Below are 72089 nucleotides of genomic sequence, written 5' to 3'. Positions count from 1 at the left end.
TGAGTAGTGCCCACACACAGCAAGTGATACCTCAATCATAGTGAGGAAGATCGTGAAGAAAGACTTTCAGCAAAAAGGAGTTTCAGCATCAAAGATTCAGAGAAAGAGATCCAGGTTCAGATATTGATAATGCTCTGCTACAGAAAGGAATCAAGGGCTAGATATCTGAACGGAAGGAGTCATATTATTCCGCTGCACCCAATGTAAGGTTTTCTAAACTTTATATGTGTTTATTTCATCGTTTTAGAAAGTTCATATTTAGGATGTTAATAAACATACTTGTGAGTAGATCTAAGATCCTGGTAAAATAATTTCCAACACCAAGAACTTAGACAAATAAGGAAACGACCGGTCCTTCATAAACTGTCTCACCACCAGAGAAGCACCATCAATATCCCCTGACCATGGCCACAACAAAGCCCCAAGAATGGTCGGCGAGCCTTAGTTGGAGAGAAGACCCAACCCTAGCAGAGTTAGGAAGAAAGCCTAGAGAGAAACCATAGTAAAGGCAGCTAGGAGATCAAAATACCGAGAAGTAGAAAATAATTAAATATAAGTTTTTTTTTTTTATTTAAGCGTTTATATATTACAACATGTTTTACCTGGGACTCGACCTCCAACACTCACACACCCACCTATGGCCACTTGAGTTACCCCCAAGTGGTTAATTAAATATAAGTTAAACATATATATTTCAGGTTAATAAAATAATTAATGAGTTGACTAAATAATTGAAGAAATAATTAATATTATTACAATTTTAATAAGTTCGTCCACATGTTTCTTCTTTGTTTCTCACGCAGTCTAACTGAAACACCCATTTTTTTTTCCATCCCCAGAACCAGTTTCCAAAAAAAGCACCCGATTAGGTGGGGAAATCAAATCATTCCCATTTTCTTTTTTCTTTTAAGGAAAAATCATAATAGTAAAGATGGGTATATTGGATCTGGAAAAGCAATTTTCTTTCTATGGAGCTTACCACCACAACCCAATCAACATAGCCATTCACATGTTACTTGTGTGGCCTATCTTCTTTACGGCTCTCTTAATCCTCTATTTCACTCCCTCTTTCTTTAACCTACCTCAAATCGAGTTGTCCGTTTTTGAGATTCATTGTTTTCTGATTCTAAATTTTGGGTTTCTTATAGCTATTATTTATTCGCTGTTTTACATAGCTTTGGAAGTCAAATCTGGCTCTTTGGCTGCTCTTCTTTGTATGACTGCTTGGATTTTAAGCAGTTTTCTCGCTCAAGTTCTTGAATTTTCTCTCACTTGGAAGGTATATAAAAATACTTTTCAATTTTGGATTCGCTATTCTTATAAAGTATTATAATCAGAGTTTGATATGAATAATGTGGATTTGTTTCTTTTAGGTTGTTCTGATTACTCAAATTGTGTGTTGGATAGGCCAGTTTATTGGCCACGGCGTGTTTGAGGTAACAAACTTTTTATATTTCCAATGAATAATATGAACTTTTGAGAGACTACCCACAGCAGTGTTTGTTACAAAACGTTGAGAGGTTTTATTTAGATGAATTGAGGTTTTAGGAAATTTTGTATAAATAATTTGCTCTTTTCCTTATTTTTAACCCCTAAAATTAAAATTGTGTTGACGATCTATATAGTTACCATCTATTATGAATTAGTACATATACATATAATCTTGTAATTTGAATGACCTTGCATGGACTGCAGAAAAGGGCTCCAGCTTTGTTGGACAACCTCGTACAAGCCTTCATAATGGCTCCCTTCTTTGTGTTGTTGGAGGTCATTTATTGACATATTTCTCTATATCTCTCTCTCTCTCTCTCTATATATATATATATATATAAATATATATATATATATATTTTAAGTTTGGTATTGAATATAATGCCAGAAGCATTTATTAGCTTGACATAAAATTTTGGTTGTTTCAATTTCAGGCTATGCAAAAGTTCCTAAACTATGAGCCTTACCCAGGATTTCAAGCTAAAGTAGAAGCACTAATCGATGCTGAGATCAACGACTGGAAGGAGAAGAAGCAGCTATTGATTTCATAAATAGTAGGATAAGAGAACAAACTTGACTTGTCATTCCAAGATGTAAATTTCCTATTTAATAGGAAAATTTAAGGAATATTTACACATTCTATTGCTTTTAAAATTTTATTTGCAAGAAATTGGAACCAATCTTATTAGAGCATTGTTATTGCTATGCACACCAATTTAAAACAACGAAAAATTACATGAAATATGAGTTGTTATTAAAAAAATTATAAAAATATAGCATTTATAAGTTTTTTATTCTTCTATAGTATTTTTTTTTTTTTTTATATTTAAGGTTTTTTTTTATTGTATTTGATATGTCACATTTTTATAAACTTATATCCACACATATTTCATATTTTTGTTTCTAGTCCAATTAATTTTATCTTAAGAATTTTTTATATCTATACAAATTGTAAAATTATTAAATTACACATATTCGCAAACTTAAGTTAATGTTCCAGTTATCGAATTTTTAAAATTGTACATATCAAATGCCCACTATTTTATAACGGGAAAGTGATTGGGTTTTTTTTCTTTTTTTCGTTTCAATAATTTTTGGGATAGATATTTATCTCTAGGTCTATTTTTTTTTTCTAATTCTCGAGGTGCTTTATTTAATTTTTAATTTCGAAATTATTTTTTTTACCTTAATACTAATAGAAATTTTTACACCAAAAATACAATTTACACAATTTATTACAAAAAAACCCTTACACGCTTACATTATCATTTTTACCTTTCCTCTTTCTTTTATTACAAATATACCACTTGCACATCAATTCCATGCACAGACACGTGTGGCTTCCCTATCAACCATCAATCAACTTCCAATCACTTCCCTCTCTTTTATCCTTTTGTTTTCATTTGATTTTTGATTTCTTTTTAGTTTTTTTTTTTAAAAGATCAAGTAACCTCCATTGTTGAAGCATAACTTCCCACGATTCCTCACGGTTTTTTCCCTTTCATTTTTGTTCTTCCAAAATTTTTCAACTCCCACTAAAGCAATCCCATAACCGTTTCCCTCTTTCCTTTTGTTTCCAATCTCTTTTTGAAATGGCTATCACTTATTCATCTTCATCTCCTTCCTCTGTTCAGAAAAAAAATTCCAAAATGGGATTGAAATCTCTAGCTAACAAAGCTAAGGGTAAACGTCCAATTATTGAAGAGGAGGATTCTGATTTTGCTCCTTCTTTAACCAAGCGTGGGAGGCCACATCCTAAGAAGAAATCAAAGCTCAGTGTGGAAGAAAAAATGGTTGATGAAGTTTCTGGGAAAAAAGCTAATGTTGCTGCCGATGTTTGAACCGAGGTTGGTTTTCGGTTTCATTTTCATTTCCCCCTTTTTTGAACATTTTATTGTATTTCCAGTTTCTGCATTTTTGTTTATTCTAGTTTGTGAAATTTTAGGGTTTCGATTTTAAAATTTCGTTTGATGTTGTTTAATTTTTTAGGTATTTAATTTTGTTTGATCAATTTTATTTTGTTCTTTTCTGGGGTTGGCTTTTTAATTTTATTGTATTTACTTTCGTTACAGTGTTCGTTTGTGTTTTAGGTTCTGTATGTGTTTGTAATTTATTGTTAGATATTTTTGAAACTTCTATTTTCGTTTTAGTGTGTGTAATCAGTTGGTTGTAGTTTCCTCTTAGTTTGTTTATAGTTTAATATGTTTATGTTTGATGTGTTTTGGGATTTTTATTAGGTATAGTTGTTTGCTGTTAGTTTTTAGGTATCAATACGATTTCAGATGTTTGCAGTTTATATTTGTATGGTTGTTTCTGTTTAGGAGTTTGTTTTTAGTTTTGTTATAGTTTTATTATAGTTGCTATACTTGATTATTGACAATTTATATTTATTGTTGCCATTTTGGTTATGTTGCAGGTCTGGGACTACAAATTTAGTCCCTCTGATGATTACAGATCTAAATGTGTTTGCACTAGCCTTTTTCTATTATTGATAATATTAAGAAAACTTTATCTGTAAATTTACTGTCCATGTTTCGTGAATCTCAATTTGGTCATTTTCTAGATATGCCTGAGTATGTTTTCCATCCCCAAGTTGTTCATAGTCTATTATTGAGGGAAGTTTACCAGCCCAATCCTAAAGAATTTTGGGCTAAGGTTGCTGGCCTTTGCATACAGTTTAGTGCTGAGGAGTTTTATTTGATTACTTGAATTGATTGTTTCGGTGATTGCAACAAGTTGTTGTTTTCACAAGAATCAAATCAATTGGTAGAAATTTGTTTCCGTGGTGTAAAAACCATTGACCACAAAGCTATTGAGGATGCTTTTTTGTGTAGTAGGTGGGGTTTGGATGAGTCCCTTGGATTGAAACTGGTTGTGTTGAATTTTATTCAGTGTTTTCTTCTTAGTAATACTCCTGATAAAGAAGTATCTAGGTTTGATCTAGATGTTGTGGATAGCGGTCGGTGGGACGAGTATTGTTGGGGTAGGGAATCCTTTGAATTGACTATTAATTCATTCAAAGGTAGAATTCAACATGGGCTTATAATGAAAAATAAGAAGGCAGAGAAGGGAGGCCAGTATGATGGTTGGTATAGGGCTTTGGGATGTCCGTGGGTGTTTACTGTTTGGTTTTTTGAATGTTGTCTTGCTATGGTAAACACTTTCTGTAAAAGAGTTTCATCTAGGATTCCAAGGATTCTGAATTGGAGCAACACAATTGTGACCAAAAATCCAACTCTTCGAGACTTGAAGGGCAAGATTTTTGATTTTCCATTGAACAAGGTAAAATTCAGTTTCTTTACTGTTTTTTTCCAGTTTTGTGCTTTTGTTAATATTTTGGTTATTTAATTGTTTTTTTTTTTCATTTTTATATTCTCTTTGATTATGATGTTCAGTTAAAGATCAAAAACATATGTCCTTCTGATGAAGAGAGGCAGAAGCTTCAACTTGAAGGTTTATTTCTTGATGAATCTATTGATGACCGTGGTATATCAAAGCAAACATTTGAGAGTGGTTCATCTTCAAAGAAATCTGATTCAGAGGATATTGATTTGATGAAATCTAAGTTGGAGATGGTCATTTCGAATCAAGCATCATTAGCTGAAGACTTCATATCCTTTAGGTGTTTTGTTGATCTTAATTTCAAGTCTGTAATGACTGTAATTAAGGATATTCAGCAGAAGGTTAATGCCATTCATCGTCGTCCTTCTGATGAGGTATTTAATCATAGTTTATTGTTTCTATTTTTTCATGCTTTGTTTTTAGTTTCTTTACTGTTTTATTTAAGTTGCATTTGCATTGTTTGAATCAGGGAAAGTCATCTGATCAGTTAGTAACTCAAGATTCTGATGATGATGATGATGATGATGATGATGATGATGATGCTGAGGATGATGAGAAGGAACTGCCTGATCCTGAAAAATATTGATTCCGATTCCGATGATGGTGATGAGTTGGTTAAAGATGGTGGTGATGCTGATGATGCTGACAAGGTTGTTAACGATGTTCCTCCTTCTGATGTGAATCCATACGAGTACATTGGAGGCGCGATGATGAGAGGGCTAAGGATGTTGAGAAGCTTAAGGCCAATGAGTCTGGATTAAAAGGGGACGATTTTTTTGATGGGTTAAGCCAGCTTGAAATTGATGATGATCAAGTTGTGTTGGCTGGCTTAGAGGCTGTGCGTAAAATCCATGTAAGTGTATCTTAATTTGTTTGCAAGAAAATTATGTTTTATTTTGGTTGCTTAATAGTTTTCTGTTTGTTTTGCAACTGTTTAATTTCATATTTTGTGTTTTTTAGGTCCCCCAACCCAATCCAGATGTTGTTGGTCAAAAGTCAGCTGCTATTCATACTGATGAAGAAACTGAGGACACTGTTTCTGATACCCCTCTGTTGGATAAGAGAAAGCGTGCTCCGGCATTGAAATCTCCTTTTGTTGATTTTGGGTCGGCTGATGTGGGGAGCACTCTAATGGAGGTAATGTCCTTAGGTTCTCAATCAGCAAGGGAAGATAGGGATTTTAAAATGGTTACTTATGTGAAGGGCCTTTATGCTCTTAATGATTCATTTGCTGATCCCGTCTCTCCTGAAATTGAGGCAAAGTTTGACGCGTGGATTGGTCAAGGCTTGCTTAAACATCCTAGGTGACTATTTTTATTATTTCTGTATTTGTATTCTGTTTTATTTTTTCAATTTTATTTTGGTTTTAATATTTTTTTTTGTTGTTTGTTTGTTCTTTTAGGCATTACAATTGTTATGTTGATGGTGCGAAGAAATTTTCCCCGGGTTTTAGATTAGGTGTTGACTATGTTGAGGATAAAACATGGTTTTATCATTTGGCTACCTGCGACATGTTTATCAATGACTCGGTAAAGTTTCCATTTTCCATTATAGTTTATGATAGTTGGTTTTCAGTTGCTTTTTAAATGTTTTTAAGTTTAGATACTGTATTAAAGTTTTTAAACAATTGTTCAACCTTTTCATTTATGTTTTCGTCATATTTTTGTTTCAGCATATGAACACTATATTCTATTACCTTAGGAAAAAAGGTAAATATTCTTCCGCTGTTACATTGAATTTTGCGACAACTGATTGTCTCTTTGATGATTCCATCCAAGCGTTGTACCACAAGTTTAACAAAGCCAAGGCAATGAAGACTAAGATGTCGCACATTCATGCTACCCACCCAATAGTGCATTATATCTGAGGTTTGCAAGTTCCGTGTTCTAAGCGTTGGTATGAAGCTGATCATGTGTTATTCATCATAAATCTAAGGAGGGAAAGTCATTGGGTGTTTGGTCGTCTTGACTTGAATGATGGGATTTTGTTTCTTTATAATTCTTTGAGGACTGCTAAAATGAATGTTGCAGCTAGGAATGCAATGAGGCTTATTCTGTGTTGCTCCCTTTGTTTTTTGATCTCCTTGGATTCTGGAATAATAGGTCACATGCTCTGATTTAGGTTACTCGACCCTAAAGCTCCTCAAAGAATTGTGGAGATTAGTGGTCTTCGTCTCGACGAGAAAAAGTGAGTTGTTTCTTTTAAGTTTATTTTATGTTGTTTTTTAGTTGCTTAATTATTTTTCCTTTTTCTGTTTTTTTAGTGATTGCGGAGCATTTGTGGCTACATTTGCCGAGTTCTTCATCCATGGAAAAGATGTTCCTGCGGATTTTGACATCGAAGTTTATCGTACTCGACTTGCTGCCCTTTTCTTCTCATATGGCCAAAGGAAAATTGATGAAAGCATTGATAGCGAGGATGAGAAGCAAAGCAAGTCTTCTAAGGCTTCTAAATTGAAAAAGTAGGGTCTTTTAATTTAGTGAAAATTTGGTGTTATTGGTTGAATCTATTATCAGACAATAGTTAATGATTTTATGTTTCTAGATATTATATTTAGTTTTATACTCTGGATCTGGTTTTAAACTTTTAGGATATTTGACATTAATCCTTATAATATGTTTCTTGTATATGTTTGTATTAGCAGAAGTTTTATGTTTTTCTAATTGTTCAAGTTTTTATATATAGTCGTACAACTACATAGAAACTATTATACAACTATATATAAACAATGTACCCTGTTCAGCGTACTTGTATTTTTAAATTGCCTATCAATGTGTTTATTCACTGTTTTTCCCTTTTTCTATTTTCCTTTATTAATTATGTTTTATAGATTCCTATCTGACTTTTATTAAAACTTTAATAAAGAAGTTATTTTTGTAGTAAATATTTTTTTTTTGACGTGGTGAACAGAGTCACACATGATTAACAAAGCTGCAAACCACAATCGGCCTCCTCGAACCAGGATAGCTCATTGTCTAACCGAAGAGCATGTTTTGCCAACCATGAGCTGTAGAAATCAAATCGCGAGCCACATGGGACAAAACTGCCCATGGAAATATAGACAATAAAGCTATAACGTCTTCAAACAGCAAACACCTTCTCATAATTATAAGTTGTCACCAGAGCTAGCAAATCTGAAAAAACATCGCAACACCAAACCAAAAAATACAGTTATATTAGAATAACAATCTTCAAAAAAAAAAAAAAAAGAATAAACACACAACTCATGTCACTAGTTCAAAAAAAATTAAAGCACCAACAAAATTTCTATAGACAACTAGCCAAAGGTATTACCCTTTGGCTAGTAACAACATACTAGCACCCTAATTTAAAACTACTGAAATCAATGTCGAACAGATTATATTTAAAAATAAATTTATCGGTAAATGCTCTTTTAGTGTAGCCCTTCACAAAATAACCTACAAAATAACAAAAATAAACTCTATTACCACACAATATAAAGAAAATAAGTTAATGTGAAAGAATGATGGTAAATAAATCTCTCTTAAATATAAAGAGTTAAAAAGATTTGGAATACTTATCTGTATAAGTGAAAGGTTGTTAAAGTAGAAATCATGAGCACAAAATGTCTCACTTCTCTTGCCCATTAACCATAACACAAAACTACCCTAAACAAATAGGGACAGTCCATAATAAATGACACAAAACGCCATAAAAGGCACATAAACTATAAATAGCATCCAAACTATTAAAAAATAGTTCAAAAAACCTGTGTGGTCTCACAAATACTTTAAACATATAATAATAAAAATACTATCATAAATACTTAAAAATAATCATTATAACATATGAGGGAAACAAATTAAAGTACTTTGTGAAATTTAAAATTGATGCTATCAGCGAAACAAAATATAAGAAAAGATTTCACAGTAAGACTAAATAAATGATAAAAAATGTCTTTAGTAATATATATAATAAAATAGAAGTTATAAAATTTGATATAAGACATAAAAATTAAATAAAATTGGTATAAAATAAATAGGAAAAAATAGAATTAAGGCTACTTAATTCTTAAAAGAAAATAAATGCTAATAAAGAAATTATGAAATAAATTTACAATTATACCTAAATATTATTAAAATAAAGGCTGTAATAAATTAATATATAATTAAAAAGGAAAAAACCATAAATAAATATAATTTGATATGTATTATTATAGCAGGAATAAATATATTAAATTATATTATACTAAAAAACATAAATATTATATAAAAAAGTAAATATAAAATAAATGTAGTATATACCACAAGCAAAATAGGTAAAAACCAAAAACAAAATAAAAGAAAATTATCAATTAATGTTATTAAAGAGGAAAAAAATCAAACAACTCAAATGAAAACTAATGATATTTTTCAATCACAATAATTTTAGCAATAAAGAAAATTATCATAATAAAATATGAAAAAAGTTAATATTAATAATTAATACTATAAAAAAAATAGTTGACTAAAAACTAATTAAAACAAAATACTAATTGATATTTAATACTAAGATTCTCTCAAAATTTTAATATCGAAATGAAAACTAAATCACATTAAAGTAGCAATAACAGAAATCACATTAAAATAATTAAATAAAAATAGCAATAACAGAAATCACATTAAAGTAGCAATAAAACCAAAACCGTCCATAAATGTATTTTAAAATCTAATTTAAATATAAAAATTCTAATGTAAATTATTATACAAATATAATCCAAAATAAATTACTATTTAAATCAATGCACTTATAAAAACAAAATTAACATTTAAAGTTGACTAATATATTCATAAAAGTATAGAGTAAAATAAAATTTCAAAACTAAAATAAAATTATTAATGAGATGGTAATATAAAGTCAAAAATAAATCAAAAAACAATAAATCAAAAATGTAATTTAATACTCATACTACATAGATATTAAAAATCCTTATAAAATTATGTAGAAATTCTTAAAAATTAAATTAAATTTTTGAAAATGTAGTATATGGAAACAAATTGAAGTAATCATATTGCAATTATTTATTACATTATAAATTATATTGATAATAATAAAGTAATTATCAATTATTACAAAATATTAAAATTAAAAACTAATACACTTGTAACTTACACTCCGTACATTGTGATGATCATAAAACAGCCACCATTAATGAATGCACCGCCATTATCATTTCGTTCACTGTCGTTGCCACTTCCGATCACGGTAAGATGAACAACAATTATATAACTAATCTGTGCACAAGCTAAATATAACAAAACAAGCCAAAATGAAACATGACAGAACAAAAAATAACTCAAATCTATGTTATGATATACAAAAGAGATGAGAAAACTGAAAAAAAATCTCAAAAAAAATAAAAAGAAAATAGCTCATCTAATAATACAATACATTATATGAATACATACATATACTTCTCCTAACAAATTTGTAGTAATAATAATAATAATAATAATAATAATAATAATAATAATAATAATAAATCGATCTTTAAAAACAAAAGTAATGAATCAATCCAAACTTAACACCTCCGTCCATAGCGCCTTCAGTCAACGTCACGGTAGATTCGCCATTGCCAGCACTCTCCAATCCTCTAGGATGCCACGGGACCTACTTCTCACTGCCATCAACATTATCGCGCTGCCACGTTCTCTTCTCCGATCAAACCTCGACCGGTATCGAACAGAGAACAATTCTATATTTTGACCCAACAGTTCAGAGCTGTGTAGTATTCGGTAGGCAGCGTCGCCGGTTCAAGAACACAACCCACTAGATTAAACACATCTCCGACAATCCAAGTGAGGAGAAAAGCAAGAGAGACGCCGTGGTATACACAATAGCCATAAAACGATTTTGCGACTATTACCAAAGTGTTTAAATTTTTTTTAAAATAAAATCCCATGTGTATAAAATATAACATATCAGCCTGTATGAATTCTCACACAGAATTAAACAATTAAAATAATTCATCTGTATCTATTTTATTGCTTGATTGTTGCATGTCTTTCGGTTGTGCCCGTGTTGACCACATTTGTTGCACCTGTTATGTTTTTTTGTATCCCATTCAGATAAAAACCTTCGTTTCCTTGGTCTTCTAGATCTTATTTTCTGGTTTGGTGGCAGAACAATGATATTTTTTATGTTTTGTGGTACATCTCATGTTGTGTGATTGTGTACCAGATATGTTGAGCCGCTGTATGTTTCAAGCCATGTTTTTGTTGTGTAATAGTCTGAACAGTAGTTGTAAACATTCAAATTCATCTCTTTTATAACAGCAAGCCCATGAGCACACGGTAATTCGTCAAGTTAGAATTGGTTGCAACTGCATATTTTCTCCTTGAGATTGATGACCTATGATCTGGTTAGTTCTACCACTTCGAACATGGTCTCGTTTATTTGCTTTACCTACAAATTAAGTCAATTTATAAAATCGTCATTATGTTCCAGAAACTGAAAATAAAATATTAAGAAACCGTAATGCAACTTAAAGTTTTAAGAGATTTCACATTTTCTGTCAATGAGTCCACAAAGTTGTTGACTAATTTCTTCTCTACCACTTCGAACATGGTCTCGTTTATTGGCTTTACCTGCGAATTAAGTCAATTTATAAAATCGTCATTATGTTCCAAAAACTGAAAATAAACTATTAAGAAACTGTAATGCAACTTAAAGTTTTAAGAGATTTTACATTTTTTGTCAATGAGTCCACAAAGTTGTGGACTAATTTCTTCTCTGCTGTAGGTGTTAAAATTTTTGTTGTTTTCTGTGCCTTTTTCCTGTTTGTGTTTGTCAATTGTTGTATCAAAGCTCTCAATGACTCCATCAGTTTTGTGATTGGTAGCTCTCTAGCTGCTAAGTTTGCTGCATTTAGAGATTCAGCAATGTTTGAAGTCATGGTTGAATACTTGTTGTTTTTGTAGTGGTCTCTTGACAATTTATGGTATCCAACTTGTTGTAAATATGGTCTGACACGGATGTCAAAGCTGTCCAACTCGCTTATATGATATTCAAAGTTCCTCTCTGTGTATGCCCTGGCTGCAGCGAAAAATGGTTTATCCAGCTTGCTTACATTCTTCTTGAAGGTTGCTTTTAGGTTGTTTAACAGGTGGTATACACAATAGCCATGTGTTATTTCTGGAAATACTTGAGTAGCTGCCTTAATTATGCTCTCATGTCTATCTGAGATCAAGCACTGTTCCTCTCTAATCCCATATGTTTCTCTTACTTTTGTGAAAAACCATTGCCATGAGTTGTTGTTTTCTGAATCCACAACAGAAAAAGCTAGTGGAAAAATGTGCCCATTTCCATCTTATGTACAATCAGAGAGTAATGTACCTCCATATGTTGATTTAAGGAAAGTTCTGTCAACAACTATTATAGGTTTGCACTTCTGCCATCCTTTTATTGAAGCATCTAGTGTGACAAATAAGTACTTGAAGCTGTTGTCTTCCTCTGTTTGCATGTGCACTATTGTTCCGGGATTAGTTTTTTGTAGCATGTGCAAAAAACTTGGCAGCAACTTGTATGATTCGTTGGCTTTTCCTCGTAATTCTTCTTGCGCGTGCTCTTTGCTTCTCCATGCTTTCATGTAGTTCATTCTCACCCCATACTTGTGTTTCATTTCTCCTCTGATGTCTTGTGGTGTTTGAGTTGTTTTTACGTTGGTAAACCGTGGCTTGATGTAGTTTCCAATCAATTTTGTTGTAGCTTGTCTTTTGTCAGCAAATCTTATGTTTATATCACAAGTGTGTATCACCTTCCTCTCATAGTTTCGAATGATGAATGACTTTGTTGGCCCATTTCTGGATGCCGTTAGTGCCCACTTGCATTTTGGATCCAAGCAACAAATCTTGTAAGTTCTTGCACATGATTTCTTCACTCTGAATTGGAAGTTGTTCCTAATTTCATAGAAACCAAGCACACTCTGGAGTGTTTCTTTGTCTTTGTATATTTGTGCTTCTTCTATTTCAGGATGTTGCGGATCTGTGATTAGTAGTTCGTCATAATCTGTGATTTCTGGTTCCCTGGTTTTGTTGTTTTCAAGTTGCTCAACCATCTCCTCTGCCACAAGTTTTGCATAGTCCATGAAGTCAAAATTTTCTCCCCCATCTTCCGGTTCTGTAGCTTCAATTGTATGTTGTTGATTTGTTGAGTCTTCTGTTGTTGCTGCATTGTATTCGATCGGTTCGAAGGCGCTTGTATGTGTAATTAATGAATTAACATTTTCCAAGAATGATGGATTGATGGTTGTTGTTGGGTTGTTGATGACATTCACACACAATGGGTATGTTGTGAAGTCGGGGTCCTTCAGTTTGAGTTGTATGTAGAAATGCAGGCTTTGATCATCCTTTATCCTCAATGGTTGGTATCCTTCTTTGACTTGATATTTCAGTTGCAAAACAGTGTTTTCTTGGTTGCATTCCAGGACATCTTTCAGCTTCCGTTGTAATTCTTCATAGTTACAATTGGCTGAAATGTAATGTCCACTAGCTTCATAATTTTCATAATTCATTCGATCATCAAATTGTCCATTGCAGAAGACTAGGAATGGAATGTCTTTCTTTTCCTGTGATTTTGAAATGGTTATTAGTGCAAGGCAACAATTTTAAACCTGGTTTGATTCTGTTATGAAATAGAGTACAAACTTACTTCTATTTCCTTCCCTTTGTTCAAGTCCTGTATTTCCTGTCCTGATTCCTACTTTTGCTATTTTTATTTTATTTTTTTTGTTGTTAATAAACTATTGGAAAACTAAAATAAAACTATTAAGAAATGTTAAAAATTATTTCAGAAACTAACCATTTCTCAAAGTGTTTTCTCCTTTTCTTTTTTCCAAAATAAATTCCTGCAAAAAATAGAATTAAACTATTATAAAATGATTATGCAACTGTTAATCAACTTGAAAAACCATAACTCTTTACTCAATTTAACATAGTTGTTGTCATTGTGCCTTTTTCATAATGTTTATTTGAATCAGATCAATTTCCAACTATTATAAAACTAATTTGCCACCATTCACATAAATCTTACCTTGTATATCTGCTAGTTTTTGGTGTCCATAATTTGTAAACCATTTTAAAACGATATTGCAACTGTAAGGAAACGCAAAAAATTAAAAACAACCTAATTCGTAACATGTGGTTCCTTAATTAGAATCAGATCTTGTTTTTTGTTTTTAAGAATCTGAATTGCCTGTTGTAAACCAGGGAGTCAACCAGAATGCAACTGTATATGACGTATATTCATTTTTGAATAAATTTTCATATCATACCTTGTTTTGGATTCGAGGGGGAGCTCCAGATCTGTTTAATACAGATTTACATTGCTTGAATCTGGATTTTCGATTCTTGATTGAGCGATTTTGAACGATTAAAACCGAAATCAAATGTTTAATTTCAGTTTCTTCACGATTTTTCTAGGTTTTTTTTTTCGTAATTTTCTGTTTAGATCATTGGAGTTCTTCTTTTCCAATCAAATTTCGCCGGAATTTATGGTTGTTCTACACTTGTTTTGGTTTCATTCTGGTTGCATTGCAGATTGGATTGATGGAGGTTTCTTCATCGTCTCTGTTCGTGACGTGCGGCTTAAGGTATAGACCAGGTGGTATTTTTGTAATTTTTTCATTGTGGGCTGTATAAATGTTGATTGGGCCGGCCCATAGTAATATTGTAATATTTTATACTTTTTGGAATTTTCCTGTTTTTTTCCCATACTAATATGTTGGACTCAAAAACAAATATTAATGTGACCTATTATTTAAAATTATTATTTTCAAATATAAAAATGGTATATTTTTTATCAATAAAAAAAAAAATCAAAACCAATATTTTAATTTATTTTATAATTTCTTTACAAATAATTACCAAAATTTAAAATTTAAATAAAATTCAATAAATAATAACTAACTTCATATTTTATAGTAAATATTTTATGATATCACTTACAAAATTTCAAGATAATATTCTCAATAAATTTCTTTTACAAAATAATTTTATAATTTTTTAAAAAAACATATATACAAAGTAGCTAAATTATATCTTAAACATATATTATAAAGCCTTATTTTTAGATTTATTTTTTGTGTGTTTAAGATAATTTTAAGTTATTTTTTTTAACAACACTTGGGTTACTTTTAAAAATTTATGACGTGAATAATTATTGTACATCAACTTTTTGGATACTCTTTTGTATATATATATCAATAATAAATATATGAAAGGTAAATTAAATTTAACAATAAGCTAGTTACATAATTTATTAGTAAAATTTATATAGTTTTTTATATATTTATATATAAAATGTAGTTGACTTCTTTTTCACAACATTTAAGTTACTCTTCAGAATTTAAATGTAGGTCAGTCTTTTTTTTTTGAAAACATTTAGGTTACTGGTAAAAATTATAAAATAAATGTTTATAGACGTTAACACCAAATTATTTTTATTTGCTCATAGCTTAGTTTCTTAAATGTTAGTTTTTTAAATTACAAAAGTAAATGCAAAGGACATGATTAGTGGAGGTGCTCTGTGGGAACTAGTTCAGATTTCAAGAGACTTTTCCAGGGAGGACATCTGAGCTCTTGCTCGTCGAATATTGCATTCGAGTCCCACCTTCTATACTGAAATGCATTGACCACAGATAGATTGTTGATCAGTATGTAATTTCAGATGAATAGACTCCATAAAAATTTATTAGTGCATTGTGAGTCGTTTTTTTTTTTTTTTTTTTGCTATGTTGCATAATGTGTTGTGCATTGTGTGATATTTTTTTTTGCGAAATTTTATTGTGTAATTTTTTATTATATTTGTGATCAATATTTTTATTTTTATTCGTGTGTGTGTATTTTTTACTTCATTTGGTTGACTGATGAAATTGGTTTCACTTGACTTCATTGTTTATCATTTATGTTTTGTTATGATTTTTCATAGGGTCGAAACTGGTTTCACCGGGTTCAAGGCTTCGAAACTAGTTTTACATGTTTTGAGAGTTCTGTAATAGGGTTGTTCCATTTTATTATGTTATTGAATATTTTTTATTTTAAGTTACTTTTTAATTATTTTGTTTCTAGATTCAAAACTTATACTTATATTTTGGTTTCTGATTATTGGTATACATTGTGTGTTGTGTTGATTATATTTGTGATTAGTATTTTTTTTGTATTTTTGCGTGTGTTTTACTCTTTTTCATTTTTCATTTGATTGTCTGATGAAACTGGGTTCAATTAACTTTATTTTTTAACATTTATATTTTGTTATAATTTTTATAGCGTCAAAACTAGTTTCACAATGTCGAAACTGGTTTCACGGGTTTTAACTGTCCTGTAATGGGGTTGCTCTATTTTTATGAGGTTATTATTTTTAGTTTGTATAAAATCAATTTTATTATTGTATGATATTTGAACAACAATTTCTGTTTTACTTTAAATAATAAGTTTCTCACACATATTATTTTATTATTTTCATAACTGGTTTTTTTTTTTTTTTTTTTTTTTTTTTTTTTTATTGTTGTTTATAATTGAGTTTTAAGTTTCAATTTTTTTTATTTGATTATTTCAATAAACTAGTTTTTATGTGTTAGTTTTTATTTTGGTTGTTTTACTAACTGGTTTCTCACATTCCACTATTTTTTATTTTTTTTGTTATTCTTTTATGATTTTTATTGCAATTCTATCTCTTTAATTTTCTTTCTTTTCTTTTTTTATTTGATTTTTGTTTCTGATTCTCTTTGTTATGTTTGCTGCATATTGTATACTTAAATCAACTCTAGGTTTTGAGCAAGCAAATAAAAAATTAAATATCAAAATAGAGAATGAAGTTAGAAGTTTGGTTATTAAGTATTTATATAAAATTAATATGTTCGAAACTGACATTAAATTTAGTATGATTTGTAAAAGTTTGGTTATTAGGCATTGTGTATTTTTTATTGATAAAATTATTTTTTTGCCTCTTTTAATAAAATAATTAGTTTCTTTTAATATTGATAAAATTAGTTTTTAAAGTTAATATCATTTTTTAATATAACTTTTTTCATTATCTTGTTGATACAACTATTTTTTTTTATTTTTTTAATGAAATTATTAGTTTCTTTTAATGTTGATGAAACTGATTTTTAAAGTTTGTATCATTTTTAGATTATAATTTTTTATATTATTTTTTGTTAGGATGATGTTGATGAAATTATTTTTTTTTCTGCTGCTTTTAATGAAATAATAAATATCTAATAAAAAACAAACGATAGTTTTGTAAAAAATCAGTTTTAATTTCTATAAAAAAAATAACATTTACAATCGAGATTATTTTTTATTTATTTTAGTGTTTCATTTTTTAAAAAAGAAAAAGAAACACAAATTTAAAGTTTTTTTATGGCATTCATCTTTATATAAAATGATATCTTCCCATATTTTAAAGTTTTTTTTTTTTTTTTAAAATAAATGTCATATTTAATGTAATTAAGTTTTTAACCATATATATATCAAAATTTATCTTCTTTTTTTTTTTTTTCCATATTTTTGTAAATAGCCTTAAAATTAATGTGTTTGGCCTAAATCTTTAAATATTCTCAAATCTACAAAGATTTCAGCGTCAACATTAATCTTGATACTATTTTTCACTGGTTTTGTCTATAGCTCATCACCTTTATTGAAAAGCGATGGATTCAATGAAGGATAATTTTCTATCAACTGAGCCTTCTTCCATTGATCAAGAGATGTTAATGCAAACTGCACAACCTCATCGATTGTCCGAGTCTTTTGGTCCCACACCAGATCATTCATCGCCTTCCAAATTGCCCAACACAACGTACCCACCCGTGCGATTTGCTCATCCTCAACTCTATCCATCAACTCCTGGAGCCAGTCCCTAAATGAACTCCACTCCCTTTAAGAAAAATCTAAGCTCAACTTATTCCATCAACCTGAAGCAAAATCACATAAACCCAGACAACGCACAATAGTTTCACTAGCGATTGCAGAAGGGACAATAACTTCCAAGGGCACTTTTCTTTCATGGAGCCTCTTTCTAGTAGGAAGACAGTTAGATGCCGCCCTCCATAAAACATCTTTCACAGTAGGAGGCACCTTCAAATTCCACAACTACTTCCAAAAAACAAGAGTTATCACCCCTTCTCACATTGCTTTTAATAATTCTTGAATGATCTGGTAAGCACTCTTAACCGAGTAGCTACCATGTCTATCCCTATTCCAACACACTAAGAATCCTTAACCGCCTCCATCGCTAAAGGAATGTCCAAAATAATATCTGCATCACTCTAATTAAACACATCCCTAATCACTTCTTCATCCCATTCCCTACACCCAACTTTAAATAAACTTTGCACCTTTTAGTCACCAAAACCGGTAAAGTCTGAAGTTGGCCTAGGAAACTCATCACTTGGCAGCCACAGATCTAGAGCAAATCCAATAGATGAGCCATGTAACACCCGTATTTGAAAACTTGCTAATTCAAAATTAATCTTATTATAATACAATTATACAATCTTATAGATCAGGATCCCAAGTTTTAAAACACAGTCAAAACTACATTTACTATATATATAGTTTCATAAAATATATAGCTTTTTTTACAAACAACAGGAAACTACAAAATATAATTCAAAATGTTGAAAGACCGAAACCCTCCAGGCTGTAATGTCGCGATATGTACAATCCTTGTGTAATACCCGGAATTAAGAAATGGATTAGCAAAACCCTAACTAGATAATTATGTATATTTGAGGAATTATATTATTATATAGTTCAACATATGTGATTTTATATGAATTTTAATATATTAAAGACCCCGTTGGTGAGCCAGGGGCATTTTGGTAATTATGACCCGAGAACGGTAAAATGATGAAATTAATTTAATTACATGCTTAATAGAACTATATTATTATATAGTATGCCTGTGTTGTCTTTTCAGGTGTGTTCTGACAGGTTAGCGCGGTATAGTCACAACCGGGAATTTCGGGCCGAACTGGGTTCGGGCCCGAAATGTAAATTGGATTAATTTATTTGGCATTTTATTTGATGAGTGATAATCTGAAATTAATTGTGAATTATGTATGCATGAAATCGCAAAATTACCCTTGTGAGGGTGTATGTGTGAATTTAAGCCATGAGGGCAAAATGGTCTTTTGACCTTTATTTTCTACAATTAATAAAAGATGGAATTTTGAGGAAAATGAATAGAAAATTCTAGTTTTTCCTCCGTCATACCCGAACCCCTCTATCTCTCAACCCTTTTTAAATTTCAAACTTGATTTTGTGAAGATTTGCTTGGTTTGAAGCTTAGTATTTGAGGATTGATTGAGCTTGGCTTTAAATTGAGTTTGAGGTAACTTTCTTTGGCTTGAATCTTTGTTTAATTTTTGAGTTTAAGTCTTAAAGAGCATGAAATATGATGTAGGTTGTGCTTATGAATTTGAGATGCATGTTGATGTTGTGGGGTTGTTTTGAGCATACTTGGAGCTTCAATCTTTTGAGTTTATTTGGATTAGGTTTGGATAGAAATTTTAAGGATTATACTTGTGTGTTTATTCTGGTATTGAGCCCTAAAAATTGGTTGTGTGAAGCATGAGTTCTTGGCTTAATTTTGTAAGAATTCAAGATAGGATTTTCATGGAAGTAAGCTCAAGTTAGAGCTTTGATTTTCTTGAATTGGTAATTTGATTTTTGGGGGTTTATTGTTGAATTTTGATGCATAAATATGTTAAGACCTTATAATATTTGCTAGCTTCTGTAAGTGGATTGATTGAGAATTTGGTTGTGAAAAGCAAGCTTGAGTTCCATGAACTCAAGCTTGGTGCTTTAATGGCACTTTTTGATTTTTAGTGCAATTGTTGGGTTTAAGTTATGGAATATGTTTATTATGACATATATTGATGCTCTCGAAAGTTTGAGAATGTTTGGGGATGATTTGAGTGAGTTTTGGGGGTTTAAAGATTGAGAAATTTCGTGTTCTCTGCCTAGACAACCGGAATTCCGGTTGGTTCATCCAGAATTCCGGTTGGAGTTCATCGGGAAATGCTGAATTTTGTTTCGGCCATAACTTTTGACTCGGGACTCCGTTTGGGACGTTCTTTATACCGTTGGAAAGCTATTTTTGAGCTCTAAGTGATTATCTGTATTTGAAATGCCATGAGTTTATTTTATGAATATGAAATCAGGGGTTAACCCTATTTGTGAAAAATCCCGGATTATGTGACTAGGATTACCGGCACCTGGTCAGGAGCACCTGGGGATTCGGAATCTCTGCCTTTGCGCGACAACAGGTAAGACAATAGTTGCACGTAGAGATATGCACGGTGGTGCTTATATTGAATATTATATTGGTGATAATTAGAAACCGAGATTAGGGTTATTACCCTAAAGTGAGTGGTTTAATGGCCTAGGGTTATTACCCTAGTAATTATTAATGTGTAAATGCTATGGCATGCTAAATATATTGTAATAAATAATTATGCGCACAAGGCATAATTAAGTTAGACTCGGTAAATTAGTACCTTGAGTTTGATGGTCTAGGGTTATTACCCTAGAAGTTATGTGAAGGTAAGAAAGTCATGATGTACAATAATATTGCTAATCAAGTGAAAGCATGAATTAGGGTTATTAATCTCTATAAGTGTTATTTTGAGCATGCAATGATATGTTATATGAGAGACTATTTGGTATGTAATTTAGGGTTATTACCCTAAGATTCTATATGTTTTGTTATCTGTTGAATACATACATATATTTCAAGAGTTATGTGCATAACACATAACTTGGTTAGACCTAGTATATTACTAGGATAAACCACTAAAAGGACGTAATGTATGGATTACGTAAATATATAGGAATAGGGTTATGTGAGCAAGGCATAACCAGGTTAGACTCGTTAATTATAATCGAGATAAACCTTACTAAGGCCTTATTGTAAATAGACGTGTGAGCGTAACACGTAGGTCTATGCTACATAGACATATATAGGCGTGTGAGCGTAACACGCAGGTCTATAGCAAATAAACAAATAGTGCAGTTGCACCAATAATTATATGATAAATATATATGTTGAGACTAAGGGTTATGTGCTCAAGGCATAACCACGTTGGACTCGGTAACAAGAACCAAGATGAACTGATCTAAGGCCTTATTATAAATAGACGCGTGAGAGCAACACGTGGGTCTACGCCACGTAGACATAAATAGACGTGTGAGCGCAACACGTAGGTCTGCGCCACGTAGACATAAATAGGCATGTGAGCGTAACATGCAGGTCTGTGTCACACAGACAAATTTGAATAGCATTGTTGTTTATATTGTATGATGAGCATATTATTGATATGTTTTATACTGTCTTGCTAGGCTTGGCTCACGGGTGCTCTACTGTGCAGGAAAGGGTAAGTCAGTGGCTGATCAACCATGAGTTTGAGGAGCAAGATGAAGAATGTACATGTTCATGCCATATCAGACCAAGCGGGTTAAGGGTCTATCAGTGATGAACTTTTGAATTCTATTTTGCCGTTTAGGTCGGCTAGAAATAAATGACTTGTAATAGCGTTTGTAAATATTTTTGGGATCCTAACTATTTTAAAAGTTTTAAATATATTACAAGTTTATTTTCCTTTTGTTTAATATAAAAGTTTAAATTCTGGGCTATTTTGATTAGTAATCCCATTTTAGGAGATTAGGGTTTCATAAGTATTTTGGGTAGCGTGCCTAATTATTTAGGGCATTACAATTTGGTATCAGAGCGCCAAGGTTTTTAAACTTCCTGTAGACCGACCGAACATGTACATTCGTCGTCAGAGATAAGCTCGACTCATGGTGCAGTAAGTATTGAGAGTAAATACTTGACTGTATGTGTGATCATCTGTTTACTGCTTTCCATTTTAGGCAGTATGCAAGCATCTAGAGTATGTATGTGTTATGTGATGCCATGCTATAAATGCTAATTGTTTATGTAATTATGTATGAGGTAAATAGAGGAGTTAGGGTTTAAGGCATTAAGTGCGTAAGTGTGGTATTGGTGCTTAATTCGCTGGGGTTGTTGATTACACGGGTACTAGTAGTGGACCCTCTTTAATCATCTAGACCACAGGGCGAGTTAGTAGAGCTTGGTGTAGACCAACCCAATTCACCGCACTGCCCCCACCTCCGCGGAATCCGGTGAATTAATGCGGAGGTTGGCAATGTTAATCCTCCTGCTGAATGGTAGCAGATGTTTCAAGAAATGTGAAGTGTCATACTTCGTCAAGAAGAAGAGTTGCGACGATTAAGGTAACCGGCTGCCCCTGTTGATCAAGTGTTACCACCAGCACTTGTGCCAGTGGTGGGTAACCAGGGGTTTGTTATGCCGCATTGAGACTCGGTGTTTGAGCGGTTCGTGAAGCTGCAACCTTTGACTTTTCTAGGAGGTATTGACATAATTAAGGCCAAGCAGTGGATGAAGAGAGGACTGAATGCCACAATCAGTCGGGACTTGAAGGTTACCACTTCATATGACACTTTGTACAAGAAAGTGATAGAGCTAGCCTTAATTGTTGAGGAGGCTGAATAATCTGTAATAAATGAGCAGACCGCAAAGGATGCCGTCATGACATCGAATCCGCCTGCTAGTGGTAACGTCAGTAAGGGGACCGACAGTGGCAACCCTGATTACAAACGGAAGGCTGAGGCTTTTGAAGTATCACGGAGTAATAGAAAGTATCGGGGAAATTGAGGTGACCGTCAAGGTCACGAATCCTCTTTCAAGTCATATCTTGAATGTCCGAAATGTAAGAATCACCATCAGGGTGAAAGATGGGCCAAAGCTACGTAGTATACTTGATATAGATTATATGAATCGGATGTTCCAAGATTACCTGATTAGATGTGTGATCGTGTTTATCGATGACATCTTGGTGTAATCTGAAACAGGTAAAGAACATGAGTTGCATCTCAGATCAGTTTCACAATGATTATGGGACAATAAGCTGTATGCTAAATTTAAGAAGTGTGAGTTCTGGTTATCCCGTGTCTCATTTTTGGGGCACATAGTGGATAAAGATGGGATCATAGTGGATCCGACAATAATTGAAGCTGTTCGGGATTGGCCAGTACCGAAGTTAGCTACAGAGGTCAGAAGTTTTCTAGGTTTGGCTGGTTATTATCGTCGGTTCATTGAGGGATTTTCAAAGATTGCTGTACCCTTAACGGAGCTGACCTGAAAGAACCAGAAGTTTGTTTGGACTGATCGGTGTGAGAAAAGTTTTCTAGAGTTAAAGCAACGCTTGATTACCGCTCCTGTACTAACTCTTCCTTCAGATAAGGAAAAGTTTGTGGTATATTGTGATGCCTCGAGACAGGGTCTCGGCTGTGTGCTTATGCAGGCTGGGAGTTTAATAGCTTATGCTTCTCGGCAGTTAAAGGAGTACGAGCAGAGGTACCCTACTCACGATCTAGAACTCGCAGCAGTGGTATTTGCCATAAAGATTTGGCGCCATTACCTTTATGGCGAGAAATGTGAGATATACACTGATCATAAAAGTCTGAAATACTTCTTTACCCAGAAAGACCTGAATATGAGACAGAGGCGTTGGCTAGAGTTGGTGAAGGATTATGATTGTGAGATCCTTTATCACCCTGGTAAGGCCAACGTGGTTGCTGATGCCTTAAGTAGAAAGGGTCAGAGTTAGTTAAATACGGTGAAGCAAATCTCCCAGCAGCTAGCAAATGAGATGACTCGAGCTAAGATTGAGTTGGTTGTAGGGTAATTAGCTAATATTACCCTGCAATCTACTCTTTTGGACCGAATCAAAGAAGCACAAGTGCAAGATTCAGAATTAGTAAAAACTCGAGCTAGGGTTTCGGCTGCGAAGGCTAGTGAGTTCTCAATAGATGAAACGGGAATGTTGAGATTTGGGAATTGAGTTTGTGTGCCCATGGATGAGAACATCAAGATAGAGATCATGGATGAGTCTCAGACGACTCCTTATTCAATTCATCCAGGGTCGACAAAGATGTATCAAGACCTGAAAGCCATGTTCTGGTAGCCAGGCATGAAAAACGACATCGCTGAGTATGTTGCAAAGTGCCTTACGTGTCAGCAAGTGAAAGCTGAGCACCAGCGACCTGCAGGGTTGCTGCAACCACTGAAAATACTAGAGTGGAAATGGGAAGACATTGCTATGGACTTCGTGGTAGGTATGCCCAGAACCACGGGACAATTTGACTCTGTGTGGGTCATAGTGGACAGGTTTACAGAGTCTGCTCACTTTTTACCTGTTCGGACAAATTTCTCCATTGACCAGTATGCTGAGTGGTATGTTAGAGAAATTGTTCGTCTGCATGGTGTCCCAAAGTCCATTGTGTCGGATAGAGATCCGAAGTTTACATCAAGATTCTGGAAAAGTCTGCATCAAGCTATGGGAACTTAGTTAAAGTTTAGCACAACTTTTCATCCTCAGACGGATGGGCAATCCGAGAGGACCATTCAGATTTTAGAGGACATGCTACGGGCATGTGTGCTTGACTTTGAGGGATCATGGGTAAAGTACCTTTCCCTGATCGAGTTTTCTTATAATAACAGTTATCAGGAAACGATCGGGATGGCTCCTTATGAACTTTTATATGGAAGAAAGTGTAGATCGCCCATTCACTGGGATGAAGTGGGTGAAAGAAAGTTCTTGGGTCCCAAAGCTGTTTTAAAAAAAAACAAGTGAGGCAGTTGATAAGATTAGAGCACGAATGCTCGCGGCTCAGAGTAGGCAGAAGAGTTATGCCGATCCAAAGCGCAGAGATGTTAATTTTCAGGTCGGGGACATGGTATTTCTCCGAATATCTCCGATGAAAGGCATAAAACGCTTTGGGAAGAAAGGAAAGCTTAACCCGAGGTTCATTGGACCTTTTGAAATCCTTGAGAGGATAGGGCAAGTAGCGTACAGGTTGGCTATGCCCCCAGCGTTGGCAGCTGTACATAATGTGTTTCATGTTTCAATGCTTCGGAAATATGTCTCAGACTCGTCCCATGTTCTGAGTTATGAAGCATTGGAACTTCAGCCGGACTTGTCATACGAGGAATAACCAGTGCAGATACTCGATAGAAGAGAGAAAGTCTTAAGAAGCAAGACAGTGGCACTGGTGAAAGTACTGTGGAAGAACAGTAAGGTAGAAGAGGCAACCTGGGAACTCGAGACGGATATGCAGCAGAAATATTCGGAGTTGGTCAGGTAAATTTCGGGACAAAATTTCTATAAGGAGGGGGTAATTGTAATACCCGGAATTAAGAAATGGATTAGAAAAACCCTAACTAGATAATTATGCATAATTGAGGAATTATATTATTATATAGTTCAATATATGTGATTTTATATGAATTTTAATATATTAAAGACCCCGTTGGTGAGCCAGGGTCATTTTGGTAATTATGACCCGAGAACGGTAAAATAATGAAATTAATTTAATTACATGCTTAATAGAACTATATTATTATATAGTATGCGTGTGTTGTCTTTTCAGGTGTGTTCTGACAGGTTAGCGCGGTATAGTCACAACCGGGAATTTCGAACCGAACTGGGCTCGGGCCCGAAATGTAAATTGGATTAATTTATTTGGAATTTTATTTGATGAGTGATAATCTAAAATTAATTGTGAATTATGTATGCATGAAATCGCAAAATTACCCTTGTGAGGGTGTATGTGTGAATTTAAGCCATGAGGGCAAAATGGTCTTTTGACCTTTATTTTCTACAATTAATAAAAGATGGAATCTTGAAAGAGCATGAAATATGATGTAGGTTGTGCTTATGAATTTGAGATGCATGTTGATGTTGTGGGGTTGTTTTGAGCATGCTTGGAGCTTCAATCTTTTGAGTTCATTTGGATTAGGTTTGGATAGAAATTTTAAGGATTATACTTGTGTGTTTATTCTATTATTGAGCCCTAAAAATTGGTTGTGTGAAGCATGAGTTCTTGGCTTAATTTTGTAAGAATTCAAGATAGGATTTTCATGGAAGTAAGCTCAAGTTGGAGCTTTGATTTTCTTGAATTGGTAATCTGATTTTTGGGGGTTTATTGTTGAATTTTGATGCATAAGTATGCTTTTAAGACCCTATAATATTTTCTAGCTTCTGTAAGTTGATTGATTGAGAATTTGGTTGTGAAAAGCAAGCTTGAGTTTACGGAACTCAAGCTTGGTGCTTTAATGGCACTTTTTGATTTTTAGTGTAATTGTTGGGTTTAAGTTATGGAATATGTTTATTATGACATATATTGATGCTCTCGAAAGTTTGGGAATGTTTGGGGATGATTTGAGTGAGTTTTGGGGGTTTAAAGATTGAGAAATTTCGTGTTCTCTGTTCAGACAACCGGAATTCCAGTTGGTTCATCCGGAATTTCGGTTGGAGTTCATCGGGAAATGCTGAATTTTGTTTCGGCCATAACTTTTGACTCGGGACTCCGTTTGGGACGTTCTTTATACCGTTGGAAAGCTCTTTTCGAGCTCTATGTGATTATCTATATTTGAAATACCATGAATTTATTTTATGAATATAAAATCAGGGGTTAACCCTATTTGTGAAAAATCCCGGATTGTGTGACTAGGATTACCGGCACCTGGTCAGAAGCACCCGGGGATTCGGAATCTCTACCTTTGCGGGACAACAGGTAAGGTAGTAGTTGCACGTAGAGATATGCACGGTGGTGCTTATATTGAATATTATATTGGTGATAATTAGAAACCGAGATTAGGGTTATTACCCTAAAGTGAGCGGTTTAATGGCCTAGGGTTATTACCCTAGTAATTATTAATGTGTAAATGCTATGGCATGCTAAATATATTGTAATAAAGAATTATGCGCACAAGGCATAATTAAGTTAGACTCGGTAAATTAGTACCTTGAGTTTGATGGTCTAGGGTTATTACCCTAGAAGTTATGTGAAGGTAAGAAAGTCATGATGTACAATAATATTGCTAATCAAGTGAAAGCATGAATTAGGGTTATTAATCTCTATAAGTGTTATTTTGAGCATGCAATGATATGTTATATGAGAGACTATTTGGTATGTAATTTAGGGTTATTACCCTAAGATTCTATATGTTTTGTTATCTGTTGAATACATACAGATATTTCAAGAGTTATGTGCATAACACATAACTTGGTTAGACCTAGTATATTACTAGGATAAACCACTCAAAGAACGTAATGTATGGATTACGTAAATATATAGGAATAGGGTTATGTGAGCAAGGCATAACTAGGTTAGACTCGGTAATTATAATCGAGATAAACCTTACTAAGGCCTTATTGTAAATAGACGTGTGAGCGTAACACGTAGGTCTATGCTACATAGACATATATAGGCGTGTGAGCGTAACACGCAGGTCTATAGCAAATAGACAAATAGTGCAGTGGCACCAATAATTATATGATAAATATATATGTTGAGACTAAGGGTTATGCGCTCAAGGCATAACCAGGTTTGGCTCGGTAACAAGAACCGAGATGAATTGATCTAAGGCCTTGTTGTAAATAGACGTGTGAGAGCAACACGTGTGTCTACGCCACGTAGACATAAATAGACGTGTGAGCGCAACACGTAGGTCTACGCCACGTAGACATAAATAGGCATGTGAGCGTAACATGCAGGTCTGTGTCACACAGACAAATTTGAATAGCATTATTGTTTATATTGTATGATGAGCATATTATTGATATGTTTTATACTGTCTTGCTGGGCTTGGCTCACGGGTGCTCTACTGTGCAGGAAAGTGTAAGTCAGTGGCTGATCAACCATGAGTTTGAGGAGCAAGATGAAGAATGTACATGTTCAAGCCATATCAGACCAAGCGGGTTAAGGGTCTATCAGTGATGAACTTTTGAATTCTATTTTGCCGTTTAGGTCGGCTAGAAATAAATGACTTGTAATAGCGTTTGTAAATATTTTTGGGATCCCAACTATTTTAAAAGTTTTAAATATATTACAAGTTTATTTTCCTTCTATTTAATATAAAAGTTTAAATTCTGCACTATTTTGATTAGTAATCCTGTTTTAGGTGATTAGGGTTTCATAAGTATTTTGGGTAGCGTGCCTAATTATTTAGGGCGTTACACCTTGCCAAGCTCTAACTCACTACTCCTATAGCTTAGCCTTACCTTTACCTACACAAGGTAGCAAACTGATGAGATGGCAAACCTAGTAAGATATGCATAACATATATATAAGCAATGCTATACCTGCTTTATGCTTAAGTTGTCCTGAGCCCAATTACCAAGCTCACCAAGTGGTTAAGAACGTTCTCAACGGAAGTACGACCATTGTACCATATGCACTAAAGTACCAACTCCGTACTTGTGTTGGTAGGGCAATTATTGTACTTTCGGGAGTTACTAAGTATTGTACCAAATGCACGACGTACCCCTTGGTATTCGTGTTGGTATCACTGTAACTTCCCTTAAATCCTACACTGTACCAACACCCTTATAACTATACATTTAACATTGTTAGTAGTGTAAATTGATAATAACATACATTCATTCACATATATATACTTTATGCTATCTTACCTCGTTTCCGTGCTCAAGTCTACTGGTCAATCTAAGTGGAATTGCAGCTCGACATTTCACAAGACCCTAAATCACATCATTTGTAACTCTGGTGAGAGACACACTAAAACACTTCTTGGGGACTTAAAGTTAATACCCCAAATAACACAAAAATGGGGAAAACTAGGGTTGTGAAAAATGGGCCAACTGGCAAACCGGTTCCCAATCAGAAGTCCGGTTCCTTGGGGACCAACCGGTTGACCAGTTCAACACTGGGAAACTCAAAAATGTTTCCCACAACTCAAAATACACCCGAACTTCTCAATACTCTCCAGAATACCTGCTTATGTTCCAACAAACTCAATTCAAGCATTAAAACACAACAAACAACTCAAAATATGAAATCACCATTAGAGCTCAAAGCTTGAGCTCTAAAACTTCAACTTCACCCACACCCCTCAATTAACAACAAACTCAGCTCTAAACAACCTAAATCATAACAACCTAACCCCTGAATTTAAAAACAAACCACCCAAATGTTGGGTTTTGTTCCCTAAATAAAACCCATTTCAATATAATCAGATTTACTTTTTAATAAAGATTAGAAATAACATTTTATGTTGCATGGTTCACATGATTTATTTCATGATTATATATATATAATGTATGAATTCTATTTAAGTCCAGAATATATGAATTTGTTAATGATTATAGTGTTGTCAGCACACTGGAATACAATCTTAATTATATGTTCGAAAGTTTATTCCCTGATTTATCAGTTCACTTGATTTAGACTGACATGATAATCAACGATAGGTAAACTTACACCTTGGATAAGTGTTATGTCCTTTCCAGGGCATTGGCAAAGTTTACCAGTATCGGATGTATGGAGTATACATCGGAAGGGACCGATATTGAACTTTGATTAGATATATTAAAATTTACCGTAATATCGATTCAATTTAATATCACCTGTTGATCCTATATCAAATGATCTTAATCCTGATATGGTTAGGTTCGATCTCAAGAGTATTATACATGTTCTTTGATTTGTTAGTTAAGCCTACTTTTGGGTCAGGGTGATACGTACATTTTGGGAACATGATAGTATAATTGAGTGGGAGCGCTAACATAAATATGGAGTCTATAAGTTCTATAGGAATTTAGAAGTGAAATGATGATATCCTTCGAGCTTGGCTAAACAGAGATAAATGGTTGAGATCTCATTTCACTTCGCTGAAATATCATTTATACGGAGCTATGTGTTTTAAGGATAAAATACATTGAAGGTGTAACGGTAATTTAGTGCCTATTCAATGTAGATCATCTATTAGAGGGTCATTGATCAAATTAGGATTATAACAATGGATAACTTATAGGGTATCTATATCGTGGAACATATAGAGCGTTCTATATAACTGAGAGTGCAATTCTAAGTTCTAAGTGTGGATTCAATAAGGAATTAATAAGTTAGGGAATTTACTTGGTAAATTTGGTTTGACTTATTGGAAGCTCGGTTTATATAGGCCCATGGTCCCCATACTAGTTAAGACCATACTGCTTGTAAGACTCAATTAATTGATTTTAATTAATCAATTATAATTCTAAAGTTAGACTATGTCTACTTTATGAATTTTCACTAAGCAAGGGCAAAATTGTAAAGAAAAGAGATTCTAGGTTTATTTATTAATTAAGAGACTTTATATGTCTAAATTAATAAATATATTAAATGACAATATTATTTAATAATTAATTTTTAGTTATTAAATAATTAGAATTGGCATTTAAATGGTTAAATTGGAAAATTGGCATTTTTGAGAAAATGGGATTGAAAAATGACAAAATGGGAAAGTTGCAAAGTGAGGCCCTTTTTCCCTTATATGGCCGGCCACTATGCAAAGGGTTTACCATTTATATTTTTCATTATTTTAATGCCATACAATTCTGACCTAAACCTAGATGGCATTCTATAAATAGAAAGTATTGGCTTCAGGAAACTATGACTTGCATATTGTTCCTTTCAGAGAAAAGCCATAGCTGCCCCTCTCTTCTTCTTCTTCTCTTGAATTTCGAAATACCTTGAGTGATAGAGTAGTGCCCACACACATCAAGTGGTATCTCAATCATAGTGTGTAAGACTGTGAAGAATCCAAACAACAAGAAGGAGAATCAGCTGTTGGGTTTTATGCCCTAAATAAAACTCATTTCAATATAATCAGATTTACTTATTAATATAGATCAGAAATAACATTAAATGTTGCATGGTTCACATGATTTATTTCATGATTATATGTACATAATGTATAAATTCATCTGAAACCCTTTTCACATACTTGATCCTGTTTATTGTGTCGTCAACACATTGGAAAGTAAACATGACTATGTGAATAAAGTTTCCTAGATTTATCAGACATAGGGTTTTACTGATATGATAATCTACAACAGAGTTTACTTGCATTTGGAGAAGTGCTATGTTCTTTCCAGAGCATTGGTTAAAGTAAAGCTCAGGTTGGATGCATGGAATACGCATCGGAAGGGACCGATATTGAACTTTGACTTAGATTTATTAAACTTACCGTAATATCTATTCAAGTCAATATCGCCTAGTTGATCCTAGATCAAATGATCTAAATCCTATTATGATTAGGCTCGATTTCAAGAGGCTATTCGTGTTCTTTGATTTGTTAGTTAAGCCTACTTTTAGGTCAGGGTGATACGTACATTTTAGGAACATGGTAGTGCAATTGAGTGGGAGCGCTAACATAAACATGGAACCTATAGCTTTTATCTAGCGAATAGTAAGTAAAGGATGATCTCCTTCGAGCTTGACCAAACGAAAATAAATGGTGGAGATCTCATTTCACATAAGCTGAAATATCATTTATACGGGGTTAAGTGTTTTAAGGATTAAATACATTGTAGGGTGTAACGGTAATCTAATCCCTTTATAGTGTAGATCATTCATATAGAGGATCTGTAAAGCCCGCTTAGTTAATTTGGAAATTAGCAGTTATTTATGTTAATTATGAAATTATTTATAGCCATTTAAATAATTTATTACTGTTATTTATGGAATTCAGATATGCATGATTATGTCATCAGTAGTTTTTATATTTCGCATTTCCGGTGTCCGGTATTTTTGGAACTCGGCGTTTGGCTCAGTAGAAATCACAACTTAGTATGTTCGTATTTTGGGGACGGGTTTTAGACATTGGGAATGTCGGGAATGGCCGGGAATTTAGAGTTTCCCAAAAATACCCCTTTAGTATGATTTTCATGATTTTATGGTGGAGGGGCAAAATGGTCTTTTTGCCCCATTAGTGTTTTGTCTTATGTGATTGTATTATTTGAAAAATAAATGTTTAATTATGTGTATTGTTGGCTGAATATAAGGAAATGTTATAGCTTTTATTCATTTTTCCCAAACTTAAAAAAAAAAAAAAATCACATTTTTCTCAAAGAAACTCTCTCAACTCTCTTTCTCTCTTTTCGGCCATTTGAGGCAGCTTCTAGGGTGATTTTTCCTCTTCAATTTCTAGTAGAATTCAGCTTGTTGTGTGTCTCTAATCAACGTAATTCTTGTCTTGCTTTTTCTATTTAGTTTTCTTGAGATTTTTATGAATTTGGATGAAATGCATGCATGATTTTGGGATATGTTGCTGCTGTGATTTGGTTGTTGATTTATGTGGATTAAAGCATGTTTAATTGATAATAATTGAGTTGTTTGAAAGCATGTTAGCTAGGTTGTTCAAGCTTTGATTTTTCCTATGTAAAAATGTGGTTTTGGAAGGAAAATGTTGTGAATATGTTCTGTGATGTTGCTGTTGTTTCTTTTAGTTTGCAGAGGTGTTTTTATGCTTAGTTAAGTAGAATTAAGCTAGTGGAATGCATGTTTAGGTGGTTTTGCTCAAGCTTGAGTTTGGAACTCAAAGCTTGAGCTCCAATGGCAAATTTTGTATCTGTGGTTTCTGGGTAGGTTTGATGCCTTGGATATGTTATTTGGGACATATAGAACAGGTCTGGAAAGTTTGGTACCAATTGGGGTTAAATTGGTCGAGTTATGAATTTTTGAAGTTGCTGCCTGCGAGGAACCGGAATTCCGGTTGTACATCCGGAATTCTGGATGGGGGTTCAGTAATTCCCAGAACCGGAATTCCGGTTGGGCAACCGGTCTACTGGTTGGGGGATTTTTCAGAACCCTAGTTTTCCTCGTTTTTAGGTTTTTAGGGGTATTGCCATGCTTTTTATCGATAGGGAAACTTTTAGTTCCAAGTTTTAGTCCCCGGGAAGTGATTTAGCGTGTCACTTATAGCGTTGTGATTTTTATGGTTTAGGAGCCAGTAATCCGCCACTCAGCTTCAGTTCCAGTCAGGTTGACCGGCACACCTGAAATCGGAATCCAGGTAAGATTAGTATAACAGTATGCATATGTAGATTACATGTTTAGCGTGCATGTAGGAAGCCTGCTAGATTACATTAGTTATGTATTTAGGCTTCGAACCATCCAACCCTGTCACGTCGGTACAGGCTGGAGTATGACCAGCAGCCGGAGTATGACCGGTTCGACCGATCAGGCTGACACTTGGTTGGTGGTTCAGTGCTATTGACCTATCCCGTCGGTACAGGCTGGAGTATGACCAGCAGCCGGAGTATGACCGGTTCGACCGATCAGGAGGATACTTGTCAATAGTACCGTCCCCTGAACGTTCAAAACTCAGTACCATGTTGGACATGGCAGTAGTGCTCAGTACCATGTTGGACATGGTAGTAGCGGGACTCGGTATCGTGTTGGACACGGCAGTCAGTTTTATGTATGATATTATTATGCTTTTCTTACTGAGTCTGTCGACTCACAGTTTATGTTCATGTGTAGGTAAAGGCAAGGCTGTTGCTGATGGACCGTGAGCGAGCTTATGAGATTGTACATGTCGGGGCGGTTAGGCCTGGAGCGTACGATCCTTGGGACAGCAAGGCTGGGATTTTTGTAACTGTCGTTAGACGACTTTATTTTGATGTAAAAGTTAAACAGTTAAAAAGTTTGTAAATGATTTTATAAATCGGGATCCCGAGACTTTTATAATATGGTTTACAAGTTTAATCAAAAAGCAAAATTTTAATTAATCACGTTTTTCCATAAACCTTGTTGATTAGCAACGAGCTGCACAGTACGTTTAAAAATCACGTAATTCGCCTAAGATAGTTAGGGTGTTACAATTTGGTATCAGAGCCGCCAGGTTGTCTTCCGAAGATCGTCACGACATGTACAATCATCATCAGCAGTTAGCTCGGTTCACGGTTCAGTAAGCCTTTATTGCTTTAGTAGTTTATTTTATTCAGTTATGAAAAAGAAAAGCCTGTTAGGAAGCATGTTAGTAGCCTGATAGTAGAATAGGCGCATGTTTCATTTCTAATTTCCAAATTAAGCGGCATTAGTAAGCTCGCCTTGAATACGACCTGATATGCCAACTCTTGGTTTCGCAGGCGGTTCTAACTAGATGGACGCCGGGCGGACTACCAGGAGTCAGGGCAACTCCGTAGGGTCGAATCAGGGACAGGGAGCTCAGTTTCCCCCACCTGCCAGGGGCCGAGGTAGAGGTCCCCGAGGCAGGGCTCGTGGTCGGGGTGAGGAGAACCCGCCACAGGCTGCCCAGGCTCCCCCAGCCGATCAGGGAGCCCCGAACTGGGAGTTACGGTTTGCGGAGATGCAAGCCCGGATCGAAGAACAAGACCTCGAGATTCAGAGGTTGAGACAGCAGGGTGCTCCTGCAGTTCCAGTGCCTATAGTTCCAGTGGCACCTGCCCCTGCTGCCCAGGCCGAGATAGTGGTGGCGGCCCATAGATTGGAACCATTATATGAGCGGTTCCGGAAGCAGGCACCTCCGGTATTCCTGGGAGGTCCGGACGTGATGAAAGCCGAGCAGTGGCTGACGGTGATTACCAGAATCCTGAACTTCATGGGTGTCACCGGTAACGATAGGGTGGTGTGCGCCACGTTTCAGTTCCAGGAGGACGCCCTGGTATGGTGGGACATGGTGTCTCAGATTCACGATGTCACCACCATGACCTGGGAAAGGTTTCAGGAACTCTTCAACGCGAAATATTACAATGAGGCGGTCAGAAGCGCCAAGAGGAAAGAGTTCGTTCACCTGACCCAGCGGGAGAACATGAGCGTCACTGAGTATACTACTCAGTTTGACCGGTTGGCGAGGTTAGCCTCGGGAATTGTGCCGACCGACTTCAGCAAGAAGGAGAAGTATCTGGACGGGTTGAATCCCAAGATCAGGCATGACCTGATGATCACCACGGACGACAGCACCACTTATGCTCAGATGGTGGAGAAGGCACTGCGAGCTGAGGGCGCAGTGGGGTGTATGTCAGAACCAGCCAGTACTCCGGTTGGTGGCGGGGCTCCTACCCCTCCTGCATCAAGCTATAGCAGGGGGAGTAGTGGTTCGGCCATTGATCAGAGGAAGAGGGCACCCACTGCTTCCGGCGGCTCGAGTCAGAATAAGAGGTTCCGGGGGAACCAGAACAGAGGGAGTCGTCCTGGTGGTACTGAGACCCGATTCTCCTATCCCGAGTGCCCTATCTGCAAGAGGCATCATCGGGGTGAGTGCAAAGGTCAGGGATGCTTTCATTGTGGCATGCCCGGACACTTCAAGAGGGAATGTCCCCAGCTCCGGCCAGAGGCACCGAGAGCTCCAGCGATACCCACTCCAGCCATGGTGTTCGCTATCACGCAGGCTGATGCAGATGCCAGCCCATCAGTAGTCACAGGTCAGCTTTTCATTAACAACTCGCTTTATTCAGTGTTGTTTGATTCTGGGGCTACACATTCTTATGTGGCGGCCAGAGTCTTTAGTAAGTTGGGTAGACCCTTTGATAGATATGAATCAGGGTTTGGAACCCTGCTACCTGGCGAAGAATTGGTTATCTCCAATAGGTGGATTAGGTCTATGCCGATCAGGATAGATGGTAGAGAGTTAAGCGGCGATACCGATAGAGATGAGCTTAGTCGAATTCGATATTATTTTAGGAATGGATTTCCTATCTAAATATTCGGCGAGCATTGACTGTAAGAGGAAGATGGTGGTCTTCCAACCGGAAAGTGAAGAACCATTTGTATTTGTGGGTTCGGTTCAGGGATCTCGGATCCCGGTGATCTCGGCTATGTCAGCGAGAGAATTATTGCACGGTGGGTGTTTAGGGTTTCTGGCCGTGGTGGTGGACACCACTCGGCCAGACACCATTCGGCCAGAGGACATCAGAGTGGTTCGGGAATTTTTGGACGTCTTTCCCGAAGAACTTCCAGGGTTACCACCTCAGCGGGAGATCGACTTCGTGATTGACTTGGCACCAGGGGTGGATCCGGTTTCGAAAGCCCCGTATAGGATGGCTCCAGCTGAACTTAAGGAATTAAAGATTCAGCTCCAAGGGTTGCTTGACATAGGGTTCATTCGGCCCAGTGTGTCACCCTGGGGAGCCCCGGTTTTGTTCGTCAAGAAGAAGGATGGATCTATGAGGATGTGCATCGACTACAGAGAGTTGAACAAGCTGACGGTGAAGAATAAATATCCATTACCTAGGATCGATGACTTGTTCGATCAGCTTCAGGGGAAGACGGTCTTCTCTAAGATTGATCTCCGTTCGGGTTATCATCAGTTGAGAATCCGAGAGGAGGACATTCCAAAGACGGCTTTCCGCACTAGGTATGGACCTTTACGAGTTTCTGGTTATGTCATTCGGACTAACCAATGCTCCTGCGGCATTCATGGACCTGATGAATAGAGTATTCAAGGATTTCCTCGATATCTGTGTGATTGTGTTTATCGACGACATCCTCGTGTACTCTCAATCAGAAGAGGAGCACGAGTTACATCTTCAGATGGTACTGCAACGACTTCGAGAACATAAGCTCTACGCCAAGTTCAAGAAATGTGAGTTCTGGTTGTCTCAGGTGTCCTTCCTAGGGCACATTGTGAGTAAAGATGGGATCAAGGTGGATCCCGGGAAGATTGAATCCGTTAGGGATTGGCCGAGACCGAAGACAGTGACAGAGATCAGAAGCTTCTTGGGATTAGCTGGGTACTACCGTAGGTTCGTGGAGGGGTTCTCCAAAATTTCAATGCCCCTAACCGAGCTTACAAAGAAGAATCAGCGATTTATCTGGTCAGATAAATGCGAAGCTAGTTTTCAGGAGCTGAAACAGAGGTTGATTACTGCTCCGGTACTAGCTTTGCCTTCGGACAAGGAAAAGTTCGTAGTCTACTGTGACGCATCCAAACAGGGTTTGGGGTGCGTATTGATGCAAGCCGATCGGGTTATCGCTTATGCCTCCCGTCAGTTAAAGGATTATGAACAGCGATACCCGACTCATGATTTAGAATTAGCCGCAGTGGTTTTTGCACTGAAGATTTGGCGGCATTACCTGTATGGAGAGAAGTGTGAGATCTACACCGACCATAAGAGTCTCAAGTATTTCTTTACTTAGAAAGATTTGAACATGAGACAAAGGCGCTGGTTGGAATTAGTGAAGGATTACGATTGCGAGATCCTCTATCATCCCGGAAAAGCCAATGTAGTGGCCGATGCCCTGAGCAGAAAGGGTCCCGGGCAAGTAGCTAGCATGGTTCAGATCTCACCTCAGCTAGCAGAGGATATGGTTAGATCCAGCATTGAGTTTGTGGTAGGTCAGCTTCACAACTTAACGCTGCAATCTGATCTGTTGGAAAGAATAAAGGTTGCTCAGACGACAGATCCGGAGTTAGTGAAGATCCGAGATGAGGTATTGGCTGGTCAAGCCAAAGACTTTTCAGTGTCAGATAATGGGATGCTTTTGTATAAAGCCAGGGTTTGTGTTCCGAACAGTGCAGAACTTAGAAACGAGATCTTTGATGAGGCTCATTCTACCCCGTATTCTCTGCATCCCGGCACCACGAAGATGTACCAAGATTTGAAACCGTACTTCTGGTGGAACGGTATGAAGAAGAATTTGGTAGAATTCGTATCGAGATGCCTCACTTGTCAGCAGATCAAGGCTGAACATCACCGACCAGCAGGGTTGTTGCAGCCTCTAACCCTACCAGAATGGAAATGGGAGGATATTACGATGGATTTTGTGGTCGGGTTACCTAGGACCACGGGTTTGTATGATTCCATCTGGGTAGTGGTGGACCGATTTACGAAATCTGCTCATTTTCTGCCGGTCAGAACAACATTTACAGTGGATCAGTTGGCAGAGTTATATGTCAGGGAGATAGTGAGACTTCACGGGGTACCGAAGTCTATAGTCTCGGACAGGGATCCGAAATTCACCTCCAAATTTTGGCAAAGTTTGCAACGGGCAATGGGTACAAAGCTAAAATTCAGTACAGCATTCCACCCTCAGACAGATGGTCAGTCCGAAAGGACAATTCAGATATTGGAGGATATGTTGAGAGCCTGTGTTATGGACTTTGAAGGCTCATGGAGTAAGTATCTACCGTTAATAGAATTTTCATACAACAACAGTTATCAGAGTACGATAGGGATGGCTCCCTATGAACTGTTGTACGGTAGGAAGTGTAGATCCCATATCCACTGGGATGAGACAGGGGAGAGGAAATACCTAGGTCCAGAGTCAGTTCAGCGGACAAATGAGGCAATAGAAAAGATAAAAACTAGAATGCTTGCCTCACAGAGCAGACAGAAGAGTGACGCAGATCCGAAACGTAGAGATGTTGAGTTCCGAGTAGGGGACCATGTGTTTTTACGAGTATCTCCGATGAAGGGGATTAAACGTTTCGGGAAAAGAGGCAAGTTATGCCCTAGGTTTACAGGACCTTTCGAGATTCTCGAGAAGATAGGTCAAGTGGCATATCGGTTAGCATTGCCTCCAGCTTTATCAGCAGTGCACAACGTATTCCATGTCTCAATGTTGAGAAAATACGTTTCAGACCCCTCTCATATACTCAGTTATGAGAGTCTTCAGCTTCAGCCAGACATGTCCTATGAAGAACAACCAGTGCAGATCCTGGATAGAAAGGATAAAGTCCTTCGGAATAAGACCATAGCGTTGGTCAAGGTTCTCTGGAGAAACAGTAAGGTGGAAGAAGCCACCTGGGAGCTTGAGTCAGATATGCGAGCTCATTATCCAGAGTTATTCAGGTGAGATTTCGGGGACGAAATCCTTTTAAGGGGGGAATAGTTGTAAAGCCCGCTTAGTTAATTTGGAAATTAGCAGTTATTTATGTTAATTATGAAATTATTTATAGCCATTTAAATAATTTATTACTGTTATTTATGGAATTCAGATATGCATGATTATGTCATCAGTAGTTTTTATATTTCGCATTTCCGGTGTCCGGTATTTTTGGAACTCGGCGTTTGGCTCAGTAGAAATCACAACTTAGTATGTTCGTATTTTGGGGACGGGTTTTAGACATTGGGAATGTCGGGAATGGCCGGGAATTTAGAGTTTCCCAAAAATACCCCTTTAGTATGATTTTCATGATTTTATGGTGGAGGGGCAAAATGGTCTTTTTGCCCCATTAGTGTTTTGTCTTATGTGATTGTATTATTTGAAAAATAAATGTTTAATTATGTGTATTGTTGGCTGAATATAAGGAAATGTTATAGCTTTTATTCATTTTTCCCAAACTTAAAAAAAAAAAAAAATCACATTTTTCTCAAAGAAACTCTCTCAACTCTCTTTCTCTCTTTTCGGCCATTTGAGGCAGCTTCTAGGGTGATTTTTCCTCTTCAATTTCTAGTAGAATTCAGCTTGTTGTGTGTCTCTAATCAAGGTAATTCTTGTCTTGCTTTTTCTATTTAGTTTTCTTGAGATTTTTATGAAATTGGATGAAATGCATGCATGATTTTGAGATATGTTGCTGCTGTGTTTTTGTTGTTGATTTATGTGGATTAAAGCCTGCTAGATTACATTAGTTATGTATTTAGGCTTCGAACCATCCAACCCTGTCACGTCGGTACAGGCTGGAGTATGACCAGCAGCCGGAGTATGACCGGTTCGACCGATCAGGCTGACACTTGGTTGGTGGTTCAGTGCTATTGACCTATCCCGTCGGTACAGGCTGGAGTATGACCAGCAGCCGAAGTATGACCGGTTCGACCGATCAGGAGGATACTTGTCAATAGTACCGTCCCCTGAACGTTCAAAACTCAGTACCATGTTGGACATGGCAGTAGTGCTCAGTACCATGTTGGACATGGCAGTAGCGGGACTCGGTATCGTGTTGGACACGGTAGTCAGTTTTATGTATGATATTATTATGCTTTTCTTACTGAGTCTGTCGACTCACAGTTTATGTTCATGTGTAGGTAAAGGCAAGGCTGTTGCTGATGGACCGTGAGCGAGCTTATGAGATTGTACATGTCGGGGCGGTTAGGCCTGGAGCGTACGATCCTCGGGACAGCAAGGCTGGGATTTTTGTAACTGTCGTTAGACGACTTTATTTTGATGTAAAAGTTAAACAGTTAAAAAGTTTGTAAATGATTTTATAAATCGGGATCCCGAGACTTTTATAATATGGTTTACAAGTTTAATCAAAAAGCAAAATTTTAATTAATCACGTTTTTCCATAAACCTCGTTGATTAGCAACGAGCTGCACAGTACGTTTAAAAATCACGTAATTCGCCTAAGATAGTTAGGGTGTTACAGGATCATTGATCAAATTAGGATTATAACAATGTATAACTAATGATGTGTCTATATGGTGGAACATATAGAGCATTCTATATACTGAGAGTGCAATTCTAAGTTCTATGCGTGGATTCAACGAAGAATTAATAAGTCAGTGAATTTTAGTCATAAATTCTTGATCTACTTATTGGAAGCTCGGTTATATAGACCCATGGTCCCCGCACTAGTTGAGATAATATTTCTTGTAAGACTCATATAATTGGTTTTGATTAATCAATTATAATTCTCAATTTAGACTATGTCTATTTGTGAAATTTTCACTAAGTAAGGGCGAAATTGTAAAGAAAGAGTTTTAGGGGCATATTTGTTAATTATGATACTTTGTATGGTTCAATTAATAAATATGATAAATGACAATATTATTTAATAATTATTTATAGTTATTAAATAGTTAGAATTGGCATTTAAATGGTTGAATTTGAAAATTGGCGTTTTTGAGAAAATCAGATGCAGAAAAGATAAAACTGCAAAATTGCAAAAAGTGAGGCCCAAATCCACTTGGCATGGCCGGCCACTTTTGTAGGGTTTTCCCTCTGATATTTTCATTATTTTAATGCCAAATAATTCAAACCTAACCCTAGTGGAATGCTATAAATAGATAGTGAAGGCTTTAGGAAAAATACACTTTTCCTTCTAACTTTTCATTCAGAAAAACTGAGCCTCTCTCTCTCTCTCCCTATCTTTAGCCGCCACCTTGCTCTCTTCATTCCCTCTTCAATTTCAAAATTCTTAGTGTTAGAGTAGTGCCCACACACAGCAAGTGATACCTCAATCATAGTGAGGAAGATCGTGAAGAAAGACTGTCACCAAGAAGGAGTTTCAGCACTAAAGATTCAGAGAAAGAGATCCAGGTTCAGATATTGATAATGCTCTGCTACAGAAAGGAATCAAGGGCTAGATATCTGAACGGAAGGAGTCATATTATTCCGCTGCACCCAATGTAAGGTTTACTAAACTTTATATGTGTTTATTTCATCGTTTTAGAAAGTTCATATTTAGGGTGTTAATCAACATACTTGTGAGTAGATCTAAGATCCTGGTAAAATAATTTCCATCAACTGGCCTCAAAGCCATCTTAATTGATTTGGTTGCAAGAAATGTGGACTTTAAAACGATTGTTTGATGTTTTGGATGGTATCATGTGTTATTGAGTGTTATTTGATGATTGATTGATGTTTGTGAATATTCGTGAAAAATAATTGAATATCTGTTTCCACAATTATTTTTATTGGATAGTATGGAAAAAATTAAGCAAGTTCCTTTTTAACAGAACTCAATTTCGATTTAATTTGAATTAGTTATGATATTTTGAAGTTTCGAAAAATATCGGAGTCGTGCAACTACACACGCGCGCGCGCACGAGGCTTGTCCCTCGGACAGCACGCGCGCGGAGAGGCTGCTGGCAGCCCCCTGCGTCGAGTTCTCTCTCCCATGCACCCCCTGTTGCGCGCGCGGACAGTATGCAATGCATACTGTCCGTACAACTCACAATTTTTTCGTGTTTCTTTAATTTTTCATGCTTTTTCATGGATTTAACTTCCGATTTTTTGTGTAATTCTGGATTTATACATTTATTATTCCTAATTCAATTCTAATTATCATAATTAATTTAATTAATATTTTTTAAATTTAATTTGTGATATTAGTGTAATTTGAATTTAAAAAATAGTAAATGTCTATTTTTTTTGCTTAATTATCTATCTTATTTTTATATTTGATTATATCTTATCTTATTTTTAAATTTAAGGTCAGATTTTAAATTTTTTAAATTAATTTTTTTTAAATAATTTGACCTTATAATCATATAATTTATAAGATGTAAGATATCTTGCTAACTTTTAAATTTTGTTATTTTATTTATTTAAATTAAATTTTAAAATCTGAAAAAGATATTCATTTATCTTTTTTTAATTTTTTATTTAATTTTTATTTATGAAATAACATTAAATTTTTAAAAGTACTTAGCAAATTTTGAAATAATATTTACGTTGGTTGAAACCTAATTTTTCAAAATTGTAGGTTTAATTTTAAATATTTATTTTAATTTCAAATTAATTTATTTATTTTTTTAATTTTTTTTTAATTTTCGAAAAATACTTTTTTTTTTATTTAATTAATTTTTCGAAATTATTTAGTTAAAATTAAATAAATCCTACATCCAACTATCCAGCTAACCTTGTTGCAGGAGTATGTGTTTTAGCTTGTTTGTAAGTTTTCAAAACCTATTATTGCTTGATTGCAAATAGTCATGGTTAACTTTTTGCCAGATCTAATGATTTGATGACTCCCTTGGTCAAGTCAATAATTTGTAACAGGTATATTTACAATCTTCTTTCATCTGTGTATGACCTAGCAACATGATAGGACCCATCCAAAGTGTGCCTGTGTGAGCCTATGTGTTTAATTTTATTATAGATGCATATAGGTTGTTGTTGCTAAATAAAATATCATAGTTCTTGACAGATTTTATTAGGCCCATTTAGTTTTTGGGCCTATTCAATTAATAACAGTTGTTCATTTTAAAGTTAAATTCCTCTCTTTTGGGCCTTGTGTGAGAGTTGGGAGCCATAGTAGTGGGTACGACATACTGAACCCAGCACCCCCTCACATGAACTACTCCAATTGTGAAGGCCGATTTGCCTGATTTGAATAACTGTACTAGGTTAATTAAACTAGTTTAACCTAATAAAATTGATTAGCAACATAATTAATTTCATTTATTTTGAAATTAATTTAAAAAAACCATAGTTTAAAGAATTTTTTATTCTATGCTAAACTATATGTATTTTCTTGTATTTAATTAAATATAGAATTATAACCATCTCGATTCTTTCTGAAGCTTAATTTAAATTTTTCATTAAATATTCCTATTTAAGTTGATATTTAGTTATCTATAACTAATCAGCTTAAATCTGAATATCTTTTGGATTTAAAATTTCAAAATTAAGTTGAAGAATTTTATGAATTGGTTATTAAGATTCTTTAGATATTTTTTTAAGTTGATATCTTTTTGAATATTAACTTAAAATGGAATATTTTCAAATTAAGTGGTTACAACTTAATTTTTGATATTTAATTAAATTTAAATTTGAAAATATTTAAGTTCTAATACAACTTAAATTAGATATTTTTTTTTTCAAATTTTTGTGGAAAAGATACTTAGTCAAATTAGATATCTTCTAGATAGTAATTTCTAGACTACTTATTAGTTCTAATATTAAATTGGAAAATATTATACATTGTGAAATTAATTATTTAATAATTAATTTTGGTACAATTTATTTTAAGTATATTTTTCCTAGTATTAAACTAGAGATTAATAATTAAGCCTTCTCTACACTTAATTATTTATTTCTTGAATTTAATACATTTAATTAACTTGAAAATTAAATATCTAAGTTGATTTTCATCATCATACTTAAATATTTCTTTTTCATGACACTTAATTAAATAGAAAAATTATATTTAGTTGAAATTTATTTTTTCAACTAAATTTAAATAATTTTCAAAATATATTTTGTAATGACCGCTTTAGTAATTCGGATTAGTAAGACCAATTAGCACTAATTTTTATTATTTTATTATTATATGTGACTTTATTTAATTTTGGACCCCAATATTTAAAAAAAAATATTAGAGTTATAATTTCTCAATTCCGGAGATTTTATTAAACTCTAGGGATATTATTTAGCTTATATGTGAAATATGTTATTTTTGTAATTTTTGCTCGGCGACAACGGAAAATGCGATGGATGGCTAGTTTGATCACATGGGTAAGTTTAGAACCTTATTTCTTAGCGGGAAATATTTTAGAGAAAATAAATTATCGGGATTGAGCGGGGTTATGGAATTGACCATTTTACCCCTAGCTTTTGAAAATACCTAAGTTTGATGTAAAGGGCATTTTAGTCTTTTATGGGTGGATTAGGTGGCTGATTGTATGGATGACACCTAGTCATTTTGGGCAGCAAAGGATTTAAGTAAATCCTTTTTCCAAGTTAGGAAAATCAAAAGAAAAGAAATTAGAAGATAATAACAAATCCTCTTGAACTCTCTCTCTCTTGCTTTCGGCTGGGACAAACCAAGGGCTAAGACCAGATTTTCCTTCTCTTTTCTTTGGGATTAAGCAAGGAATCAAGGCTATTACAAGTGAGGTAAAACCCTAGACCATTGATTATTTGTTTTTAAGCTTTTTATTTAGGTTGAATATGCGATTCTTGGTGTTGGGGGCTGTTAGGTTTTGAAATGATTAGGGTTCCAATTTTGTATTTTATTTGAGTTAAATTAAGTTCCTAGCAGCTGGTTTTGATGCTTGGTGTTAGTTCTAAGCAAGTTTGAGTTTTGAAACTCAAGCTTTGAGCTTTAATGGCAAGTTGAGATTTGTTGGTTTGTTCTCTGAAATACTGCCTGTATTTTGTTGCTTATGTATTGTATAGGGGCTCTGGAAAGTTTCATGGTAATTGGTGGAAGATTGAGCAATAAATGAGAGGTTTTGGGAAACCTGGTGCAAACCGGCCAGTGCCACAAAAACCGGCTAGCCCAAGCCTTTCATTTTCTCAATTTTTGCCATTTCGATGCGTCGGTTGGGTGTTTCCCTATTTCCAGAGTTAGAATAACCCATTAAGAGCATAGCAGAACCTAGGGTTTTGGTTTTGGGTTTCCCGGGATTAGGTTTTCAATCGTGTAACTTACTCGGTTTCAATATGTGATTAGGGCATCCATCTAGCACGAGAATTCCATTCAGGTCGGCCAGCACACTTGAATTCGGAAAACAGGTATGAACTGTGTATAATGTATGATGTGATTATCTGAATGTGTGTATATGTGTTTGTATATGCATGCTTAAATTATGTTATGTACTACCAACACTTGTATGAATAAGTTACAGAGTGCATTGGTATAGTGATTATTTTCGTTGTGAGTACGATACAGTGATACCAACACGGGCACGGGAAAATGCTAAGGTGTGTGGTACATCAGTCAGTGTTACTCAGTGTTCGGGGTAAACCCTACCAACACTCGTACAGTGAGGTCCGATGTGTATGTGGTAGAGTGGTTGTACCCTAGTGTTGAACGTTCATACTCATCTGTTAAGCTCTGTAAATAGGTGTATGGGCGCCTATTTACAGGTCAGAAATTATATGATATGTTATATGCATTTCTTACTGAGTCTGTTGACTCACAGTTTCTGCTTCCATATGTAGGTAAAGGAAAGGCTAAGGCTGAACATGAGTGAATCTGAGCTCGGGTGAGATTGTACATGTCAAGCAGCGCGACCTGGAGTGTTCGGTCTCGGGACTTCTGGGAGTTGTACTTTGAAAGTCGCTGTGCGACCTGTAATTTTTTGTATTTTGAAATGTATATTTTGAAAAGTAAATTTTACAAAGTTTGAAAACGGGATCCCGGAATTTGTAAATATTCTATTATATTACAAAGTTTAATATTTAATGCAAAAGTTTTAATTTGACACGTTTTTCGAGAAACTTCTTTGATTAGCAAAGATTGCACAATAATTGAAAAAGCACTGTAGCGTGCCTTAGCATTAGGGCGTTACAATTTTGGTATCAGAGCCGCCAGGTTTGTCTACCGAAGCTTGCTTAGACATGTACAATCTTCATCAGAGAAACCTCGGTTCACGGTTCAGTAAGCCCGTACTTGTTTAGTACTTTAAATAAATGTGAATGTGAAAGCATGTTAGGAAGCATAATAGATTTTAATTAATTATATATAAAAAAAAAGTGTGTTGCCTTTAAGTCTTTTAGAGCGGTGTTAAGTTTTGATCGCTGTCTAACCTGCCTGGCTTATGGATTCGCAAGCTAAGTCCTATTAAATGGACGCCCCGCGAAATACAAGATGTCAGGGTGATTTGGTTGAGACCGGAGGCGGTCAGAGGAATCCCCAAAATCCTCGTGGTCGCGGCCGTGGCCGTGGCAGAGCTCAGGGTGGTCGCCCTGTAAATCCACCTCAAGCTCCTCCTGACTGGGAGCAAAGATTTGCGGAAATGCAAGATAGAATCCGCCAACAAGATGAAGAGATTCAAAGATTAAGGCAGTAGGGTCCTCCTGCCGTGCCTCGTCAAGTGGTTCAGGCCGTGGCAGTTCCTGCGGTGCCAGCAGAACAACCTGTTGTTGGTAACCGTATGGAGCCGTTGTACGAAAGATTCCGGAAACAGGCACCTCCAGTGTTTCTGGGAGGTCCTGATGTGATGGAGGCCGAGCAGTGGCTTTCAGTGATTGATCGTATCCTCAATTTTATGGGAGTGGTTGGAAATGACCGGGTGACCTGCGCCACTTTTCAGTGTCAGGAAGACGCTCTCGTGTGGTGGGAGTTGATAACCCTCACTCGAGACGTCACGCTGATGACCTGGGAAGAATTCAAGGAGTTGTTTAACTCCAAGTATTATAATGAAGCAGTCCGTAGTGCAAAGCGGAAAGAGTTCACTGAACTAGTTCAAACTGAGGGAATGTCGGTTACAGAGTATACGACAAAGTTTAACCGTTTTGCCAAGCTTGCAGCGGGGATTGTCCCAACCGACTTCAGTAAGAAAGAATAATATTTGGCGGGTTTGAGTGCAAAGATTAGACATGATCTGGTTATTACTACTACTGAGGCAACCACTTATGCTGAGATGGTTGAAAAGGCTTTGAGAGCCGAGGGTGCGGTGAAATTCCTTCAAGAGCCCTGGGTGACACCGAGTGCTGGTGGAACCCCCACTGTTCCTACTCCTGTTTATGGTAGGGATAGTGGTGACTCCACCACCGAGCAGAAAAGAAAAGTTGTTCCAGCTTCTGGTGGCTCGGGGCAAAGTAAGCGGTTCCGTGGGAACCAAGGCAGAGGAGGACGCCAGGGTTACTCTTACCCTGAGTGTCCACGGTGCAAGAAACATCATCCGGCAGAGTGTAACCGGAAGACATGCTTCCTGTGTGGCATGGTGGGGCATTTCAAGAAAGATTGCCCCCAGGCAAAGAAAGAGGAGCCAAAAGCTGAGGTGAAACCGGTTCCTGCTCGAGTGTTTGCCATCACCCAAGCTGATGCTGCAGCCAGTCCTTCTGTTGTGACAGGTCAGCTTCCCGTCAACAACTTATTGTTTACAGTATTATTTGACTCGGGAGCTATACGTTCATATGTAGCTACAAGAGTAATTGATCTTTTGGGTAGGCCTTGTGATATTTTAGAAAGAGGGTTTGGAACCCTAATGCCTAGCGGGGAATTGGTTATCTCTAATAGGCGTATTAGGTCTATGCCAATTAGGATCGAAGATAGAGAATTGAGTACTGACCTGATAGAATTGAAATTAACTGAGTTTGACATTATACTGGGAATGGATTTTCTATCCAAGTATTCGGCCAGTATAGATTGTAAGAGGAAAATGGTGACCTTTCAGCCAGAAGGTGAAGATCCATTTGTTTATGTTGGATCAGTTCAGGGGTCTCGGATCCCGGTTATTTCTGTATTAAGGGCTAGGGATTTACTATGCAGTGGCTGTGTAGGATTTCTAGCAGTGGTTTTTGACTCCAGCAGACCTGAAACATTTGGGCCTGAGGCAGTCAGGGTGGTGAAAGATTTTCTTGACGTGTTTCCCGAGGAGTTGCCGGGATTGCCGCCACAGCGAGAGATTGAGTTTGTAATTGATTTGGCACCTGGAGTCGAACCTGTTTCTAAAGCTCCATATAGGATGGCTCCAGCAGAACTCAAGGAGCTTAAGTTGCAACTTCAGGGGATGCTTGACATTGGGTTTATTCGACCCAGAGTATCGCCCTGGGGAGATCCGGTTCTCTTTGTGAAAAAGAAAGATGGTTCCCTCAGAATGTGTATTGATTATCGGGAACTTAACAAGCTAACGATTAAGAACAAGTACCCGTTGCCCAGGATCGACGATTTGTTCGATCCGCTTCAGGGAAAGACAGTGTTTTCAAAAATTGATTTGCGATCTGGTTATCATCAATTGAGGATTCGAGAGGAGGACATCCCTAAGACTGCTTTTAGAACCAGATATGGGCACTATGAGTTTCTGGTAATGTCATTCGGATTGACTAATGCTCCTCGGCTTTTATGGATCTTATGAATAGGGTATTCAAGGATTTCCTCGATAACTGCGTTATAGTGTTTATCGATGACATCCTTGTATACTCTCAGTCAGAAGAGGAGCACGAGCATCATCTTCGAATGGTATTACAGCGACTTAGGGATCACAAGTTGTATGCCAAGTTCAAAAAGTGCGAATTCTTGTTGTCTGAGGTGTCCTTTCTGGGTCATATTGTTTGGAGGAATGGAATTATGGTTGATCCAAACAAGGTAGAATCAGTGAAGAACTGGCCGAGGACAAAGTTTGTGACGGAAGTTCGAAGTTTTCTCGGGTTAGCAGGGTATTATCGACGTTTCGTCGAAGGATTTTCTAAACTTTCTATGCTCCTAACTGAATTGACCAAGAAAAATCAGAGATTTGTGTGGTCAGATAAGTGTGAAACAAGCTTTCAGGAGTTGAAGCAACGTTTGATAACAGCTCCGGTGTTAGCTTTGCCGTCAGATCAAGAGAAGTTTATGGTGTACTGTGATGCATCCAGACAGGGTCTGGGATGTGTTCTGATGCAAGCTGACAGAGTCATAGCCTATGCCTCTCGTCAACTGAAAGATTATGAGCAGCGCTATCCAACTCATGATTTAGAGCTGGATGCTGTGGTTTTCGCTTTAAAGATATGGCGACATTATCTTTACGGTGAAAAGTGTGAGATTTATACTGATCATAAAAGTCTCAAATACTTTTTCACCCGAAAAGATTTGAATATGCGGCAGAGAAGGTGGTTGGAATTGGTTAAGGACTACGATTGTGAAATTTTGTATCACCCCGGGAAAGCCAATGTTGTGGCCGATGCTTTAAGCAAAAAAGGTCCCGGGCAAGTTTGTACCACAGTTATGATAGCCCCTCAACTAGCCTCGGAAATGGTTAGTGCAGGGATTGAGTTCGTGGTCGGGAAATTACATAATTTAACACTCCAATCTGCTCTGTTGGAGAGAATCAGAAAGGCACAGCTGGAAGATCCCGAGCTAGTTAAGGTTCGAGACGAAGTAGTGGCTGGTCGGCCTAGAGGCTTTTCAGTCTCGAACAATGGAATGTTGTTATACAAAGCTCGAGTTTGTGTTCCTAATGTTGATGAGCTTAAGAGAGAGATACTGGATGAAGCTCATACCACGCCATATTCATTGCATCCGGGAACCACCAAAATGTATCAGGATTTGAAACCCTACTTTTGGTGGTATGGGATGAAAAGAGATGTGGTGGACTACGTGTCCAAGTGTTTAACCTCCCAGCAGATTAAAGCTGAACATCAGAGGCCGGCAGGGTTACTGCAACCTTTAGTCCTTCTAGAATGGAAGTTGGAGGACATTGCAATGGACTTCGTAACTGGTTTGCCTAGAACTACGGGGATGTATGACTCAGTATGGGTCATCGTAGACAGATTCACAAAATCAGCTCACTTTCTACCAGTGAAAGTTACATATTCAGTGGATCAGTACGCTGAATTGTATGTGAAGGAGATAGTTCGTCTCCATGGAGCCCCTAAATCTATTGTGTCAGATAGGGATCCAAAGTTTACATCGAAGTTTTGGGTGAGTCTTCAGAAGGCTATGGGTACCAAGTTAAAGTTTAGCACAGCCTTTCACCCTCAAACTGATGGTCAGTCAGAAAGAACTATTCAGATTTTAGAAGATTTACTGCGAGCCTGTGTCATGGACTTTGAGGGTTCATGGAGTAAGTACTTGCCTTTAATTGAATTCTCCTACAACAATAGCTACCAGAGTACAATAGGGATGGCTCCCTATGAGATGTCATATGGTAGAAAATGTCGTTCTCCTATTCATTGGGACGAGACGGGAGAAAGGAAGTACTTGGGTCCAGAGTTGGTGCAGAAGACCAATGAAGCTATTGATAAGATCAAGGCTCGGATGCTTGCTGCTCAAAGTAGGCCGAAAAGTTATGCTGATCTGAAGCGCAGAGATGTTACATTTCAGGCAGGGGAACATGTTTTCCTGAAGGGTTTCACCCATGAAGGGTATTAGGCGCTTCGGGAAGAAGGGTAAGTTAAGCCCTAGGTTCATTGGGCCATTTCAAATACTCGAGAAGGTCGGGCAGGTAGCGTATCGGCTAGCCTTACCACCGGCATTATCTGCTGTTCATGACGTATTTCACATTTCCATGTTAAGGAAATACGTATCAGACCCAACTCATGTCTTGAGTTATGAAGCCCTTGAACTGCAACCAGACTTAACCTATGAAGAACAACCTGTACAGATTTTGGATAGAAAGGAAAAAGTTCTTCGGAACAAGACTATTGCACTAGTTAAGGTGCTCTGGAGGAACCAAAAGGTGGAATAAGCCACCTGGGAATTGGAGTCGGACATGAGGACTCAACATCCAGAGTTATTCAGCTTAGATTTCGAGGACGAAATCCTATTAACGGGGGGATAATTGTAATGACCGCTTTAGTAATTTGGATTAGTAAGGGCAATTAGCACTAATTTTTATTATTTTATTATTATATGTGACTTTATTTAATTTTGGACCCCAATATTTAGAAATAAATATTAGAGTTATAATTTCTCAATTCCAGAGATTTTATTAAACTCTAGGGGTATTATTTAGCTTATATGTGAAATATGTTATTTTTGTAATTTTTGCTCGGCGACAACGGAAAATGCGATGGATGGCTAGTTTGATCACATGGGTAAGTTTAGAACCTTATTTCTTAGCGGGAAATATTTTAGAGAAAATAAATTATCGGGATTGAGCGGGGTTATGGAATTGACCATTTTACCCCTAGCTTTTGAAAATACCTAAGTTTGATGTAAAGGGCATTTTAGTCTTTTATGGGGGGATTAGGTGGCTGATTGTATGGATGACACCTAGTCATTTTAGGCAGCAAAGGATTTAAGTAAATCCTCTTTCCAAGTTAGGAATATCAAAAGAAAAGAAATGAGAAGAAAATAACAAATCCTCTTGAACTCTCTCTCTCTTGCTTTCGGCTGGGACAAACCAAGGGCTAAGACCAGATTTTCCTTCTCTTTTCTTTGGGATTAAGCAAGGAATCAAGGCTATTACAAGTGAGGTAAAACCCTAGACCATTGATTATTTGTTTTTAAGCTTTTTATTTAGGTTGAATATGCGATTCTTGGTGTTGGGGGCTGTTAGGTTTTGAAATGATTAGGGTTCCAATTTTGTAGTTTATTTGAGTTAAATTAAGTTCCTAGCAGCTGGTTTTGATGCTTGGTGTTAGTTCTAAGCAAGTTTGAGTTTTGAAACTCAAGCTTTGAGCTTTAATGGCAAGTTGAGATTTGTTGGTTTGTTCTCTGAAATACTGCCTGTATTTTGTTGCTTATGTATTGTATAGGGGCTCTGGAAAGTTTCATGGTAATTGGTGGAAGATTGAGCAATAAATGAGAGGTTTTGGGAAACCTGGTGCAAACCGGCCAGTGCCACAAAAACCGGCTAGCCCAAGCCTTTCATTTTCTCAATTTTTGCCATTTCGATGCGTCGGTTGGGTGTTTCCCTATTTCCAGAGTTAGAATAACCCATTAAGAGCATAGCAGAACCTAGGGTTTTGGTTTTGGGTTTCCCGGGATTAGGTTTTCAATCGTGTAACTTACTCGGTTTCAATATGTGATTAGGGCATCCATCTAGCACGAGAATTCCATTCAGGTCGGCCAGCACACTTGAATTCGGAAAACAGGTATGAACTGTGTATAATGTATGATGTGATTATCTGAATGTGTGTATATGTGTTTGTATATGCATGCTTAAATTATGTTATGTACTACCAACACTTGTATGAATAAGTTACAGAGTGCATTGGTATAGTGATTATTTTCGTTGTGAGTACGATACAGTGATACCAACACGGGCACGGGAAAATGCTAAGGTGTGTGGTACATCAGTCAGTGTTACTCAGTGTTCGGGGTAAACCCTACCAACACTCGTACAGTGAGGTCCGATGTGTATGTGGTAGAGTGGTTGTACCCTAGTGTTGAACGTTCATACTCATCTGTTAAGCTCTGTAAATAGGTGTATGGGCGCCTATTTATAGGTCAGAAATTATATGATATGTTATATGCATTTCTTACTGAGTCTGTTGACTCACAGTTTCTGCTTCCATATGTAGGTAAAGGAAAGGCTAAGGCTGAACATGAGTGAATCTGAGCTCGGGTGAGATTGTACATGTCAAGCAGCGCGACCTGGAGTGTTCGATCTCGGGACTTCTGGGAGTTGTACTTTGAAAGTCGCTGTGCGACCTGTAATTTTTTGTATTTTGAAATGTATATTTTGAAAAGTAAATTTTACAAAGTTTGAAAACGGGATCCCGGAATTTGTAAATATTCTATTATATTACAAAGTTTAATATTTAATGCAAAAGTTTTAATTTGACACGTTTTTCGAGAAACTTCTTTGATTAGCAAAGATTGCACAATAATTGAAAAAGCACTGTAGCGTGCCTTAGCATTAGGGCGTTACAATTTTGGTATCAGAGCCGCCAGGTTTGTCTACCGAAGCTTGCTTAGACATGTACAATCTTCATCAGAGAAACCTCGGTTCACGGTTCAGTAAGCCCGTACTTGTTTAGTACTTTAAATAAATGTGAATGTGAAAGCATGTTAGGAAGCATAATAGATTTTAATTAATTATATATAAAAAAAAAGTGTGTTGCCTTTAAGTCTTTTAGAGCGGTGTTAAGTTTTGATCGCTGTCTAACCTGCCTGGCTTATGGATTCGCAAGCTAAGTCCTATTAAATGGACGCCCCGCGAAATACAAGATGTCAGGGTGATTTGGTTGAGACCGGAGGCGGTCAGAGGAATCCCCAAAATCCTCGTGGTCGCGGCCGTGGCCGTGGCAGAGCTCAGGGTGGTCGCCCTGTAAATCCACCTCAAGCTCCTCCTGACTGGGAGCAAAGATTTGCGGAAATGCAAGATAGAATCCGCCAACAAGATGAAGAGATTCAAAGATTGAGGCAGTAGGGTCCTCATGCCGTGCCTCCTCAAGTGGTTCAGGCCGTGGCAGTTCCTGCGGTGCCAGCAGAACAACCTGTTGTTGGTAACCGTATGGAGCCGTTGTACGAAAGATTCCGGAAACAGGCACCTCCAGTGTTTCTGGGAGGTCCTGATGTGATGGAGGCCGAGCAGTGGCTTTCAGTGATTGATCGTATCCTCAATTTTATGGGAGTGGTTGGAAATGACCGGGTGACCTGCGCCACTTTTCAGTTTCAGGAAGACGCTCTCGTGTGGTGGGAGTTGATAACCCTCACTCGAGACGTCACGCTGATGACCTGGGAAGAATTCAAGGAGTTGTTTAACTCCAAGTATTATAATGAAGCAGTCCGTAGTGCAAAGCGGAAAGAGTTCACTGAACTAGTTCAAACTGAGGGAATGTCGGTTACAGAGTATACGACAAAGTTTAACCGTTTTGCCAAGCTTGCAGCGGGGATTGTCCCAACCGACTTCAGTAAGAAAGAATAATATTTGGCGGGTTTGAGTGCAAAGATTAGACATGATCTGGTTATTACTACTATTGAGGCAACCACTTATGCTGAGATGGTTTAAAAGGCTTTGAGAGCCGAGGGTGCGGTGAAATTCCTTCAAGAGCCCTGGGTGACACCGAGTGCTGGTGGAACCCCCACTGTTCCTACTCCTGTTTATGGTAGGGATAGTGGTGACTCCACCACCGAGCAGAAAAGAAAAGTTGTTCCAGCTTCTGGTGGCTCGGGGCAAAGTAAGCGGTTCCGTGGGAACTAAGGCAGAGGAGGACGCCAGGGTTACTCTTACCCTGAGTGTCCACGGTGCAAGAAACATCATCCGGCAGAGTGTAACCGGAAGACATGCTTCCTGTGTGGCATGGTGGGGCATTTCAAGAAAGATTGCCACCAGGCAAAGAAAGAGGAGCCAAAAGCTGAGGTGAAACCGGTTCCTGCTCGATTGTTTGCCATCACCCAAGCTGATGCTGCAGCCAGTCCTTCTGTTGTGACAGGTCAGCTTCCCGTCAACAACTTATTGTTTACAGTATTATTTGACTCGGGAGCTATACGTTCATATGTAGCTACAAGAGTAATTGATCTTTTGGGTTGGCCTTGTGATATTTTAGAAAGAGGGTTTGGAACCCTAATGCCTAGCGGGGAATTGGTTATCTCTAATAGGCGTATTAGGTCTATGCCAATTAGGATCGAAGATAGAGAATTGAGTACTGACCTGATAGAATTGAAATTAACTGAGTTTGACATTATACTGGGAATGGATTTTCTATCCAAGTATTCGGCCAGTATAGATTGTAAGAGGAAAATGGTGACCTTTCAGCCAGAAGGTGAAGATCCATTTGTTTATGTTGGATCAGTTCAGGGGTCTCGGATCCCGGTTATTTCTGTATTAAGGGCTAGGGATTTACTATGCAGTGGCTGTGTAGGATTTCTAGCAGTGGTTTTTGACTCCAGCAGACCTGAAACATTTGGGCCTGAGGCAGTCAGGGTGGTGAAAGATTTTCTTGACGTGTTTCCCGAGGAGTTGCCGGGATTGCCGCCACAGCGAGAGATTGAGTTTGTAATTGATTTGGCACCTGGAGTCGAACATGTTTCTAAAGCTCCATATAGGATGGCTCCAGCAGAACTCAAGGAGCTTAAGTTGCAACTTCAGGGGATGCTTGACATTGGGTTTATTCGACCCAGAGTATCGCCCTGGGGAGATCCGGTTCTCTTTGTGAAAAAGAAAGATGGTTCCCTCAGAATGTGTATTGATTATCGGGAACTTAACAAGCTAACGATTAAGAACAAGTACCCGTTGCCCAGGATCGACGATTTGTTCGATCCGCTTCAGGGAAAGACAGTGTTTTCAAAAATTGATTTGCGATCTGGTTATCATCAATTGAGGATTCGAGAGGAGGACATCCCTAAGACTGCTTTTAGAACCAGATATGGGCACTATGAGTTTCTGGTAATGTCATTCGGATTGACTAATGCTCCTCGGCTTTTATGGATCTTATGAATAGGGTATTCAAGGATTTCCTCGATAACTGCGTTATAGTGTTTATCAATGACATCCTTGTATACTCTCAGTCAGAAGAGGAGCACGAGCATCATCTTCGAATGGTATTACAGCGACTTAGGGATCACAAGTTGTATGCCAAGTTCAAAAAGTGCGAATTCTTGTTGTCTGAGGTGTCCTTTCTGGGTCATATTGTTTGGAGGAATGGAATTATGGTTGATCCAAACAAGGTAGAATCAGTGAAGAACTGGCCGAGGACAAAGTTTGTGACGGAAGTTCGAAGTTTTCTCGGGTTAGCAGGGTATTATCGACGTTTCGTCGAAGGATTTTCTAAACTTTCTATGCTCCTAACCGAATTGACCAAGAAAAATCAGAGATTTGTGTGGTCAGATAAGTGTGAAATAAGCTTTCAGGAGTTGAAGCAACGTTTGATAACAGCTCCGGTGTTAGCTTTGCCGTCAGATCAAGAGAAGTTTATGGTGTACTGTGATGCATCCAGACAGGGTCTGGGATGTGTTCTGATGCAAGCTGACAGAGTCATAGCCTATGCCTCTCGTCAACTGAAAGATTATGAGCAGCGCTATCCAACTCATGATTTAGAGCTGGATGCTGTGGTTTTCGCTTTAAAGATATGGCGACATTATCTTTACAGTGAAAAGTGTGAGATTTATACTGATCATAAAAGTCTCAAATACTTTTTCACCCGAAAAGATTTGAATATGCGGCAGAGAAGGTGGTTGGAATTGGTTAAGGACTACGATTGTGAAATTTTGTATCACCCCGGGAAAGCCAATGTTGTGGCCGATGCTTTAAGCAAAAAAGGTCCCGGGCAAGTTTGTACCGCAGTTATGATAGCCCCTCAACTAGCCTCGGAAATGGTTAGTGCAGGGATTGAGTTCGTGGTCGGGAAATTACATAATTTAACACTCCAATCTGCTCTGTTGGAGAGAATCAGAAAGGCACAGCTGGAAGATCCCGAGCTAGTTAAGGTTCGAGACGAAGTAGTGGCTGGTCGGCCTAGAGGCTTTTCAGTCTCGAACAATGGAATGTTGTTATACAAAGCTCGAGTTTGTGTTCCTAATGTTGATGAGCTTAAGAGAGAGATACTGGATGAAGCTCATACCACGCCATATTCATTGCATCCGGGAACCACCAAAATGTATCAGGATTTGAAACCCTACTTTTGGTGGTATGGGATGAAAAGAGATGTGGTGGACTACGTGTCCAAGTGTTTAACCTCCCAGCAGATTAAAGCTGAACATCAGAGGCCGGCAGGGTTACTGCAACCTTTAGTCCTTCTAGAATGGAAGTGGGAGGACATTGCAATGGACTTCGTAACTGGTTTGCCTAGAACTACGGGGATGTATGACTCAGTATGGGTCATCGTAGACAGATTCACAAAATCAGCTCACTTTCTACCAGTGAAAGTTACATATTCAGTGGATCAGTACGCTGAATTGTATGTGAAGGAGATAGTTCGTCTCCATGGAGCCCCTAAATCTATTGTGTCAGATAGGGATCCAAAGTTTACATCGAAGTTTTGGGTGAGTCTTCAGAAGGCTATGGGTACCAAGTTAAAGTTTAGCACAGCCTTTCACCCTCAAACTGATGGTCAGTCAGAAAGAACTATTCAGATTTTAGAAGATTTACTGCGAGCCTGTGTCATGGACTTTGAGGGTTCATGGAGTAAGTACTTGCCTTTAATTGAATTCTCCTACAACAATAGCTACCAGAGTACAATAGGGATGGCTCCCTATGAGATGTCATATGGTAGAAAATGTCGTTCTCCTATTCATTGGGACGAGACGGGAGAAAGGAAGTACTTGGGTCCAGAGTTGGTGCAGAAGACCAATGAAGCTATTGATAAGATCAAGGCTCGGATGCTTGCTGCTCAAAGCAGGCCGAAAAGTTATGCTGATCTGAAGCGCAGAGATGTTACATTTCAGGCAGGGGAACATGTTTTCCTGAAGGGTTTCACCCATGAAGGGTATTAGGCGCTTCGGGAAGAAGGGTAAGTTAAGCCCTAGGTTCATTGGGCCATTTCAAATACTCGAGAAGGTCGGGCAGGTAGCGTATCGGCTAGCCTTACCACCGGCATTATCTGCTGTTCATGACGTATTTCACATTTCCATGTTAAGGAAATACGTATCAGACCCAACTCATGTCTTGAGTTATGAAGCCCTTGAACTGCAACCAGACTTAACCTATGAAGAACAACCTGTACAGATTTTGGATAGAAAGGAAAAAGTTCTTCGGAACAAGACTATTGCACTAGTTAAGGTGCTCTGGAGGAACCAAAAGGTGGAATAAGCCACCTGGGAATTGGAGTCGGACATGAGGACTCAGCATCCAAAGTTATTCAGCTTAGATTTCGAGGACGAAATCCTATTAACGGGGGGATAATTGTAATGACCGTTTTAGTAATTTGGATTAGTAAGGGCAATTAGCACTAATTTTTATTATTTTATTATTATATGTGACTTTATTTAATTTTGGACCCCAATATTTAGAAATAAATATTAGAGTTATAATTTCTCAATTCCAGAGATTTTATTAAACTCTAGGGGTATTATTTAGCTTATATGTGAAATATGTTATTTTTGTAATTTTTGCTCGGCAACAACGGAAAATGCGATGGATGGCTAGTTTGATCACATGGGTAAGTTTAGAACCTTATTTCTTAGCGGGAAATATTTTAGAGAAAATAAATTATCGGGATTGAGCGGGGTTATGGAATTGACCATTTTACCCCTAGCTTTTGAAAATACCTAAGTTTGATGTAAAGGGCATTTTAGTCTTTTATGGGGGGATTAGGTGGCTGATTGTATGGATGACACCTAGTCATTTTAGGCAGCAAAGGATTTAAGTAAATCCTTTTTCCAAGTTAGGAATATCAAAAGAAAAGAAATGAGAAGAAAATAACAAATCCTCTTGAACTCTCTCTCTCTTGCTGTCGGCTGGGACAAACCAAGGGCTAAGACCAGATTTTCCTTCTCTTTTCTTTGGGATTAAGCAAGGATTCAAGGCTATTACAAGTGAGGTAAAACCCTAGACCATTGATTATTTGTTTTTAAGCTTTTTATTTAGGTTGAATATGTGATTCTTGGTGTTGGGGGCTGTTAGGTTTTGAAATGATTAGGGTTCCAATTTTATAGTTTATTTGATTTAAATTAAGTTCCTAGCAGCGGGTTTTGATGCTTGGTGTTAGTTCTAAGCATGTTTGAGTTTTGAAACTCAAGCTTTGAGCTTTAATGGCAAGTTGAGATTTGTTGGTTTGTTCTGTGAAATACTACTTGGATTTTGTTGCTTATGTATTGTATAGGTGCTTTGGAAAGTTTCATGGTAATTGGTGGAAGATTGAGAAATAAATGAGAGGTTTTGGGAAACCTGGTGCAAACCGGCTAGCCGGTTTGCAGTGCCACAAAAACTGGCTAGCCGGTTTTGGCAGGGTTCCCCAAGCCTTTCATTTTCTCAATTTTTGCCATTTCGATGCGTCGGTTGGGTGTTTCCCCATTTTCAGAGTTAGAAGAACCCATTAAGAGCATAGCAGAACCTAGGGTTTTGGTTTTGGGTTTCCCGGGATTAGGTTTTCAATCGTGTGACTTACTCGGTTTCAATATGTGATTAGGGCATCCATCTAGCACGAGAATTCCGTTTAGGTCGGCCAACACAGTTGAATTCGGAAAACAGGTAAGAACTGTGTATAATGTATGATGTGATTATCTGAATGTGTGTATATGTGTTTGTATATGCATGCTTAAATTATGTTATGTACTACCAACACTTGTATGAATAAGTTACAAAGTGCATTGGTATAGTGATTATTGTCGTTGTGAGTACGATACAGTGATACCAACACGGGCACGGGAAAATGCTAAGGTGTGTGGTACATCAGTCAGTGTTACTCAGTGTTCGGGGTAAACCCTACCAACACTCGTATAGTGAGGTACGATGTGTATGTGGTATAGTGGTTGTACCCTAATGTTGAACGTTCATACTCATCTGTTAAGCTCTGTAAATAGGTGTATGGGCGCCTATTTACAGGTCAGAAATTATATGATATGTTATATGCATTTCTTACTGAGTCTGTTGACTCACAGTTTCTACTTCCATGTGTAGGTAAAGGAAAGGCTAAGGCTGAATAGGAGTGAATCTGAGCTCGGGTGAGATTGTACATGTCAAGCAGCGCGACCTGGAGTGTTCGGTCTCGGGACATCTGGGAGTTGTATTTTGAAAGTCGCTGTGCGACCTGTAATTTTGTGTATTTTGGAATGTATATTTTGAAAAGTAAATTTTACAAAGTTTGAAAACGGGATCCCGGAATTTGTAAATATTCTATTATATTACAAAGTTTAATATTTAATGTAAAAGTTTTAATTTGACACGTTTTTCGAGAAACTTCTTTGATTAGCAAAGATTGCACAATAATTGAAAAAGCATTGTAGCGTGCCTTAGCATTAGGGCATTACATATTTTTTTTCTTTATTTTATTAATCAAATTTCGAAATTGCATTTCTTAAATGCTGGAATTTCGAATTTTATTTGAAAAATAGATTAAAGTTGTAAATTATTTATTTTAATTTTGGACCAACTTAAATCATTGATTTTTTCATTTAATGATTAATTAAAATAAATGAAGTAAAATATATTTCATTAGAAATTTAATTAATTAGTCAAAGGAAAATCTAGATAGGTGATATTTTTGTTTGAAGTATTTTTCTAGTGTATTTAATTAAATAGAAAATTAATATTTAAGTTGATTTTCATCATCATACTTAAATATTTGAAATTTTTCTTATATATATTTAATTAAATAGGAAAATTATATTTTTTTTGTTGTAAATTAATTTTATTAATTTATTTTGGGCCAACATTAAATTAGAATAATTTTTCCAGGATTTATTTTTTCTTTTAACATGCATTTTCGAAAATTGTACCCTTGAATACTTTAATTTTTCGAAATGCAATATATATTTATAGAAAATTAAATTTGAGTTGTAAATTAATTTAAATTAATTTTGTAACAACTTAAATTGAATATTTTTCTAAATATTTATTGGAAATAATTACTAAGATGGAAATAATTCATGTTATTTTCATATTCATCTAAGTAAAATTTATAAATATTAAATTAAAATTTATATTTAGAATTTTTCATTCTAAATTGGAAATTTTAATTAAATAAATATATATTTAAAATAAATAGATTAAATAAAGAGAATGAAAGAAAATACAACTCTCTTTAAATAATGAGCTTTATTATTAAGATATTCGATCTCCATTGTTAATTTTACATCGCGTTTGTTTTAGTGAGTAATCCTCCCTAATGGAGGAACGTTCATTAGCAATTTCACACCGTTTAATTTCGAAAGATAAGTAGTTTGTAAGTATTTTATATGGTATGGATCACCCGAATGGTGGCGACCATATTTGACTTGCAAATTATGAAACAATGGTGGAAGCTCATAAGATAGAATTGCCTTGACTCTCGCCTAAACAGGACAACGCTGAATTCCCATCTTAATCGAATAAAAGGTTGCTAGAATGTGTAACATTTTAGATGAGCTGACAACTCTATACAATGGATGGTAGCTTTGACTCTCGCCTAAACGGGACACTGATATCAGTTTGTTGAAAACCTTTGAAATTATTTAGGATTGTATGTTTTAGTATTTTCACTTGTCATTCCTACGTGCTATATGTTTAATAATTTTTGAATTGTGTATGAATTTATATTGAACCATGTTATTTTCTGTTATTAAATTGTAGTTTAATTTCGAATCTTCATTGTTGGTCTAACTTGGTTTGTTTATCTAATGAGATAAATTCCTAGTGGATTTTCACCATTAGACATACATAATAGTGTTAGATCTCGAAAGATAAATATTGTATATGCAACATCTAGCTGTTCATCAATTGATGACACCTTAGACTAGTATTTTTACGATATGAAACAAGAAGATTATATAAATAAGATTACTTGACTTTCGCTAATCGAAGCATCGTTGGATTCTTATTTAAACAACGAAATTATCCTAATTCCTCTTAGCTTATTCATTTCAAATTAGCTCAATAACATATGATTGGATGAATGGTCTATATATCATTTAATGTCATTATATTTTCTCTTAAGAAATTAAATGACGCATATGATTATAATCCCGAAATTCTATTCCCAATTGATATAAATCCTCAATCTTAGAAATCTCCTACTTGAATGGGCAAATCTGACTTAGAGTTTATATTAGTAGTGGTGGTCCAAGATAGAATTACTCATTATATTTGGTTGAATTTAAGTCTTTGACTTTAATTTTAGAATCCAAACAGAAATTTTCTTATATTTCTATTTCCAGGAAGCAATACAATTACACTTTCCAAGTGTTCAATATCCATCTTCTATTAATGGATTCAAACTGTATGGAATATGAGTTTGGTATTCTGTGACCAGGATCCACTTGCACTATTCTAAGAACTCTTTGATGTAACTAAACCTAAGTCATCAAAACAACACAACCACATTTTTATTAATCTATGGCATTTGTATCTTGTTCATAGTGGATTTGACAAGATCAATCTCTGCAAAGAGTTAATATGCCTATATCCACTGAAAGTAGTTCATCTCATTCGCAGATGGATGTACATTCAGGGGTGGATATGAGTTTTTCGTTGTATTCTTAAAATGATCACTCTAGATTATACCTTATGCAAAGAAATTTAAAATTTCATTAATTTCTAGCAATGGTTAAAACCATTAAGGTAAGTGGTTAAAGATCTTGTGAACTGATATGGGTAGAGAAATAGTTAGTAGATATGCAGTTCAAAGATTATTAAATTGATTTTTGAATTATATCCAAACTTACCTCCCCAGAAATTTTGAGTTGCATATTGATGATTAGTTACTAGTCGTTGCCTAAATCCTTCTATGGTAATACAATTTCAGAATGATGTAATGGTTGTATACTTAATGTAAATCATTACTAGATTCATGGATGACCTAATCAAAATCTTAAGAAAAGCTAGAACTGTTAACCATGGTTTGTTAGCTATTCTAAGTGATTAGGGGTGGACCATCCCATAGTCAATAGATAAGAAAGTGTTTATTTAAACAAATACTACTTTTCTAAGATAATGACTAAGTCTGAAAATAAAGTAGCAAATAAAGGAGATATTTATTTCTTGACTCCAAAAGTGTTCTATCATCTTATTTGACATATGATGATCCCACTGGCTCTGTTGTCTTGCCACAACTGAAGAGATCAATACCATTTAGTTTTCTTAGACATAATTCACGGTACCTTGTTGTAGTGGGAGAGTTTCTAGGAACTCACCTTCTTATGACTTGGGAGACACTAGTGATTAAAATCCATTGTGAGTTTAAACAAGTAATGGATTGTCAAGATAAGAAACTAAGAAGAAAAGCCAATAGAACTATGGTTTAATCCATTCACATGGAGTAACCTAAATTTTTCTATTACAAGGACATAAAAGGAAATTTTCGTTTATAAGTCTATTCAATGGACTTAACAAAACTTCCTGTTCCTAGTATTATAGGTTTGAGTTTATCTAAACCTATGGCTTGTGGTATACCTGGTAATTACTTACTCTAATGCAAAAACCTTACTTTAGTAAGATGCTGAAGCATTTTCTTTCTAATGGCAATCTATAGAAGCTTATCGACTTGTAGGCATAGATTTTATTTATCTAAGGAAAAGTCTCAACTATTCCTGAAAAGATAAAGCCATGAAAGAATTTCTTATATCAACAGTGAGAGGTCTTAGATATGCTGTTGTATGCCTTAGACTAGACATCTGGTGTTGAGTGGGAGTAATGAGTAGGTATCAGTTTAATCTAGGAGAAGAACATTGGAAGACAATCAAGTAAATCTTAAGATTAAGAAGAGGAACTATATGTTAGTCTATAAGGGTGTGTTTAAAACTCTTAGACTACACCACATCAGATTTCGAAATTTGCCTTTGTGCTAGAAAATCTTTCTGATAAGATGGTGATTACTCTGAGGGTAGAATAGTGATTTTGGAGAAGTGTAAAAACCCAAGACAAGTAACATATTTTTCTCAACCTTCTTCTCCTCTTCCTTCGAGCAGCTGAAACCAGCCACTAGGGGGATTGTTTTGCTTCAGCCAACTGCAATTTTTAGAGCTAAACTCCACCTTCAAGTCAACCTTGCACCCTAGGTAAGTTCATCTTTAAGTTTTGGTGTTTTTCTTAGGTTTCTAAGCTAGGGTTGTGATTTTTTTTGAAAGTTTTCAAAGCTGTAGGTTTAATGAAGGTTTAGGTTTGTTATCCAAGTTGAATAAGGTCTGTTAATGCATGTTTGAATTGAATTCATGGCTGTTGGGATTGATTGGTGAGTGAGGAAGCTAAAAGAAATTTGATTTCTTCACTTGAGTGTGTGATTTTAAGCTAGAGATTGAACCACTGTGTTTTGCAGCTTAGGTTATGCCATATTTATGTTAATATACTGTTCTGGAAAGTTTGGTTAGGTTTGGAGGGGTTTTGGTTGGATTTTGGTGAAGAGGAACTTTTGTTCCTGGTCTGCCAGAACCGGTCGACCGGATGGGTTCTGGTGTAACAGAACCGGTCGACCGGTTGCCTGCAGGGGAGAATTTTTTTCGTGTTTGCTTTATGTTCAGTTTTGACCCGGGGAGTTGTGTACTATCTGTTTTAAATTAAATATGGGATGCTTGACCTAAATTGGGGTTGCTGGGAGTTAGGTTACGTTTGATTTCTAAATTAGGGTTTTAATCCGGAACTTTGAGTTAAGGTATTTATTGTGTTTCAATTGTCGTGACATAGGACTGGGATAGCTTAGCTTGTTCTTCCACTCAGGTCGGCCATACTTTTGACTTCTGAATAAAGGTAAGAAAAGTGGTAAGCACCGTATGTGGTTAAAGATTAATGGATGAATGGAAGTGGCCTTAATTATTATCATGATGCTGATTAAAAGTTTATTAAGCCTAGGTTATGACCTAGGGTTGGAAACGGTTATTACCGTTATGAGTAATTACTCTTGAAACCGCGGTTAGGTTTCTTACTTATCGTTTGCTTTATCGGGCAACGATAGTGACATATTCAGCTCGTATGTGACGAGTGGTAAAAAGTGGTACTTTATTAAGTACCAGGAATGTATGATGTTTAAGGGAATGCTTATTATTATCGAATAGTGAGTAAACATAATGGCATGAGAATAAGTTGATAATCATTTTCTTTCAATTATTGTTTTGATCACTTTCTTGCTGAGTCTCTGTGACTCACTGGTGCTTTATGGTGCAGGTAAAGGAAAGGCTAAAGTCGAGCAACCATGAGTTTATGGTCGCAGCAGCAATGTACATACCAGCCGTAGGCAGCCCAGTTTACAGGATGCTCTATTTTGATTGTATTTTGGAAAATATAAAGCTTATGTTGTAAAATACTTTGAAACCAGTTTGTAAATATTTTGAAAACAGGGGGACCCCATAATTCATGTTACTTATCTTTTGTTAAATAGTTTAAAGGTTGAGTTTTTAACTATCAAAAATTTTAATTACCCACACTTTTAGTATAATTACATCTTATATAATTATTGGTATTTTAAATAAATTGCACACACGTGGCGTTCCTGTTGGACAAGGCGTTACAACATGGTATCAGAGCGCCAAGGTTTTTAGATCCTGAAGACTGGTTTGATATGTACATTGGCTGCAAGGACCTGATCGACTCATGGTTTAGTAAGCTTTAAGTTAAAAGATAGCTTGTTAATTTTCTGATTACCTGATTATTTGAATTATGTTGATATCAGAATGTTGTGGGAAGGATTATAATATATGGAAATACTTATCAGTATTGTTATTACTTGGAATGTGATCGCAGGTGTATAGTTATGCACCCAAGGCGGACTGGTAGGGGTGCCCGCGAGCTAGCTGGGCTCGGGGCTGCCGGTGAGGGTGAGAACCCTTTACCACCACCTAATTGGGAAGAGTTATATGCTGCTATGCAAGAAACTATTCGGCAGCAGGGTGAGCAAATCAGAGAATTAAGAGAGCAGCGAGCTCAGCCTGCTCTAAATCTTAATCCTGATCCTCCGGCACCTCTTGTAGTGCCACCGGATGCAGGGAATCGCTTGGAACCATTGTATGAGCGGTTCAGGAAGCAGAATCCGCCAGTGTTTGAGGGTGGTGCTGATCCACTCAAGGCGGAGCAATGGATGAGTATGATAACATCCATTTTTGATTTTATGCGAGTTGAAGATAATGACCGGGTCAGGTGTGCTACATATATGCTACGAGATGATGCCCGTATTTGGTGGGAAATTGTATCTCAGGGCCATGATCTGAATAACATGACCTGGGAAACTTTTCGGGCCTTATTTTATGAGAAGTATTATAATGAATCTATTAAGGCAGCAAAGGCAGAAGAGTTTATACGGTTAACTCAGGGTAGTATGACTGTGACAGAGTATGCTACTAAGTTTGATCGATTGGCAAAGTTTGCCACAGATGAGTTGGCTACTGAAGCTGCTAGAAAAGCAAAGTTTATACGGGGGCTGGATGAACACATCGCCCGGGATGTGATTGTTGCTTCTAAACAACCCGGGGTTGCCCGAACTTATGCTCAAATAGTTGAGTTGGCTTTATTTTCTGAGGGTGCAGAGGCTCAGATACGAAAGAAAAATATTGCCAGAAGAGATTCATGGAAGCAAACAGCAGGTGCTGGTTCGGGTAGGGGTACTGATTTTGGTGACCGCGGGAAAAGACCTAGTGAATCATCAGCGGCAGGCCCAAACAAAAGATTCCAGGGTAACCAAGGTTTCCGTCGTAGTGGGAACGAAAACTGGCGGACTTTTCCTGAATGTCCGAGGTGTAAAAAGCATCACCTGGGCGAGTGTCAGGCTAGGGCCTGTTTCCACTGCGGGATGGTGGGTCACATGAAGAGAAATTGTCCACAATTGCTACGGCTAGAGCAAAAGAAGGATGATACACCCGCTCCTGCCCGAGTGTTTGCCCTGACTCAAGCTGAGGCTGATGCTGGTCCTTCTACTGTGACAGGTCAGCTTTCTGTTGCTGGTACTTTATTGACTGTGTTAATTGATTCTGGTGCGACGCATTCTTATATTTCAAGTAGAATAATTGAGAAGCTGAATAAACCTAGTGATGTGCTTTCTAGAGGTTTTGGAACCTTGTTGCCTACTAAGGAGTTGGTTATCTCCAGCAGGTGGGTTCGATCCCTTCCAGTGTTTGTGGAAGGAAGAGAGTTATCAGTTGATCTGATAGAATTAAATCTGGAGGATTTTGATGTTATTTTGGGGATGGATTGGCTTGCTAAATACAACGCCACCATTGATTGTAAAAGAAAGATGGTAACTTTTCAGCCTGAGGGCGAGGACCCTTTTGTATTTGTGGGTAAGATGCAAGGATCTCGGATTCCCTTAATTTCAGCCCTTAAGGCAAGGGATTTGTTGTGTGAGGGGTGCATTGGTTTCTTGGCAAGTGTTGTGGATATTTCCAGAGAACCACTAGCGGGACCGGAGCATGTCCCAGTGGTTCGAGAATTTCTGGATGTGTTCCTGAAGAGTTACTGTGGTTGCCACCAAAGCGTGAAATTGATTTTGAGATTGATTTAATACCGTGAGCCGAGCTCGTATCGAAAGCTCCCTACAGGATGGCACCTGCAGAGCTGAAAGAGTTAAAAGTTCAATTACAGGGGATGATGGATTTAAAATTTACTAGACCTAGTACTTCACCTTGGGGTGCACCAGTTTTGTTTGTGAAAAAGAAAGATGGAACATTACGAATGTGTATAGATTATCGGGAGTTAAACAAATTAACAGTGAAGAACAAGTACCCTCTGCCAAGAATAGATGATTTATGTGATCAGTTGCAGGGTAAAAGCTTGTCTTTTCTAAAATTGATCTTCGATCTGGTTATCACCAACTGAGGATTCGAGAGGAGGATATTCCCAAGACAGCTTTTCGGACCCGGTATGGTCATTATGAATTCATGGTAATGTCCTTCGGATTAACAAATGCCCCGGCAACATTTATGGATTTGATGAACCGAGTGTTCAAAGATTTTCTGGATGATTTTGTTATTGTCTTTATCGATGATATTCTAATTTATTCAGACTCGGAAGAGACTCACGAAAGACATCTTCGAATGGTATTACAACATCTCAGGGAGCATAAGTTGTATGCCAAGTTTAAGAAATGTGAATTTTGGTTACCTCAGGTGAGTTTCTTGGGGCATGTGGTGAGTAAAGATGGTATTTTAGTGGATCCAGTAAAGATTGAAGCGATTCGTGACTGGCCTCGACCTAAGTCAGCAACTGAAGTTAGAAGTTTCCTGGGGTTAGCAGGGTATTACCGAAGATTTGTTGAGGGCTTTGCAAAGATCTCTACGCCTTTAACTGAGTTGACCCGAAAGAATTGTAAGTTTGTTTGGACTGACAAGTGTGAAGGTAGTTTCCAGGAATTGAAGCAAAGGTTGATTACCGCTCCTGTGCTAACCTTACCAAAAAGTGATGAAAAGTTTGTGATTTATTGTGATGCATCCAAACAAGGGTTAGGTTGTGTTCTTATGCAGTCAGGGAAAGTGATTGCTTATGCATCCAGGCAATTGAAGGAGTATGAACAACGATATCCTACCCATGATATTGAATTGGCAGCGGTTGTCTTTGCACTAAAAGTTTGGCGTCACTATCTATACGGTGAGAAGTGTGAAATTTATACAGATCACAAAAGCCTCAAGTACTTTTTCACTCAGAAGGATTTAAATATGAGGCAACGACGATGGTTAGAACTGGTCAAAGATTATGACTGTGAGATTCTCTACCACCCTGGTAAAGCAAATGTGGTAGCGGATGCTCTAAGTCGGAAAGGACCAGGGCAAGTTTGTGAACTAAAGGAAATCTCAGCCAAGTTGGCTGAGGATATGACGAGAGCGGGAATTGAATTTGTAATTGGAAAACTTGCTAATATCACCATACAATCTAATCTATTGGAAAGAATTAGAGTAGCCCAACAAGGTGACCTTGAGCTACAGGGACATAAGGAGAAGTTAGAGGCTGGATTGGCAAGAGACTTTTCGTGCTTATCTGATGGGTTGTTGCGATACAAAAACAGAATCTGTGTACCGGTTGATAAAGAAATCAGACAAGAGCTTCTTGATGAATCTCATACTACACCGTACTCCTTACACCCGGGAACAACCAAGATGTATCATGATGTGAAAGCTTTATACTGGTGGCCGGGTATGAAGAGGGATATTGTTGAATATGTGTCAAAATGCTTAACTCCGTCAACAAATTAAAGCAGAACACCAAAGGCCGGCAGGTTTGCTTCAACCTCTAAAGATTCCTGAATGGAAATGGGAAGACATCACCATGGATTTTGTGGTAGGATTGCCCAGAACAGTAGGGTATTATGATTCTATTTGGGTGATAGTGGATCGATATACGAAGTCTGCTCACTTTCTCCCGGTTAGGACAACGTATACAGTGGATCAATATGCTGATTTGTATATTAAGGAGATAGTTCGACTTCATGGTGCCCCAAAGTCGATAGTTTCAGATCGAGATCCAAAATTTACATCCAAATTCTGGGGAAGTTTACAGCAAGCAATGGGTACTAAGTTGAAATTCAGTACAGCTTTTCATCCTCAAACTGATGGTCAATCTGAAAGAACTATCCAGATACTTGAGGATATGTTGAGGGCATGTATAATGGACTTTGAAGGTTCTTGGAACAAGTACCTACCTCTGATTGAGTTTTCTTATAACAATAGTTATCAGAGTACCGTTGGCATGGCTCCGTATGAGATGCTTTATGGAAGGAAATGTCGATCACCTATTCACTGGGATGAGGCTGGTGAACGTAGGTACCTTGGACCTGAAGCTGTCCAAAGAACGAGCGAGGCTATTGAAAAGATTCGAGCTCGTATGCTTGCTTCCCAAAGTAGACAGAAAAGCTACGCAGATCCAAAGCGTAGAGATGTTGAATTCCAAGTTGGGGATTTTGTTTTTCTTCGGGTGTTCCCAATGAAGGGAATTCGAAGGTTCGGGAAGAAAGGAAAGTTGAGTCCCAGATTTATTGGTCCATTTGAGATTCTTGAGAAAGTAGGTCAGGTAGCTTATCGGTTGGCTCTACCTCCTGCTTTATCTGGGGTTCATAACGTGTTTCATGTCTCGATGCTTCGGAAATATGTATCTGATACAACTCATATTTTAAGTTATGAAGACATTGAGCTTCAAACCGACTTGTCATATGAAGAACAACCAGTACAGATATTAGAAAGGAAAGAAAAGGTGTTGCGAAACAAGACTATTTCACTAGTCAAAGTGTTGTGGCGGAACAGCAAAGTTGAAGAAGCGACTTGGGAATTAGAGTCGCAGATGCGGGAGTTGTATCCCGAGCTTTTCAGGTAAATTTCGAGGACGAAATTCCTATAAGTGGGGGATAGTTGTAATATCCCAGAAAATAAATAATATTTAAATGGACATATTTTATTAAATATGTAATTACTTGGAAAATGAAGTAGGATTATGATCTTACTTAGGTAAATTGTTGTGAAATTATTTAATGAAATACGTTATTTTGGGCCCGGTAATTGTGGAATTTTAGCTATGTGGTTAGTAATGTCACGACATTAAATGAAAGAATTATTTTGAGAATATCCCGGATTAAGTTAGAATTTTATTAGAATGTCGGATTGGGGAATTAGTAAAATTACCAAAATGCCCCTAGGGTTTTTTTTTTAAGAATTTAATATTTAAGAGGGGTAGATTAGTAATTTAGGTGTTGGTTTTTGTTTTATTTTGTAGCTGCCTATATTTTTTTTAAAAAAAAAAAAGAAGAAAACAAAGTATTTTAAAAGGAAGAGGAAGCTTTCTTCCAAGACAAGTAACATATTTTTCTCAACCTTCTTCTCCTCTTCCTTCGAGCAGCTGAAACCAGCCACTAGGGGGATTGTTTTGCTTCAGCCAACTGCAATTTTCAGAGCTAAACTCCACCTTCAAGTCAACCTTGCACCCTAGGTAAGTTCATCTTTAAGTTTTGGTGTTTTTCTTAGGTTTCTAAGCTAGGGTTGTGATTTTTTTTGAAAGTTTTCAAAGCTGTAGGTTTAGTGAAGGTTTAGGTTTGTTATCCAAGTTGAATAAGGTCTGTTAATGCATGTTTGAATTGAATTCATGGCTGTTGGGATTGATTGGTGAGTGAGGAAGCTAAAAGAAATTTGATTTCTTCACTTGAGTGTGTGATTTTAAGCTAGAGATTGAACCACTGTGTTTTGCAGCTTAGGTTATGCCATATTTATGTTAATATACTGTTCTGGAAAGTTTGGTTAGGTTTGGAGGGGTTTTGGTTGGATTTTGGTGAAGAGGAACTTTTGTTCCTGGTCTGCCAGAACCGGTCGACCGCATGGGTTCTGGTGTATCAGAACCGGTCGACCGGTTGCCTGCAGGGGAGAATTTTTTTCGTGTTTGCTTTATGTTCAGTTTTGACCCGGGGAGTTGTGTACTATCTGTTTTAAATTAAATATGGGATGCTTGACCTAAATTGGGGTTGCTGGGAGTTAGGTTACGTTTGATTTCTAAATTAGGGTTTTAATCCGGAACTTTGAGTTAAGGTATTTATTGTGTTTCAATTGTCGTGACATAGGACCGGGATAGCTTAGCTTGTTCTTCCACTCAGGTCGGCCATACTTTTGACTTCTGAATAAAGGTAAGAAAAGTGGTAAGCACCGTATGTGGTTAAAGATTAATGGATGAATGGAAGTGGCCTTAATTATTATCATGATGCTGATTAAAAGTTTATTAAGCCTAGGTTATGACCTAGGGTTGGAAACGGTTATTACCGTTATGAGTAATTACTCTTGAAACCGCGGTTAGGTTTCTTACTTATCGTTTGCTTTATCGGGCAACGATAGTGACATATTCAGCTCGTATGTGACGAGTGGTAAAAAGTGGTACTTTATTAAGTACCAGGAATGTATGATGTTTAAGGGAATGCTTATTATTATCGAATAGTGAGTAAACATAATGGCATGAGAATAAGTTGATAATCATTTTCTTTCAATTATTGTTTTGATCACTTTCTTGCTGAGTCTCTGTGACTCACTGGTGCTTTATGGTGCAGGTAAAGGAAAGGCTAAAGTCGAGCAACCATGAGTTTATGGTCGCAGCAGCAATGTACATACCAGCCGTAGGCAGCCCAGTTTACAGGATGCTCTATTTTGATTGTATTTTGGAAAATATAAAGCTTATGTTGTAAAATACTTTGAAACCAGTTTGTAAATATTTTGAAAACAGGGGGACCCCATAATTCATGTTACTTATCTTTTGTTAAATAGTTTAAAGGTTGAGTTTTTAACTATCAAAAATTTTAATTACCCACACTTTTAGTATAATTACATCTTATATAATTATTGGTATTTTAAATAAATTGCACACACGTGGCGTTCCTGTTGGACAGGGCGTTACATATAGCTTCTATCTGGCGAATAGTAAGTAAAGGATGATCTCCTTCGAGCTTGACCAAACGAAAATAAATGGTGGAGATCTCATTTCACATAAGCTGAAATATCATTTATACGGGGTTAAGTGTTTTAAGGATTAAATACATTGTAGGGTGTAACGGTAATCTAATCCCTTTACAGTGTAGATCATTCATATAGAGGATAATTGATCAAATTAGGATTATAACAATGGATAAATAATGATGTGTCTATATGGTGGAACATATAGAGCATTCTATATACTGTGAGTGCAATTCTAAGTTCTATGCGTGGATTTAACGAAGAATTTATAAGTCAGTGAATTTTAGTAATAAATTCTTGATCTACTTATTGGAAGCTCGGTTATATAGACCCATGGTCCCCGCACTAGTTGAGATAATATTGCTTGTAAGACTCATATAATTAGTTTTGATTAATCAATTATAATTCTTAATTTAGACTATGTCTATCTGTGAAATTTTCACTAAGTAAGGGCGAAATTGTAAAGAAAGAGTTTTAGGGGCATATTTGTTAATTATGATACTTTGTATGGTTCA

General features: G+C 36.7%; 2 protein-coding genes across 3 annotated transcripts; both read left to right on the top strand.

The window, feature by feature from the left end:
- Nucleotides 1-778: 778 nt before the first annotated feature.
- Nucleotides 779-2171, top strand: LOC115698728 (2-hydroxy-palmitic acid dioxygenase mpo1). Of its 2 annotated transcripts, XM_030625874.2 has the most exons (4): nt 783-1279; nt 1374-1436; nt 1696-1767; nt 1926-2171. In XM_030625874.2, the coding sequence occupies exons 1-4, from the start codon at nt 932-934 to the stop codon at nt 2040-2042; spliced, it is 600 nt and encodes a 199-aa protein (XP_030481734.2). In that variant the 5' UTR covers nt 783-931; the 3' UTR covers nt 2043-2171. The 2 variants fall into 2 exon arrangements, with proteins under 2 accessions (XP_060964033.1, XP_030481734.2); XM_061108050.1 differs by lacking the exon at nt 1696-1767 and having other exon boundaries at nt 779-1279.
- Nucleotides 2172-11833: 9662 nt separating this feature from the next.
- On the top strand, nt 11834-70388 carry LOC133033355 (uncharacterized). Its single transcript, XM_061108070.1, has 6 exons — nt 11834-11915; nt 12214-12378; nt 14370-14422; nt 66683-66758; nt 66989-67882; nt 68661-70388. The coding sequence occupies exons 1-6, from the start codon at nt 11834-11836 to the stop codon at nt 69464-69466; spliced, it is 2076 nt and encodes a 691-aa protein (XP_060964053.1). The 3' UTR covers nt 69467-70388.
- Nucleotides 70389-72089: the final 1701 nt, after the last annotated feature.

Source organism: Cannabis sativa, unplaced genomic scaffold, assembly GCF_029168945.1.
Source record: "Cannabis sativa cultivar Pink pepper isolate KNU-18-1 unplaced genomic scaffold, ASM2916894v1 Contig4, whole genome shotgun sequence".
In the NCBI taxonomy this organism is placed as follows: Eukaryota; Viridiplantae; Streptophyta; class Magnoliopsida; order Rosales; family Cannabaceae; genus Cannabis; species Cannabis sativa.
The sequence above is the reverse complement of the archived record's forward strand: the minus strand, read 5'-3'. Positions and strand labels throughout refer to the sequence as shown.

Excerpts from the sequence above, each read along its gene's own strand:
- LOC115698728 (XM_030625874.2), top strand. The coding sequence starts at position 932 with ATGGGTATATTGGATCTGGAAAAGCAATTTTCTTTCTATGGAGCTTAC. Across the intron at positions 1,437-1,695 it reads TTGGCCACGGCGTGTTTGAG|AAAAGGGCTCCAGCTTTGTT; the intron begins GTAACAAACTTT and ends CATGGACTGCAG. Across the intron at positions 1,768-1,925 it reads CCTTCTTTGTGTTGTTGGAG|GCTATGCAAAAGTTCCTAAA; the intron begins GTCATTTATTGA and ends TTTCAATTTCAG.
- LOC133033355 (XM_061108070.1), top strand. The coding sequence starts at position 11,834 with ATGATATTCAAAGTTCCTCTCTGTGTATGCCCTGGCTGCAGCGAAAAA. Across the intron at positions 11,916-12,213 it reads TGCTTACATTCTTCTTGAAG|GTTTGCACTTCTGCCATCCT; the intron begins GTTGCTTTTAGG and ends CAACTATTATAG. Across the intron at positions 67,883-68,660 it reads TGAGATTCTCTACCACCCTG|CAATGGGTACTAAGTTGAAA; the intron begins GTAAAGCAAATG and ends GTTTACAGCAAG.